This window comes from Panulirus ornatus, chromosome 32, assembly GCF_036320965.1.
Source record: "Panulirus ornatus isolate Po-2019 chromosome 32, ASM3632096v1, whole genome shotgun sequence".
NCBI classification, from domain to species: domain Eukaryota; kingdom Metazoa; phylum Arthropoda; class Malacostraca; order Decapoda; family Palinuridae; genus Panulirus; species Panulirus ornatus.
The window spans coordinates 8,648,750-8,702,312 of NC_092255.1; the positions used below are offsets into that span (position 1 = coordinate 8,648,750).

Sequence of the window (53,563 nt, forward strand, 5' to 3'; positions counted from 1 at the left end):
TTGTTCGCTGATGATGCAGTGCTGGTGGCTGATTCGGGTGAGAAACTGCAGAAGCTGGTGATTGAGTTTAGTGAAGTGTGTAAATGAAGAATGCTGAGAGTAAATGTGAATACGAGCAAGGTTATTAGGTTCAGTACTGTTGAGGGACAAGTAAATTGGGAGGTGAGTTTGAATTGAGAAAAACTGGAGAAAGTGAAGTGTTTTAGATGTCTGGGAGTGGATTTGGCAGCGGATGGAATCATGGAAGCGGAGGTGAGTCACAGGGTGGCAGAGGGGGGAAGGTTCTGGGAGCGTTGAAGAATGTGTGGAAGGCGAAAACGTTATTTCGGAGAGTAAAAAGGTGTATGTTTGGAGGAATAGTGGTTTCAACAATGCTATATGGTTGTGAGGCATGGGATATAGATAGGGCTGTGCGGAGGAGGGTGGATGTGTTGGAAATGAGATGTTTGAGGACAATATGTGGTGTGGAGTGGTTTGATCGAGTAAGTAATGAAAGGGTGAGAAAAATGTGATTGGTAATAAAAAGAGAGTGGTTGAAAGAGCAGAAGAGGGTGTATTGAAATGGTTTGGTCACATGGAGAGGATGAGTGAGGAAAGACTGACAAAGAGGATATATGTGTCAGAGATGAAGGGAACGAGAAGAGGTGGGAGACTAAATTGGAGGTGGAAGGATGGAGTGAAAAATTTTTTGAGCGATCGGGGCCTGAACATACAGGAGGGTGACAGGCGTGCAAGGAATAGAGTGAATTGGAACGATGTGGTATACTGGGGTCGACGTGCGTCGATGGATTGAACCAGGGCATGTGAAGCGTCTGTGGTAAACCATGGAAAGTTTTGTGGGGCCTGGATGAGGAAAGGGAGCTGTGGTTTCGGTGCATTACAGATGTCAGCTAGAGGCTGAGTGTGAACGAATGTGGCCTTTTGTCCTTACCTAGCGCTACCTAGCGGGAGGAGGGGGGGGATGCTATTGCATGTGTGGCTGGGTGGCGACGGGAATGAATAAAGGCAGCAAGTATGAATTATGTACATGTGTATATATGTATATGTCTGCGTGTGTATATATATGTATACGTTGAGACGTTTAGGTATGTATATGTGCGTATGTGAACGTGTATGCATATACATGTGTATGTGGGTGGGCCTGAACATGCAGGAGGGTGAAAGGCGTGCAAGGAATAGACTGAATTGGAACGATGTGGTATACCGGGGTCGACGTGCTGTCAATGGATTGAACCAGGGCATGTGAAGCGTCTGGGGTAAACCAGGGAAAGTTCTGTGGGGTCTGGATGTGGAAAGGGAGCTGTGGTTTCGGTGCATTATTACATGACAGCTAGAGACTGAGTGTGAACGAATGGGGCCTTTTTTGTCTTTCTTAGCGCTACCTCGCACACATGAGGGCAGAGGGGGTTGTTATTCCATGTGTGGCGAGGTGGCGATGGAAATGAATAAAGGTAGACAGTATGAATTATGTACATGTGTATATATGTATATGTCTGTGTGTGTATATATATGTATACGTTGAGATGTATAGGTATGTATATTTGCGTGTGTGGACGTGTATGTATATACATGTGTATGTGGGTGGGTTGGGCCATTCTTTCGTCTGTTTCCTTGCGCTACCTCCTTCCAAAACATCTTTTTATTCTCCCTAAAATTTAATGATACTCTCTCACCCCAACCCTCATTTGCCCTCTTTTTCACCTCTTGCACCTTTCTCTTGACCTCCTGCCTCTTTCTTTTATACATCTCCCACTCATTTGCATTTTTTCCCTGCAAAAATCGTCCAGATGCCTCTCTTTTCTCTTTCACTAATAATCTTACTTCTTCATCCCGCCACTCACTACCCTTTCTAATCTGCCCACCTCCTACGCTTCTCATGCCACAAGCATCTTTTGCGCACTCCATCACTGATTCCCTAAATGCATCCCATTCCTCCCCCACTCCCCTTACCTCCTTTGTTCTCACCTTTTTCAATTCTGCACTCAGTCTCTCCCGGTACTTCCTCACACAAGTCTCCTTCCCAAGCTCACTTACTCTCACCACTCTCTTCACCCTAACATTCTCTCTTCTTTTCTGAAAGCCTCTACAAATCTTCACCTTCGCCTCCACAAGATAATGATCAGACATCCCTCCAGTTGCACCTCTCAGTACATTAACATCCAAAAGTCTCTCTTTTGCGCGTCTATCAATTAACACATAATCCAATAACGCTCTCTGGCCATCTCTCCTACTTACATACGTATACTTATGTATATCTCTCTTTCTAAACCAGGTATTCCCAATCATCAGTCCTTTTTCAGCACATAAATCTACAAGCTCTTCACCATTTCCATTTACAACACTGAACACCCCATGTATACCAATTATTCCCTCAACTGCCACATTACTCACCTTTGCATTCAAATCACCCATCACTATAACCCGGTCTCGTGCATCAAATCCACTAACACACTCATTCAGCTGCTCCCAAAACACTTGCCTCTCATGATCTTTCTTCTCATGCCCAGGTGCATATGCACCAATAATCACCCATCTCTCTCCATCCACTCTCAGTTTTACCCATATTAATCTAGAGTTTACTTTCTTACACTCTATCACATACTTCCACCACTCCTGTTTCAGGAGTCGTGCTACTCCTTCCCTTGCTCTTGTCCTCTCACTAACCCCTGACTTTACTCCCAAGACATTCCCTAACCACTCTTCCCCTTTACCCTTGAGCTTCGTTTCACTCAGAGCCAAAACATCCAGGTTCCTTTCCTCAAACAAACCACCTATCTCTCCTTTTTTCTCATCCTGGTTACATCCACGCACATTTAGACACCCCAGTCTGAGCCTTCGAGGAGGATGAGCACTCCCCGCGTGACTCCTTCTTCTGTTTCCCCTTTTAGAAAGTTAAAATACAAGGAGGGGAGGGTTTCTAGCCCCCCGCTCCCGTTCCCTTTAGTCGCCTTCTACGACACGTGAGGAATGCGTGGGAAGTATTCTTTCTCCCCTATATATATAGGGCTACTGGACTGGCTGGCGGAGGAATGTGACGAACCCCATCGAGAACTGCTTGGGACTGATGGTGAAGGCATGGGAGCAGAGCCAGGAGCCGACTAGGTGCCGTGCCGGGTCGTGCAGCATATCATGCAGGAGTGGGAACTCCTCCGCAGACATCAGTACCACAAAGAAGTTACTCGACTAGTCACTGGTCACCACCATGCTGATGTTCATCCTTTGTTAATTGGTCTAGCCAGGATGTGGATGAAGTTTATCCAATCTCATTACTCACAAGGGAAAGGTGGTAAACCTTGATGGGCAAATGGTGGACTAGAATTCATTTTGTTTGTATGTGATCCAAACTATACATAACACCTCTCAGAAGATGAATTTCAGAAGAAAAGTGCTGGCCTCAGCGGAAAGACAAGGTTCAGGAGGCTTCCGAGCAACATCCAGTGGCGCAGCCAATATCGTGGACCACATCGTCACCACCAGATACAGCAGCAAGACCTGCCTTCTCGGGAGACCGTCTGAGCGCTACAGGTGCACGGAACCGCTTCGGGTGAACATACTTGGACGTGGTGGTACAAGTAGTTGCACGGACTGTGATCCTCGCTTTGGTTACAAGAATGTTCTTCCGCCCACCAGTGATGCTACTACTTTTGTGAATCAAGAACCATTGCAACACAAACCTCGCCAGGTGGTAGAGTGACCCGCAGTGTATCGAGACAGACTTCCCCAGAACTTTTTTAAAGGGGAAGTAAATGTTTATAGTTGTGTTACTGGAGTGATAGTTTTCATACATGGTGCTCTGACAAGAAAATAGTGAAATTGGAAAAGAATGTAGCTTAGACATTGAAGCTTATTCTTTCATTGAAATGTGAACAAAGGGAGCATTTTTTTGCAAAGTGATAGAGATGGAAAGCAAAAAGGTGTTTTTCATGAATGTACTGGAAAAGTTGAGGTCCAGATAAACTTTTGGTCTGCCAAGGCTTTATTATGGCGGATGACCAACTACCTACCCTCATGTATCCAAGATATGGTTGTACTTTGTGTAATGAAGACAATTGAGAGGCATCATAAGCCAATATTCCAGTTTCATGGTAAGAGAAGTGGACCAGGCAGTATGATACAGTGGTTAAATTGATGAAAACTACTATTGACGTTTGTGTAAATAAATTATACATTTCCCTTTTCCATAGCCAGAGGTTGAACCATTATGTGACATTCATTTTTCATTTCATTTCAAGCTAGAAGTTTCAGTTTTCTAAATTATTTCTTACATTTTTCATATGTATATATATATATATATATATATATATATATATATATATGTACGGATGGAACCATGGAAGCGGAAGTGGATCATAGGGTGGGGGAGGGGGCGAAAATTCTGGGGGCCTTGAAGAATGTGTGGAAGTCGAGAACATTATCTCGGAAAGCAAAAATGGGTATGTTTGAAGGAATAGTGGTTCCAACAATGTATGGTTGCGAGGCGTGGGCTATGGATAGAGTTGTGCGCAGGAGGATGGATGTGCTGGAAATGAGATGTTTGAGGACAATGTGTGGTGTGAGGTGGTTTGATCGAGTGAGTAACGTAAGGGTAAGAGAGATGTGTGGAAATAAAAAGAGCGTGGTTGAGAGAGCAGAAGAGGGTGTTTTGAAGTGGTTTGGGCACATGGAGAGAATGAGTGAGGAAAGATTGACCAAGAGGATATATGTGTCGGAGGTGGAGGGAACGAGGAGAAGAGGGAGACCAAATTGGAGGTGGAAAGATGGAGTGAAAGAAAAAGATTTTGTGTGATCGGGGCCTGAACATGCAGGAGGGTGAAAGGAGGGCAAGGAATAGAGTGAATTGGAGCGATGTGGTATACCGGGGTTGACGTGCTGTCAGTGGATTGAATCAAGGCATGTGAAGCGTCTGGGGTAAACCATGGAAAGTTGTGTAGGTATGTATATTTGCGTGTGTGGACGTATGTATATACATGTGTATGGGGGGGGGGGGGGGTGGGGCCATTTCTTTCGTCTGTTTCCTTGCGCTACTTCGCAAACGCGGGAGACAGCGACAAAGTATAAAAAAAAAAAAATATATATGTATATATATATATATATATATATATATATATATATATATATATATATATATATATATATATATATATATTTTTTTTTATATATATATATATATATATATATATATATATATGTGTGTGTGTGTGTGTGTGTAGGTGTGTGTGTGTGTATATGTATGTATATATGTGTATATATATGTATATATATATATATTATCCCTGGGGATAGGGGTGAAAGAATACTTCCCACGCATTCTTCACGTGTCGTAGAAGGCGAGTAGAGGGAACGGGAGCGGGGGGGTGGGGGGGGGGGGCAGAAATCCTACCTTCCTTGTATTTTAACTCTAAAAATGGGAAACAGAAGGAGTCACGCGGGGAGTGCTCATCCTCCTCGTAGACTCAGATTGGGGCGTCTAAATGTGTGTGGATGTAACCAAGATGTGAAAAAAGGAGAGATAGGTAGTATGTTTGAGGAAAGGAACATGGATGTTTTGGCTCTGAGTGAAACGAAGCTCAAGGGTAAAGGGGAAGAGTGGTTTGGGAATGTCTTGGGAGCAAAATCAGGGGTTAATGAGAGGACAAGAGCAGGGTAAGGAGTAGCAGTACTCCTGAAACAGGAGTTGTGGGAGTATGTGATAGAATGTAAGAAAGTAAATTCTCGATTAATATGGGTAAAACTGAAAGTTGATGGATAGAGATGGGTGATTATTGGTGCATATGCACCTGGGCATGAGAAGAAAGATCATGAGGGGCAAGTGTTTTGGGAGCAGCTGAATGAGTGTGCTAGTGGTTTTGATGCACGAGACCGGGTTATAGTGATGGGTGATTTGAATGCAAAGGTGAGTAATGTGGCAGTTGAGGGAATAATTGGTATACATGGGGTGTTCAGTGTTGTAAATGGAAATGGTGAAGAGCTTGTAGATTTATGTGCTGAAAAAGGACTGGTGATTGGGAATACCTGGTTTAAGAAGCGAGATATACATAAGTATGCGTATGTAAGTAGGAGAGATGGCCAGAGAGCGTTATTGGATTACGTGTTAATTGACAGGCGCGCGAAAGAGAGACTTTTGGATGTTAATGTACTGAGAGGTGCAACTGGAGGGATGTCTGATCATTATCTTGTGGAGGATAAGGTGAAGATTTGTATGGGTTTTCAGAAAAGAAGAGTGAATGTTGGGGTGAAGAGGGTGGTGAGAGTAAGTGAGCTTGGGAAGGAGACTTGTGTGAGGAAGTACCAGGAGAGACTGAGTGCAGAATGGAAAAAGGTGAGAACAATGGAAGTAAGGGGAGTGGGGGAGGAATGGGATGTATTTAGGGAATCAGTGATGGAGTGCGCAAAAGATGCTTGTGGCATGAGAAGAGTGGGAGGTGGGTTGATTAGAAAGGGTAGTGAGTGGTGGGATGAAGAAGTAAGATTATTAGGGAAAGAGAAGAGAGAGGCATTTGGACGATTTTTGCAGGGAAAAAATGCAATTGAGTGGGAGATGTATAAAAGAAAGAGACAGGAGGTCAAAAGAAAGGTGCAAGAGGTGAAAAAGAGGGCAAATGAGAGTTGGGGTGAGAGAGTATCATTAAATTTTAGGGAGATTAAAAAGATGTTCTGGAAGGAGGTAAATAAAGTGCGTAAGAGATGGGAGCAAATGGGAACTTCAGTGAAGGGCGCAAATGGGAGGTGATAACAAGTAGTGGTGATGTGAGAAGGAGATGGAGTGAGTATTTTGAAGGTTTGTTGAATGTGTTTGATGATAGAGTGGCAGATATAGGGTGTTTTGGTCGAGGTGGTGTGCAAAGTGAGAGAGTTAGGGAAAATGATTTGGCAAACAGAGAAGAGGTAGTAAAAACTTTGCGGAAGATGAAAGCCGGCAAGGCAGCAGGTTTGGATGGTATTGCAGTGGAATCTATTAAAAAAGGGGGTGACTGTATTGTTGACTGGTTGGTAAGGTTATTTAATGTATGTATGACTCATGGTGAGGTGCCTGAGGATTGGCGGAATGCTTGCATAGTGCCATTGTACAAAGGCAAAGGGGATAAGAGTGAGTGCTCAAATTACAGAGGTATAAGTTTGTTGAGTATTCCTGGTAAATTATATGGGAGGGTATTGATAGAGAGGGTGAAGGCATGTACAGAGCATCAGATTGGGGAAGAGCAGTGTGGTTTCAGAAGTGGTAGAGGATGTGTGGATCAGGTGTTTGCTTTGAAGAATGTATGTGAGAAATACTTAGAAAAGCAAATGGATTTGTATGTAGCATTTATGGATCTGGAGAAGGCATATGCTAGAGTTGATAGAGATGCTCTGTGGAAGGTATTAAGAATATATGGTGTGGGAAGCAAGTTGTTAGCAGTGAAAAGTTTTTATCGAGGATGTAAGGCATGTGTACGTGTAGGAAGAGAGGAAAGTGATTGGTTCTCAGTGAATGTAGGTTTGCGGCAGGGGTGTGTGATGTCTCCATGGTTGTTTAATTTGTTTATGGATGGGGTTGTTAGGGAGGTGAATGGAAGAGTTTTGGAAAGAGGGGCAAGTATGCAGTGTCTTGTGGATGAGAGAGCTTAGGAAGTGAGTCAGTTGTTGTTCCCTGATGATACAGCGCTGGTGGTTGTTTCATGTGAGAAACTGCAGAAGCTGGTGACTGAGTTTGGTAAAGTGTGTGAAAGAAGAAAGTTAAGAGTAAATGTGAATAAGAGCAAGGTTATTAGGTACAGTAGGGTTGAGAGTCAAGTCTATTGGGAGGTAAGTTTGAATGGAGAAAAACTGGAGGAAGTAAAGTGTTTTAGATATCTAGGAGTGGATCTGGGAGCGGATGGAACCATGGAAGCGGAAGTGAATCATATGGTGGGGGAAGGGGCGAAAATCCTGGGAGCCTTGAAGAATGTGTGGAAGTCGAGAACATTATCTCGGAAAGCAAAAATGGGTATGTTTGAAGGAATAGTGGTTCCAACAATGTTGTATGGTTGCGAGGCGTGGGCTATGGATAGAGTTGTGCGCAGGAGGGTGGATATGCTGGAAATGAGATGTTTGAGGACAATGTGTGGTGTGAGGTGGTTTGATCGAGTAAGTAATGTAAGGGTAAGAGAGATGTGTGGAAATAAAAAGAGCGTGGTTGAGAGAGCAGAAGAGGGTGTTTTGAAGTGGTTTGGGCACATGGAGAGAATGAGTGAGGAAAGATTGACCAAGAGGATATATGTGTCGGAGGTGGAGGGAACGAGGAGAAGAGGGAGACCAAATTGGAGGTGGAAAGATGGAGTGAAAAAGATTTTGAGTGATCGGGGCCTGAACATGCACGAGGGTGAAAGGAGGGCAAGGAATAGAGTGAATTGGAGCGATGTGGTATACCGGGGTTGACGTGCTGTCAGTGGATTGAATCAAGGCATGTGAAGCGTCTGGGGTAAATCATGGAAAGCTGTGTAGGTATGTATATTTGCGTGTGTGGACGTATGTATATACATGTGTATGGGGGTGGGTTGGGCCATTTCTTTTGTCTGTTTCCTTGCGCTACCTCGCAAACGCGGGAGACAGCGACAAAGTATAATAAGAAATATAAAATAATATATATATATATATATATATATATATATATATATATATATATATATATATATATATATATATATATATATATATATATTCATCTTCTTTCATTGAGATATCGTTATAGAATGTGATATGATGGTGTGGAATAATTTATCTCAGAAAATACATTTACAGTATTACTCGCAGATATCGAAGGTTTCACCCCAATGCTTCCTTGATTGTGAGTTTGAAGAGATCTTAAAAACTGTCACATACGTAGTGGATGGTGATAACAGTTGTAATTTGGTTTTCCTTTTCCTCTTTACAGCCAGTTCTATGACGGGTTGTTGTCAGTCTCACTTGTTAGAAATTATGGTTTTTGAGGTGGTAGTAAATAATAACTAATGCAGTTATAGGACGATCCACAAACCCGTCAAGACGGGTCGGCCGCCACTGGTTACTCGCATTCTGAACAGTAAATAACAACAAACATCGTTATTACAATAACACTGGGATGCAGTTGGTTAGGACAAAAAAAAAAAAAGTGTTCCCGAGGAAGCACGTCGGGATATAAAAGAGCTGAAGGTTATGTGCGTCGCGTCTTGGTGATGTGTTTTGGGTTATGCGGTCATCGACCCATGACGAAGGTCATCAGGTCTGCAACTCTATTTGATGTACCATTTTAAGTCATCATTCCTAAATACCTCTCTAAAAAAAAACGTACTTCTGATATCATAATAAGCATATAGAAAATAATAACGAAATGAATAATAAAAAAGATTTTGTGGATATTGAGCCAACGTGGAAGCAACACCGCCCAGTCGGCAAAGCACCACAGCTGCAGTTGGGGCCAAGGACTGCGAAAAGGTAAGACAGACTAGAGATAGTCCTCTACCACGACATTCACACAGAGGATGAATAACTTATTTGGAAGTCCACCGGCTCAACTTATGGCGCAGCTGCACCGATGGATAACCACTTCCTCACAAGGCCGAAGGTCTAGGTAGACAAGTCCACCCTCTAGGCGACCAGCCCAAGTAGGAGGAGCCTCACACCGAAGCCAACCCCCTCACAGAACCAGCTAACATCATCTTGATTGATTCTGTCCTTGAGGAAAATCATCAATTTGTCAACAGTACTTGGGTTATCCCAGAATACATTAATGATATTAAAACAAATTTGCTGTAATCTGTCATTTTGTTTCTATAATGATGAAAGCTATGGCATCGGAGTAGTTATTCTATTGTTAGGTTGACACATTAGTGGAAATTTCTTGTTAGTCTACGGCTGCACATGAGGGATGGATGTACAGTTTATTCTGAGACCTTGAACATTGCTGGGAGGGAGGGTTCCCCTTTTGGTCCATCCCACCTTCCCGGGTCCTCCCCATTGGTCCACCGCACCTTCCCAATGCCATAACATTTGCCTATTACCACAATTCTGCAGACTTCATTGTATTCATATAATGTTGCGTGAGTCTTATTGTTATTAACAACTATATGCTTATTTCAGGGTACCCCTTTCTATCATTTCTACAGAGAGTGTACTATGAACTTACGTAACGTTAAGAATACAGGGTAGGAATGATGTACTGGCGACTATAACGCCGGGAAACTACGAAGTCCGAGACTCAGGGTTGTGGTGGTTCCAGTCGTACGGTATACAGGTAGGAGCTACCATGGTTATCCGTTCATCTTTACTCTTCTTGCTGGTGGCTATTGTGTTGGCCACCGTTGACAGCACACAGGCACAAGGTGAGTATACACTGCCACTGTGTCCAGCTTTTGTAGTCAGTGTTTTGAACGACTGTTTGAAGGTTATTTATCACACCATTCTGAGAGGTTGACAGCAGGTACACATGGTTAACAACGCAGGCACTTACGAGGAATCTACCATCTCTGACTTATCTGACGACGTAATTGTTTATCACTCCTTTCCATAGGACGGATCAGTTTGTCGCAGATAAACAGAGACAAGACAATCCTCGAACCGCTCAAAACGAGAGAATGAACAGGCGGTTCATGTTGACTGCTAATGGTTTGTTGGTTTACTTTAAACATTTAAGTTTACCTGGTACAAATGTATTTTTTGAGAAAACTCAGTACGCGAAGTTTTTTTTTTGACAACCTTGCGATCTCTCAAGCTTTTCTACGTCGCTGACAGACAAAACCGAAAACCCGGGTTACGTGTGATTGGTCTTAGTAAGGGTTGGGGAGGGAAATGGGTAGGAGGGAATGGTAAAGTTGGGTGAGGAAGGGAGAGGTGTAGGGTTTGTGTGCGGGGGGAAGGGTAGAGGAATGGTAAAGCTAGGAAAGGTTTAGGGTACCGGTTAGCTTGGGGGAGGTGCAGGGGGTAATCAGGTGGGACCGGTCTGTAGAGAAATGACGCAAGGAGAGAACAAGGAGGATTAGAGGTCAAGGAATGAGGGAGGATGTGCGGGAGATAAACATGGTTACAGAAAGAAGGAAGGGTGTAAATGAAACAAAACGAAGACAGACCGAGGAAAGGGCGGAAGAGTTTGAAGGAAGGGAACGAGAGTTAGGGAGATAAAGCGAGAGAAAACAAAAATGAATGAGAAGGGAGGTAGAGCTTGGGAGCAAGGACGAACTAAGTTGTTTCGTAAAGTAACCCACAAGCTATCGTACAGTTTCTAATTGCTTTCTGTGCAAATAGTAGTGGTTGTGTTCTACACTAAAGCTGTTTAGCTTTATAGTTCGCAAGTACTGTATATTAGTAGGATATGAATAAGTAAATCACTTGATATCATCATTTTACTTATTACTTAATCGGATGACAAAAAACACAATGATTTTTTTTTTCATTCATCCGTAAACAAATGTCTTTCTGAGAAGCTAGATAGTAGCCACCCTAAGGAGACATCACTGCTTGCAGTGGGGTAGTTGGTCACCTTTGTTGGACAAGGTGGTTTGGCAATTGTTTCTAGGAGATCGCCTATATCGTTCATGGATGCGTGTAATGTGTCGCAGCTTTCGTGTTGATAAACAAGTGAATGACTGCAGCTCCCAGGAATAACGTCCTTGAACTTGACAACGAGATTAGATCGTGTTCTCTGCTCTGAAAACCATTCTAACGATAACTGAAGGTAGAGAGGCACGTCACGTAACAGAATACGTGTTTTTTTTTTCTTTTTTAAGGCATAATCGTCCAAAATCATGGTAATCATCAAACCTCCAGATATATCTTGGGAAATGTGAGATTCTTTGGAGGGAGTAGTTCGGCTAGGCTACATTCCCTGCTAAAGGTGAGTTTTCACTCACGGTGTAATGTCATGCAGGCGGAGTCCGGTAACACACACACACATATACACACACACACCCTTCCGACCCCTACACGAGAAACACTGCTAACCCAACACAACAACATCTCTCCCAAAGAACACCACCTAGAAATTAGCAACAACACTGCACCCAGACACAACTGCCATCTTACCCTTCATTCCTACTGATATTCTCAACACAGCCTTGACGAACTCTTCTTCATCAGAACTTTACAGTAAAACACTTAGGCACGACAGTAATTCAAGTAGTTAGTAACATCTACAACCACTCTTAGGAATACAAGAAAATCCCATACATCTGGTAACTTGCCAAACCTTAGAACTCCCATCCAACCCCACCTGGCCTCTCGCCTCCCATCCCCCCCCCCCTCTCCCACCTATCCATTATCATTAGCATCATCAATATCTAAGTTCCTTCACGTTTTCTTAACGGAAAGAATCTAGATATGCTACTCTCATCCACCCATCATGACTCGGATCTTAAAAAAAGGAAGAAATACTTTATACATTCATACCTTATACGACACATTGAGGATGACATCAACCAAACACAACTCTTGCTTCACCCGGCCTACAGCACTCACTAACCCCCCCCACCCGCTCTTCCTCCCGGCTGACCTCCTCCCTTGCAACAGCTCTTCCAGGAACACTTGATTCTCTTTCTGTTCTTTAAGCAATAGGCTCTGGATATACAGAGTCCTGCGAATTACATTGCAATATTATTAATAAAGTAAATTCATATGAAAAAGATATAAACTTGATCTGGATGTCTGGTCATTGCTATATATACGGCAATGAGCAGGCAGACAGCTTGGATAAGTCGACCCTAGAACTCGAGAGGTCGTTCCTAACCCCCGGGAGCTGGGGTCCTGCCTTGCCTTGGGGAAGAGATCAATCCATCTTCTGCGGCAGAGTCAGTGGACCGGCCTGACAATCAATAGGAAATATATGCAACAAGTGGCGGACTGGCCGACCTCACACCGCAAGAACAGAAGAGAAGAGGTCGTGCTGGCCCGCCTTAGAATGAATTGTACTTACACCAACCATCTGCAGCTGTACATAAACAAAACCTTTCCAGCAGTATGCCAACATTGCAAACAAATCTCCACAATAGAACACTTACTGCTATGATGCAATATATTTCAACATCATAGAAGAAAACCAATAAATCACTACAACAAGAACATTTCCTTTAACATCATCGATGTACTCGGGGATAACCCAAGTACTATTGACATATTGATGGTCTTCCTCAGAGAGAATTTATCAAGATGATGTAAGGTGGTTCGTGGGTTCTCTGTGGCGGGGTCGGCCTCGGTGTGAGGCTTCTCCTACTTGGGTTGGTCGCATGGTGGGTGGCTGGACTTGTCCGTTCCCCAGGCGTTCGACCTTGGTGAGGAGAGTGGTTATCCCCCGGGGCAGTACGCCATGTTGTGGTGGAGGACAATCTCTAATCTGTCCTGTCTTCTCGCACTCTTGGGTAAAATGCAACTGTGGGTGCTGTCCCGACTGGGTGGCTCAATACCCACAAAATCTATTCTCTACATCATTTATTTTTATTATCTTTATCATTATATATATATATATATATATATATATATATATATATATATATATATATATATATATATATATATATATATATATATTTCTGATTCATTTATTTCTATTTATTATCTTTAAAGAATAGATATTTAGGAATGATGACTTCAGTCATGCATTGAATAAGATTGCAGGCCTACTGTCCTTCCTCATAAATGGATGGCCGTGAACCCTAACAAAACAAACAAACAAACCAGGAACACGACAACCAGGAAATCCCCCACAGTTTTTTCTTGGAAGTATTAAGTTTCACAGCCATGATTCCTGAGGCATATCAGCTCTTCCCCCTCTGTCGTCAACAGGATGTAAATATTGGTAGGACAGTTGTTACAACCTGCTGACGGGAACACCCTGGCACTACAGCAAAGTCCCACCTAACAAAGAGGACTCACTGGCCCAGCAACAAATCCCTACTTTACCTCTTGACGACGGGGACACCCTTTACCTTGCTGCAAGTCCCCACATCACCCCGTCATGTCGGGGACTCCCTGGCCTTGCAGCAAGTTCCCACATTATCCCTTGACGGGGACATCCTTTGCCCTGCTGCAAGTCCCCACATTCCCCCTTGATGATGAGGACACCTCTGGCCTTGCCGTGCTGCAAGTCCCCACATAACCATGCTGATGATGGGGACTCTCCATAGGCCAAGGGGGATTCCCTTCTAGCAACCCAGCAGATGCAAGACAACCTTCCCATCCCACTCATGTTTCACACAGACTCGCCAACTCGTTGACAACAGGAAGATGTTAGAGTCGTATCTGTGTTTCTTTTCTCTCTTCCCTCACACAGGCTGTCCTTGATGATCGTTTCTCTTGTGCTTCCCCAAGGTACTTATCTCAAAAGATGGCATTTTTGTGTTTCCTTATTAGGAGTTGTAACAAAGAAGTCGTTTTCTTGTGTTCCTCTTTTCGCTTGTGTTTCACGGAAGTCGTCCTGTTATGTTTTTCTTTTTTCCTATCCAGGATTCTTCCTTAGAAATCGTCATCTTGTGTTGCATCACTTGAGTTCTATAAAAGTCGCTCTCTTGTGTTTCACCATTTGAGTTCTTCCTTGAAGGTCGGCCTCTTGTGTTTAACTGCTCGAGTTCTTCCTTGGAAGCCGTCTCCTTGTTTTCCTACATCATCCCAGAGGACTTTCTAAGATGTCATGCTCTGGTCTTTCTGCCTTACAGAGGTGGCAAAGATTGGAGTGGGTTGAGAATAAAGACTGAGCCCTGTGTGATCTATTTTTTCTTGTTAAAAAAATGAATAAAAGGCTGAGCTATATACGTCCGGCCCCCCTTTGTAAATAAACCAACAAAAACTATAGACTGAACCTTGTGTGATCTGTTTTTGATCTGTATTTGAATGATAAAAAAAATGACAAAGTTAAGTTTTATTATATCCACTACTTATGAAACGGCTTTCAGATGTGCTCTTGCTCACCACCCACACTTAAGTCTGTTTTGTCAAAGCTAACTGGATGTGTTTCTCTCTACCTGAACGACTACTCGCCTCTTCCTCAACGGCTACTCGCCTCTTCCTCAACGACTACTCGCCTCTTCCTCAACGCCTACTCGTCTTCTCAACGCCCATTCGGACTCCATCACCAACCAAGAGTCAAAGTCCTGCACACTTAGGTCTGGGACGCAGGGACGCTGCGTGGAAATCCGCTCCTGCCCATCTATTCTCAAGATCTTCCTACAAGATGGCCCGACGGTCAAATGTGGTTTCATAAACCGCATCCCCGTCGTCTGCTGTCCCATCCCTCTCACAGGTATGTCTTCTGAGAAGCATCAGTTGTTATCTTCGCTTTTTAAAGATCATGAGTTGTATTCACATCTTTATCGTTCATTGTTGTTTAGTTTGCTTTTAATAGACTTGAAATATTAAAATGTTTCCCTTTTGATAACTCAAAGACATTGCTGATCAATTATATACTTGTATATATTTGGATTATGATTTTATATTAGGCAATAAGATAGCGAGCGATATGTCGAACACAATTTTTTGTATATTTGATTGATGTAACGTCATCTGCCAACGACTGTACGAAGAGAAAATTCGCCTTATGTTTGGTGCAATTTCGAAAGACGAAACTTGATTGTATCTACGAATGAGGAATACGAGAGAGAGAGAGAGAGAGAGAGAGAGAGAGAGAGAGAGAGAGAGAGAGAGAGAGAGAGAGAGAGAGAGAGAGAGAGAGAGAGAGAGAGAGGCTGACGTACACACACACACACACACACACACACACACACACACACACACACACAACAAACAAACTACACGGCTGTGTTCGTTTGAATGAATGATTTGAAAATTCCAAGTTGTGTGTCAGAAGGAAGCGATTACCCTGGCATGTATCGCATAACTGGAGAAACATCAGGTGTCAGAATTACTCAAGGCCACACGTACGAACGCACGCGAGTTCCGGGAAAGGTCATACTACTGACAACTTCTCTGGCTTGCGTGTTGTTGACAAAAACTATTGTCTTAGCAGTCCACCGGTTGTACTACGCTCTTGGTTTTCCCAGTTCGTATGTCGTTCCTGCCAAGGTAGTGTACATTTTTGCCAGAAATCATTTGCTTATTCGTTATACTTTGTCGCTGTCTCTTGCGTAAGAGAGGTACCGTAAAAAGACACGAAGGTTTGGCCCATCCCATCCACATACACATGTATATACATAAACGCCCACACACGCACCAATACATACCTAATCATTTCAACGTATGCATACATATACATACACAGACATATACATATATACACATGTACATATCATACTTGCTGCCTTCACCCATTTTCGTCGTCACCCCGCCACACATGAAGTGGCACCCCCTCTCCCCCCCGCGTGCGTGCGAGGTAACGCTAGGAAAAGACAACAAATGCCTCTTTCGTTCACACTGAGTCTCTAGTTGTCAGTTAATAATGCATCGAAACCACAGCTCCCTTTCCACATTCAGGCCCCACAAACCTTTCCATAGTTTACCCCAGACGCTTCACATGCCCTGGTTCAATCCACTGACACTGTCGCACGTCGACCCCGGTATACTCCATCGTTCCAATTCACTCTATTCCTTCCACGCCTTTCACCCTCCTGTATGTTCAGGCCCCGATTGCTCAAAATCTTTTTCACTCCATTCTTCCACCTACAATTTGGTCTCCCACTTCTCGTTCCATCCACCTCTGACACATATATCCTCTTTGTCAATCTTTCCTAACTCATTCTCTCCATGTGACCAAACCATTTCAATACACCGTCTTCTGCTCTCTCAACCACACTCTTTATATTACGACACATCTGTCTTACCTTTTCATTACCTACTCGATCTAACCACCTCACACCACATTTTGTCCTCAAACATCTCATTTCAAACATATCCACCCTCCTGCGCACAACTCTATCTATAGCCCATGCCTCGCAACCATGTAACATTGTTGGAACCACTATTCCTTCAAGCATACCCATTTTTGCTTTCCGAGATAATGTTCTCGCCTTCCACACATTCTTCAACGCTCCCAGAACCTTCGCCCCCTCCCCCACCCTGTGACTCACTTTCGCTTCCATGGTTCCATCCGCTGCTAAGTCCACTCCCAGATATCTAAAACACTTAACTTCCTCCAGTTTTTCTCCATTCAAACTTACCTCCCAATTAACTTGTCGCTCAACCCTACTGAACATAATAACCTTGCTCTTATTCACATTTACTCTTAACTTTCTTCTTTCACACACTTTACCAAACTCAGTCAACAACCTCTGCAGTTTCTCCCTCGAATCAACCACCAGCGCTGTATCTAATATTAGAGAACAGCAATTGACTTACTTCCCAAGCCCTCTCATCTACAACAGACTGCATACTTGCCCCTCTCTCCAAAACTCTTGCCTTCAACTCCCTAATAACTCCATCCATAAACAAATTAGACAACCATGGAGGCATCATGCACACCAGCCGCAAACCAACATTCACTGGGAACCAATCACTTTCTCTCTTCCTACATCCTCGATAAAAACTTTTCAGTGCTTCTAGTCACTTGCCTCCCCCACCATATACTCTAGATACCTTCCACAGAGCATATCTATCAACTCTATCATATCCTTTCTCCAGATCCATAAACGCTACACACAAATCCATCTGTTTTTCTAAGTATTTCCCACATACATTCTTCAGAGAATACACCTGATCCACACATCCTCTATCACTTCTGAAACCACGCTGCTCTTCCCGAATCTGATGCTCTGTACATGCTTCGACCCTCCCAGTCAATACCCTCCCATATGATTCCCAGGAATACTCAACAGACTTATACCTCTGTAATTGGAACACTCACCTTTATCCCCTTTGCCTTTATACAATGGCACTATGCATGCATTCCGCCAATCCTCAGGCACCTGACCATGAACCATACATACAATGAATATTCTCACCAACCAGTCAACAACACAGTCAATCTCCTTTTTCGATAAAATCCGCTGCAATACCATCCAAACCCGCCGCCTTGCCGGCTTTCATCTTCCGCAAAGCTTTCACTACCTCTTCTATGTTTACCAAACCATTCTCCCTGACCACCTCCACCAAAACTCCCTGTATCTGCCGCTCTTATCATCAGATACATTCATCAAACCTTCAAACTACTCACTCCATCTCCTTCTCACTTCACCAGTACTTGTTATTACCTACCCATTTGCCCATTCACCGATGTTCCAATTTGTTCTTTTGTCTTACGCATTTTATTTACCTCCTTCAAAACATCTTTTTATTCTCCCTAAGATTTAATGATGCTTTCTCACCCCAGCTCTCATTTGCCCTCTTTTTCACCTCTTGCACCTTTCTCTTGACCTCCCGGCTTTTTCTTTTATCCATCTCCCTTTTATTTGCATTATTTCCCTGCAAAAATCGACCAAATGCCTCTCTCTTTTCTTTCACTAACAATCTTACTTCTTTATCACACCACTCACTACCCTTTCTAATCTGCTCACCTCCCACCTTTCTCATACCCCAGGCATCTTTTGCGCAAGCCATCACTGCTTCCCTAAATACATCCCATTCCTCCCCCACTCCCCTTACGTCATTTGCTCTCACCTTTTTCCATTCTGCACTCAATTTCTCCTTGTGCTTCCTCACACAAGTCTCCTTTCCAAGCTTACTTATTCTCACCACTCTCTTCACCCCAACATTCTCTCTTATCTGAAACCCTCTACAAATCTTCACCTTCGCCTCCAGAAGATAATGATCAGACATCCCTCCAGTTGCACCTCTCAGCACATTAACATCCAAAAGTCTCTCTTTCGCGCGCCTATCAATTAACACGTAATCCAATAACGCTCTCTGGCCATCTTTCATACTTACATACGTATACTTATGTATATCTCTCTTTTTAAACCACTTATTCCCAATCACCAGTCCTTTTTCAGCACACAAATCTACAAGCTCTTCACCATTTCCATTTACACTACTGAACACCCCATGTACATCAATTATTCCCCTAACTGCCAGATTCCTCACCTTTGCATTCAAATCACCCATCACTATAACCCGGTCTCGTGCGTCAAAGCTGCTAACACACTCACTCAGCTGCTCCCAAAACACTTGCCTCTCATGATCTTTCTTCTCATGCCCAGGTGCATAGGCACCAATAATCACCCATCTCTCTCCATCCTCTATCATTTTTATATCAATCTAGAGTTTACTTTCTCACACTGTATCACATACTCCCACAACTCCTGTTTCAGGAGTAGTGTTACTCCTTCCTTTGCTCTTGTCCTCTCACACCAACCCTTGACTTTACTCCCAAGACATTTACATTCCCAAACCCCTTACCCTTGAGCTTCGTTTGACTCAGAGCCAAAACATTCAGGTTCCTTTCCTGAAACATACTACCTATCTCTTCTTTTATCTTGGTTACATCCACACACATTTAGACACCACAATCTGAGCCTTCGAGGAGGATGAGCACTCCCCGCGTGACTCGTTCTTCTGTTTCCCCTTTTAGAAAGATAAGTACTTGGAGGGGAGGGTTTCTAGCTCCCCGCTCCCGTCCCCTTTAATTGCCTTCTGCGACGCGCGGGGAATGCGTGGGAAGTATTCTTTCTCCCCTATCCCCAGGGATAGTCGAGTATATATTTGCCAGAAATATAGCGTACATTATTAGCTATTGGTCGCAAAGCTGCCAGGAATTAGATGGAGTTACCAGTGTGGACTTAGACGAAACATATGTTCTGCTAAACTGGGATTTGATTTCATTCATTTTTATTAAGGTCAGTTTGAGGTTTACTTATCCTGAGAATTGAGCTTTTTAAGATCTTGAAGTGATGGAAGTATTCAATTAAATGAAAGAATTACTGTAACGGAGTTATGGGAGGAATGGTATGTTATTGTACGTTATGTTAATGGTAATGTTGCAGAGTTATGGGAAGAGTGAGCTGCTGTGATTTAAAATGCTTTCGTTATTTGCGTAAGATGATGGTAGTGATGATACTGGGGTTGGTGGTGGTAGTATAGTAAATATTGAGGTAGTGTAAATGGTAGCAATGGTGGTAATGGTGTAACAGTTGTAGTGATGTTGGTAACAGACGTTTGGTACCGTAAGTCAGGACAATGATGGTAGAACGTAGAAGTCATAGTAGGAGTGACTGATATGATAATGACTCTGATGATAGTAGATGTGGTGTTGATAGTGGTAAGAGGTGATGGTGGTTAACGTGGTGATTACAGAGGGTGGTGGTAGCGTCGCTTGCATCAACGAGGAGCGACAGTGGAGACGATAGTAAACGATCGTATTTACTTTTTTTTTTAACTACACTACTGCTGACTGCTGATGGCTGAAGCATTAACAGGTGCATTGATCTTGCAGAAACAGTGACTATGAAGCCGGCCAACACAACTATAGACATCTCAGCGCCTGAAGGATACAGTGCATTGCGTGAGTACACAACCTTGGCTGCCGTTTATCGATAAGTGAGTCCCTCTCTTAATCTCATTTCTCTTCTCCAGCCCATACGACAGTTCCGGAGCTGGTAAGCATATAGTTTTATACTGATGGAGAATATTGGGTAAACGGTAGTGATAATGAAGGAGTTTAGGGAAAAATGATACATAAAGAGAAACGAGATATCGAATTTTGAGTGGTTGAGGGTCTGAACATGCAAGAGTGTGAAAGACGTGCGCGGATAAAGTGAATTAGAACAATGTGGTGTAAAGGAGGTTGACGTGTCTGTCAGTAGACTGAACCAAGGCATGTGAAGCGGCCGGGGGAAACTGTGGAAAGATATGTAGGGTCTGGTTGTGGATAGGGAGTTGTGGTTTCAATGCATTATATCCCAGGTAGCCGTGAGTGTTTTTACACGTGTCCCTCAATCATTTCAGTGTGTGGACGGAATGCGACTAGAGTCATCAACAGCACCAGCTTATCTTCGACTGATGTGGCTGTATCAGGCGGCAAAGTGACTGTAAGAGAGGCCTGGCCATGGATGGTGGGTGATGTATAGTGTTATATATTCTTATAGTGTTATATATCTTCTGTACACATACGGACTGAGGGTATTGCATATCCCATTCCATGATTCTGCCGTAGCTTGTAGTTTTGTACTCACTATATCCCTCTCTCTCATCCACTGTTAATGTCCCCTTGCGTAACACAGTGAACAGCTATTGGAATGTTGAGCATCTATTGAGACGTTGATCTGACACGCAGACGCTGAACAGAAATTGAGACTTTGAACAACCACTGAGACGTTGAACATGCACTGAGGTGATCAACTTCCGTTGAGACTTTGAACAGGCACCGAGACGTTGAACAGGCACTGATACGTTGAACATCCACTGAGACGTTGAACAGCCACTGAGACGATGAACTTGCACTTAGGTGATCAACTTCCATTGAGACTTTGAAAAGGGATATGAAGACGTTGAACAGCCACTGAGACGTTGAACAGCCACCGGAACATTGAACAGCGTTTGAGACTTTACACGAGCCAATCGAACGCCACAACTTTTAATCTCATGCAAGTATTACTTTCAGTATCAGTGCCTTTCATGGTTTCTCCCCTACTGAGCCAAAACTTTATTAATACATATAATCTCTTACTTTTTCCCCCTTCGATCTTGTTTTCACTTGAGTGTAAATATATGAGGTTACCAATTTTGCCAGGTACAAAAAAAATCTTCCCATTTTCATTCATGTAGATAGAGCCAACCCGGACATGGTCCTGCAGTGTCCATGAAAACGGTGTTCTGTTATAAAGAAAACGTTATATTGAGTAATGAAATTGACATGATACGGAAGTCTTTACTAAGCTGAGATAATGCTCTTTCCGCAAGGTTAATGTTTGTTCCATACGTTATGACTGGAAATAAAAACATGAATAACTGACTCGTGAACCCAAGGTGTGATAAATGTTCAACTTTTGGTGTTGAAAGTGTAGCAGGAAGTCTGATGTATCTGGGTAAGTTCTCAATTTATCTAATAGACTTAAGTAATTTCTAGAAGATTGAAATCATATCTGGATGTAAGTTTTTTTTTTTTTTTTTATACTTTGTCGCTGTCTCCCGCGTTTGCGAGGTAGCGCAAGGAAACAGACGAAAGAAATGGCCCCCCCCCCCCATACACATGTACATACGTCCACACACGCAAATATACATACCTACACAGCTTTCCATGGTTTACCCCAGACGCTTCACATGCCTTGATTTAATCCACTGACAGCACGTCAACCCCTGTATACCACATCGCTCCAATTCACTCTATTCCTTGCCCTCCTTTCACCCTCCTGCATGTTCAGGCCCCGATCACACAAAATCTTTTTCACTCCATCTTTCCACCTCCAATTTGGTCTCCCTCTTCTCCTCGTTCCCTCCACCTCCGACACATATATCCTCTTGGTCAATCTTTCCTCACTCATTCTCTCCATGTGCCCAAACCATTTCAAAACACCCTCTTCTGCTCTCTCAACCACGCTCTTTTTATTTCCACACATCTCTCTTACCCTTACGTTACTTACTCGATCAAACCACCTCACACCACACATTGTCCTCAAACATCTCATTTCCAGCACATCCATCCTCCTGCGCACATCTCTACCCATAGCCCACGCCTCGCAACCATACAACATTGTTGGAACCACTATTCCTTCAAACATACCCATTTTTGCTTTCCGAGATAATGTTCTCGACTTCCACACATTTTTCAAGGCTCCCAAAATTTTCCCCCCCTCCCCCACCCTATGATCCACTTCCGCTTCCATGGTTCCATCCGCTGACAGATCCACTCCCAGATATCTAAAACACTTCACTTCCTCCAGTTTTTCTCCATTCAAACTCACCTCCCAATTGACTTGACCCTCACCCCTACTGTACCTAATAACCTTGCTCTTATTCACATTTACTCTTAACTTTCTTCTTCCACACACTTTACCAAACTCAGTCACCAGCTTCTGCAGTTTCTCACATGAATCAGCCACCAGCGCTGTATCATCAGCGAACAACAACTGACTCACTTCCCAAGCTCTCTCATCCCCAACAGACTTCATACTTGCCCCTCTTTCCAGGACTCTTGCATTTACCTCCCTAACAACCCCATCCATAAACAAATTAAACAACCATGGAGACATCACACACCCCTGCCGCAAACCTACATTCACTGAGAACCAATCACTTTCCTCTCTTCCTACACGTACACATGCCTTACATCCTCGATAAAAACTTTTCACTGCTTCTAACAACTTGCCTCCCACACCATATATTCTTAATACCTTCCACAGAGCATCTCTATCAACTCTATCATATGCCTTCTCCAGATCCATAAATGCTACATACAAATCCATTTGCTTTTCTAAGTATTTCTCACATACATTCTTCAAAGCAAACACCTGATCCACACATCCTCTACCACTTCTGAAACCGCACTGCTCCTCCCCAATCTGATGCTCTGTACATGCCTTCACCCTCTCAATCAATACCCTCCCATATAATTTACCAGAAATACTCAACAAACTTATACCTCTGTAATTTGAGCACTCACTCTTATCCCCTTTGCCTTTGTACAATGGCACTATGCACGCATTCCGCCAATCCTCAGGCACCTCACCATGAGTCATACATACATTAAATAACCTTACCAACCAGTCAACAATACAGTCACCCCCTTTTTTAATAAATTCCACTGCAATACCATCCAAACCTGCTGCCTTGCCGGCTTTCATCTTCCGCAAAGCTTTTACTACCTCTTCTCTGTTTACCAAATCTTTTTCCTTAACCCTCTCACTTTGCACACCACCTCGACCAAAACACCCTATATCTGCCACTCTGTCATCAGACACATTCAACAAACCTTCAAAATACTCATTCCATCTCCTTCTCACATCACCGCTACTTGTTATCACCTCCCCATTTACGCCCTTCACTGAAGTTCCCATTTGCTCCCTTGTCTTACGCACCCTATTTACCTCCTTCCAGAACATCTTTTTATTCTCCCTAAAATTTACTGATAGTCTCTCACCCCAACTCTCATTTGCCCTTTTTTTCACCTCTTGCACCTTTCTCTTGACCTCCTGTCTCTTTCTTTTATACTTCTCCCACTCAATTGCATTTTTTCCCTGCAAAAATCGTCCAAATGCCTCTCTCTTCTCTTTCACTAATACTCTTACTTCTTCATCCCACCACTCACTACCCTTTCTAAACAGCCCACCTCCCACTCTTCTCATGCCACAAGCATCTTTTGCGCAATCCATGTAAGTAATAACTGGAAAACATGATATCTAGAAGACTTTAGTAATAACTAGAAACCTAATATTCGGAGGACTTGAGTAATATATAAAAGACTTAAGTAGTTACTAGAAGACTATGTATAGTAATGCTCACAGGATTTAAGTCATATTGAGAAGACTTAAGTAATATCTCTAAGACTTGTGTAACATCTAGAACGCTTGACTAACACCTAGAGGACGTAACTTATATCTAGAAGAATTGTGGATTATCTAGAAGACTTGAGGAATATCTAGTAAAACATAAAGACGGATTTTTTTTCTCAGGTTCTGCTTGCTGTGCGTGATGACCGCGGCACGAACTGGCTCAGTTCAGGCATCCTCATCAATGACCAGTGGGTTCTCTCAGACGCCTATTATTACCGGAGATAGTAAGTCCTTTTACTCATTATTGCCTGTATTTGTCTAGAAATGAGAGGAGTGAGGAAAGATATGAATAACACGTATCTCAGAAGACAAGATTGGCCTGATCCAAGTATACCGATTCATGATTTAAGACTCTATCTGTTATCTACCCGTTTCTGATAACTAATTTCATTCCTACTTATATCGAGTGGAACCGCAGTGTATAGGGCTTCGAACGATGAGTCAAACGTCTCAGGGCTTCGAATATTGTCTCGAACGACTCTTCTAACACAACAGATGGGGTTCGAAAATGAAATCTGGGTTAATGTTACGCTGTGCCATACTAAATTCATTCATGTGAGGCTTGGCAAGTGTTCATTCACACACCCTCCTTGACACACATACACGTACATACACAATGGCTTCCGTGACGTACTTGTGAACCTCGATGACTGTGATTCAAGGGTTCGGTCGGGTTCGAATCCTGGGCCGGTTTGTCGATAAATGGGTTTACTGGCTTAGAAAGAGTAAAGGCATGGTACAGATTCAAAGTTAAGAGACGAGAAAACGCGAGTGTAAATTTCTCTTCTCATAATATACAGATAGTAGTCACACACACACACACACACACACACACTACCTACAATTTAAGATTAATCTTCTGTCAACCTCCGCTGAAACACTTTTAGAGTAACACAATCAACTCGCTGCAATCTATCTATCTACCCCACAGTCTATCTTCTTAAAGTATCTTCATATAAATTTCTTTCTTGACGAGCCTATTACCTGCTGAGCGGGAGATATAACAGGGATATGCTATCGACGGCAACATGTAACCTACATTGCTCTTAGCTTCGCTCGTGATTATAAAACCATGGGACACTTCTTCAAACCTCCGCTATACGAATGATAAGCAACAGGAAAGAACATTTTTGTGTCCGGATTTTATGAGAAGTTGTTGCTAATTACCCATATGTTTGATCTTATTTTCACAAATTCTATATTTTATCTCAGATGTAAGTAATATTTCCTTACGACCCTGACGGATGTGAAGATTCTTTTAACGCTGAATGTTACATGGTCTTAAGGAACATCAGATAGGCTCCAATGATGAACATCAGTCCGCCCCTTATGATTCAGTGATTCATTGAAAGATGAATATTACATGCACCTACGAAGATGAAATTCCTTTCGGGTTGAATAACTACCTGCCTTCATAGTCTTATGATTATTTTAAAGATTTTTACATGTTCTAAAATCAGGCTCAAGAGACTGTCATTATTTCAGTGAAGCTGCAGTCAACGTGGCTCGTCTGGGGGAATATGACTACGACGACGACGCTGACGGAGCACATCACGAAGAATTCAACATTACCGAGACCATTTTCTACCCGAGCAACACTTACCCTCGGCCCTACCACAACCTGGCTCTCCTCAAGGTGGCCACAAAGGTCACATTTAAGGTTAGATGAAGGAGTCACCTTCTTTTAATGTCTTCTTCAATAGGTCAGTCCAGTTGCCTTGATAAGAGCCTACTGTCGTCAGATAATTTGGTAAATGACTGTCACGCTTATTCTCATAGTTGGCATGATTTATCATCATTTTAATCCAGATTCTCCTCATTTATAATCAGACTTCATCCTAATATTTTTGGGTGAAGAAAGAACTGCTCCTTTTATATGTAAACACGCTGTGAGTGACTCTGGGTTGGTGTCCCGCTATGACGTTGGCCAACCATTTTTTTTTGTCTCTGTTATAAAAGAGCAGTGTTAGGTATTGTTTTTTTGTGAGGATGTGTCGGAGAACAGTGTCAAATTTTTTGTTGATGTCTGTTTTTAGTACTGCTACTGTGCGGGAAGGGGGTTGTGGTTCTGTTTCTGCTACTACTACTGTGCGGGAAGGGGGTTGTGGTTCTGTTTCTGCTGCTACTACTGTGCGGGAAGGGGGTTGTGGTTCTGTTTCTGCTACTACTACTGTGCGGGAAGGGGGTTGTGGTTCTGTTTCTGCTGCTACTACTGTGCGGGAAGGGGGTTGTGGTTCTGTTTCTGCTACTACTACTGTGCGGGAAGGGGGTTGTGGTTCTGTTTCTGCTACTACTACTACTGTGCGGGAAGGGGGGTTGTAGTTAGATGAGAGCGACTATGTTACGCTGTGTAAGGCCTGTGTGTAGTGTGTTTGTGGGGTGACTGCGTCCAATTCCCTGTTGTGTGGGTAATAGTGGGATATTTTTCCTTGATTTGTTGTGGATCAGTTTTCCATAGAGGGTGGTACTGAAGCTAGAAGTGACACAAGGCGGTAATGCGGAGAGGTTTATGGTTAGTGGTATGTTGGCAGGTTTCCAGACGTTAGGGCCAGCTGCGGGACCAAAGTGCCTTAGGATGTTTCCAGGAACTATTGCAGGAGTTTTCTCTAAACATTTTGATTATATTGCTTGTGTCACTAGGAGTGAAGGGTGGGTGAAAAGTTGTTTTTGGATGAATTTTGTGTAGGTTTATCATGACTTTTCTCTTTAAGGGTAAGACTTGTTTATGGTTGATTATTGAGTAGTGTTGCACGAGTATGTGTGTGACCTCTTCGGGTAAGGAATATCACTGGATTCAGAAGGACTTCATTCGTTGGTGCTAGGTTGGTGCTGGTGGTGTGCATCTGATTCTCACGTTCGCCAGAATGGGTTGCTGTGAGCCTGGTTGTTCCTTGTGTTGGAAGGAATATGTCTTTTCAGTGAATAGAACATTGTGATGGTGGCAGTTAAGAGTTTGGATTTGTTCCGTGATTTCTACAGATGGCGTGTGGTTTTGTCTAAGGGGAATTTATTTGTTTTATGAAGTCTGCAGCTGCTAGGAAGAGGTTTGGGTTTTATTTCTTTTTGTATCCTAGTGGTATGTAAGAACTTTTTTTTTCTTTGTTCTTTCAGCCATTCATTCGTCCAGTGTGTCTTCCGTGGGGAAGCGAGAGCAGCATCGACTTGATTGGGCAGAAGGTTACGAAAACTGGATGGGGTCTAACCAAACGAGGTCAGTTCAATCTTACGGCTTGGAGTTAGATAGACATAGACACACAGACCATACGGTCCCAAGGACCAAGAGAGGAGGTCTGGCCTTAACACTACTGAGCTATGTATGTCCACCTCTAAGGATTATGTTTCTGAGTGAGACCAGGAAAACATTCTATGTCTCTGAGATCAGGGAAGCCTTTTATGTTTCTTTTAGGAAAGCCTTTTATATTTTTGAGTAAGATCCTCTCTGGGAAGCCTTTTTTTTTTCTTTTCCAAAGCTAGAGGATTTAAAAAAAAAAATATGGCGGTTCCTCAGGCAAGGTGTGTTTGGATCTACAACTGTTTTCCATACTGTGTGAGAGACTTGTTACCTCTAGAACCAGTTAACAACCTGATTCCCCCCATACGGGATCTGTCAGAGTTGTTAGTAACTTTACTCCCCCCCCAAACACACAGGTTCTGAACCTGTCACAGTTGTTAGTAACCTGATTCCCCTACCCCTCGAACTCACACACACACACACACACACCCACACACACACACACACACACACACACACACACACACACACACACACACACGTAAAGGAATTGTTTATGTCGTGTCTGCTATCATGGGAACCATTGCTAGAGTCACACATGGGTACCTCACAGAATGACCTAGTTTGGTACAGCTGCGTCTCGAGTGTGGAAATATTGCAAGGTCAGCAATACATGAATGTCCTCCCTAAGCTGATAAAACCCCTATATACTTGTTCTTTGTATTACAGTCCTAGATTAGTTAATTGAGAGAGTCATTTCCATCAAACCTGAGAAGATAAACTGTGCATGTTGAAAATTAGTCTCGAAGAGTGTTCTTTTCCGTAGCCCTGGAGAGTGTATTTCTATTTTTCCTATTAAAGTTAGAAAAGAAAGTATAGTCTCATTAGACCATGAAAAAGGCCATTGTTAGTGAAAAGAAAATGATCATTTGATGTCAGACTCCTATCAAAACTTATGTTGTAGATACTGGTAATGAGAACATTACTTACCCGACTGTGAGAGAACCTGTGTGGAGGGAGTCACGTTACTAACATCTGTGACAGAACCTGTGTCTGTGTGTGTGTGTGTGTGTGTGTGTGTGTGTGTGTGTGTGTGCCCTGAGATCACAGCATATCACAGACTGTTCCACCCAACCGCAATCCCCCTCCTGCACAGTATTAGTAACAATCAACGACAAGAAAGCATTCGACATTGTCACCCCGACACCAATGATTGTTTAGGTTGGTTCATCTCAGAGGATATGTACACGTATATATGTTTGAAGGAATAGTGGTTCCAACAATGTTATATGGTTGCGAGGCGTGGGCTATACATAGGGTTGTGCGGAGGAGGGTGGATGTGTTGGAAATGAGATGTTTGAGGACAGTATGTGGTGTGAGGTGGTTTGATCGAGTAAGTAATGAATGGGTAAGAGAGATGTGTGGTAATAAAAAAGGTGTGGTTGAGAGAACAGAAGAGGGTGCATGGAAATGGTTTGGTCACATGGAGAGAATGAGTTAGGAAAGATTGACAGAGGAGATATATGTGTCAGAGGTGGAGGGAACGAGGAGAAGTGGGAGACCAAAGTGGGGATGGACGGATGGAGTGAAAAAGATTTTGAGCGATTGGGGCCAGAACATACAGGAAGGTGAAAGGCGTACAAAGAATAGAGTAAATTGGAACGATGTGGGATACCGGGGTCGACGTGCTGTCAATGGATTGAACTAGGGCATGTGAAGCGTCTGAGGGAAACCATGGAAAGTTTTGTGGGGCCTGGATGTGGAAAGGGAGCTGTGGTTTCGGTGCATTATACATGACAACTAGAGACTAAGTGTGAACGAATATGGCCTTTGTTGTCTTTTCCTAACGCTATCTTTCGCGCACGCGGGGAGAAGGGAGTGCCATTTCATGTGTGGCGGGGTGGCGACGAGAATAGATGAAGGCAGCATGTATGAATATGTATATGTTTATATATGTATATGTCTGTGTATGTATATATATGTATGCTTTGAAATGTATAGGTATGTATATGTGCGTGTGTGGGCGTTTATGTATATACATGTGTATGTGGGTGGGTTGGGCCATTCTTTCGTGTGTTTCCTTGCGCTACCTCGCTAACGCGGGAGACAGCGTCTGAGTATAATAAGATAAAGATGATGATAATAGTGATGATAAATATATATATGTATATATATATATATATATATATATATATATATATATATATATATATATATATATATATATATATATATATATATATATATATATCTATATATATATATCTATCTATATATATATATATATATATTTTTTTTTTTTTTTTTTATACTTTGTCGCTGTCTCCCGCGTTTGCGAGGTAGCGCAAGGAAACAGACGAAAGAAATGGCCCAACCCTCCCCATACACATGTACATACACACGTCCACACACGCAAATATACATACCTACACAGCTTTCCATGGTTTACCCCGGACGCTTCACATGCCTTGATTCAATCCACTGACAGCACGTCAACCCCTGTATACCACATCGCTCCAATTCACTCTATTCCTTGCCCTCCTTTCACCCTCCTGCATGTTCAGGCCCCGATCACACAAAATCCTTTTCACTCCATCTCTCCACCTCCAATTTGGTCTCCCTCTTCTCCTCGTTCCCTCCACCTCCGACACATATATCCTCTTGGTCAATCTTTCCTCACTCATTCTCTCCATGTGCCCAAACCATTTCAAAACACCCTCTTCTGCTCTCTCAACCACGCTCTTTTTATTTCCACACATCTCTCTTACCCTTACGTTACTTACTCGATCAAACCACCTCACACCACACATTGTCCTCAAACATCTCATTTCCAGCACATCCATCCTCCTGCGCACAACTCTATCCATAGCCCACGCCTCGCAACCATACAACATTGTTGGAACTACTATTCCTTCAAACATACCCATTTTTGCTTTCCGGGATAATGTTCTCGACTTCCACACATTTTTCAAGGCTCCCAAAATTTTCGCCCCCTCCCCCACCCTATGATCCACTTCCGCTTCCATGGTTCCATCCGCTGACAGATCCACTCCCAGATATCTAAAACACTTCACTTCCTCCAGTTTTTCTCCATTCAAACTCACCTCCCAATTGACTTGACCCTCAACCCTACTGTACCTAATAACCTTGCTCTTATTCACATTTACTCTTAACTTTCTTCTTCCACACACTTTACCAAACTCCGTCACCAGCTTCTGCAGTTCCTCACATGAATCCGCCACCAGCGCTGTATCATCAGCGAACAACAACTGACTCACTTCCCAAGCTCTCTCATCCCCAACAGACTTCATACTTGCCCCTCTTTCCAAGACTCTTGCATTTACCTCCCTAACAACCCCATCCATAAACAAATTAAACAACCATGGAGACATCACACACCCCTGCCGCAAACCTACATTCACTGAGAACCAATCACTTTCCTCTCTTCCTACACGTACACATGCCTTACATCCTCGATAAAAACTTTTCACTGCTTCTAACAACTTGCCTCCCACACCATTTATTCTTAATACCTTCCACAGAGCATCTCTATCAACTCTATCATATGCCTTCTCCAGATCCATAAATGCTACATACAAATCCATTTGCTTTTCTAAGTATTTCTCACATACATTCTTCAAAGCAAACACCTGATCCACACATCCTCTACCACTTCTGAAACCACACTGCTCTTCCCCAGTCTGATGCTCTGTACATGCCTTCACCCTCTCAATCAATACCCTCCCATATAATTTACCAGGAATACTCAACAAACTTATACCTCTGTAATTTGAGCACTCACTCTTATCCCCTTTGCCTTTGTACAATGGCACTATGCACGCATTCCGCCAATCCTCAGGCACCTCACCATGAGTCATACATACATTAAATAACCTTACCAACCAGTCAACAATACAGTCACCCCCTTTTTTAATAAATTCCACTGCAATACCATCCAAACCTGCTGCCTTGCCGGCTTTCATGTTCCGCAAAGCTTTTACTACCTCTTCTCTGTTTACCAAATCATTTTCCCTAACCCTCTCACTTTGCACACCACCTCGACCCAAACACCCTATATCTGCCACTCTGTCATCAGACACATTCAACAAACCTTCAAAATACTCATTCCATCTCCTTCTCACATCACCACTACTTGTTATCACCTCCCCATTTACGCCCTTCACTGAAGTTCCCATTTGCTCCCTTGTCTTACGCACCCTATTTACCTCCTTCCAGAACATCTTTTTATTCTCCCTAAAATTTACTGATAGTCTCTCACCCCAACTCTCATTTGCCCTTTTTTTCACCTCTTGCACCTTTCTCTTGACCTCCTGTCTCTTTCTTTTATACTTCTCCCACTCAATTGCATTTTTTCCCTGCAAAAATCGTCCAAATGCCTCTCTCTTCTCTTTCACTAATACTCTTACTTCTTCATCCCACCACTCACTACCCTTTCTAAACAGCCCACCTCCCACTCTTCTCATGCCACAAGCATCTTTTGCGCAATCCATCACTGATTCCCTAAATACATCCCATTCCTCCCCCACTCCCCTTACTTCCATTGTTCTCACCTTTTTCCATTCTGTACACAGTCTCTCCTGATACTTCTTCACACAGGTCTCCTTCCCAAGCTCACTTACTCTCACCACCTTCTTCACCCCAACATTCACTCTTCTTTTCTGAAAACCCATACTAATCTTCACCTTAGCCTCCACAAGATAATGATCAGACATCCCTCCAGTTGCACCTCTCAGCACATTGACATCCAAAAGTCTCTCTTTCGCACGCCTGTCAATTAACACGTAATCCAATAACGCTCTCTGGCCATCTCTCCTACTTACATAAGTATACTTATGTATATCTCGCTTTTTAAACCAGGTATTCCCAATCATCAGTCCTTTTTCAGCACATAAATCTACAAGCTCTTCACCATTTCCATTTACAACACTGAACACCCCATGCATACCAATTATTCCCTCAACTGCCTCATATATATATATATATATATATATATATATATATATATATATATATATATATATATGTATATATGTATATATCATACAAACCTCCATCGCGATCATATGCAATTATAGACTAGCGGTAGCGCTCCCGCCTGTTGCACAGGTGTCCCTAGTTCGATCCTGGCTGTTGAAGGTTTGTATGTTCTATGAAGGTTTGCGTTCATTTGCACTTTGTTCGTATATATTATGAAGGGCCGGGGGGTGGGGGGGGGGAGGAGGAATTGATACGAGGTGTGTATCATTCCAGCAACAAGTTGGTTCAGCTGTTGACCTGACATTTCATTTAGGGTCTGTGATCCCCAGGTGATTATCCCAGCCCTGTATTGGAGGAAGTTGAGCTGACTGTATCCTCGACCATAGACTGTAACCGGAAGTACTCCGAATTAGGGCACTTCCTCCCCTGTCTGGCCTCAGGGCATCGGGAAGGAGACGATGTGTGCAGGGGACCCAAACAGAAGTATGAATGCCTGTCAGGTAAGATAAGCCACTACCACTTTATATTCACATTTCCCTTCCCATCCATCAGTTACATTATTCTCATGGTCATTTGCATTTTGTTGAGTGTTAGGTTCTCTGCATATATATGAACTCAATTCATCAGATGTCAAGCCAAGAAGATTTCTATGTTCAGGGAATCCTCATCAACGCCATTGTTATTGATGTCCCACCAGGGTGAGTCTGGCAGACCTATTGTGTACCTCGACTCGGCTGAGCGCTACACTGTGGCCGGGGTCGAGTCGCCAAGCTACGGTTGCAACCACAATAACTACCCAGGTCTCTTCATCAACATGCGCTACCCGTCTTACTTAACGTGGATCAAGGAGGTCGCCTTCCGTCAGGAGGCAGAGAGGGCCGACGACTGAATCCACATGAGCAAGACTGACCTAAAAAGACGATTGATCTACCTCCAGTGGGAATAAACGATTACACTGTTCGGAAATCCTGGCCTCCTCTTCGCTGAGCTTTGTCCCTTTACTGATAAAATGGTCACCTCCTTATGTATATATATATATATATATATATATATATATATATATATATATATATATATATATATATATATATATATATCTTTCTTTTCTTTCATACTATTTGCCATTTCCCGCGTTAGCGAGGTAGCGTTAAGAACAGAGGACTGGGCCTTTGAGGGAATGTCCTCACCTGGCCCCCTTCTCTGTTCCATCTTCTGGAAAATTAAAAAAAAAAAGAATCCCGAGAGGGGAGGATTTCCAGCCCCCCCGCTCCCTTCCCTTTTAGTTGCCTTCTACGACACGCAGGGAATACGTGGGAAGTATTCTTTCTTCCCTATCCCCAGGGATATATATATATATATATATATATATATATATATATATATATATATATATATATATATATATATACACGAACAAAGTGCATATGAACGCGCACCTTTATAGAACATACAAACTTCCAACAGCCAGGATCGAACCCGGGATCCCTGTGCACAGGGTTCCCGTGTTCGATCCTGGCTGTTGGAGGTTTGTATGTGATATATATATATATATATATATATATATATATATATATATATATATATATATATATATATATATATATATATATTTATTTATTTATTTATATATATATATATATATGGGAGCGGGGGGCTGGAAATCCTCCCCTCTCGTTTTTCTTTTTTTTTTTTTTTTTTTTCCAAAGGAAGGAACAGAGAAGGGGGCCAGGTGAGGATATTCCCTCAAAGGCCCAGTCCTCTGTTCTTAACGCTACCTCGCTATCGCGGGAAATGGCGAATAGTATGAAAGAAAGAATATGTATATATATATATATATATATATATATATATATATATATATATATATATATATATATATATATATATATTTATACAGCTAAGCCTTGCCCTGCCTTAAGTTTTTGTACTTTTTTATTATTATTTGTAGTTCAGCTCATACATCAACCTGAGTTTGCATCACATTTGCACAGTTTCATTATTTTCAAGTACTCGAAAGATGATTTTGAGATTTCCGTTCAGGTTCGTGATACGTTTTCGAGTCGACTCATTTCTTCCGGATCTTCACTCATAGGACTTCCCCTTTCCCAGTTTTTTATTGTCTTTTATATATGTCGTACATCATTTCCTGTCCCCACAAAAAAGAAACTTTATCTTGCGTGATTCCCTCCCTTACTTCATTTCCTGTCTCCCGAAAAAACTTTAGCTTGCGTAACTCGACCAATACCCCCAACTGGGTAATCCTCGGTGAGCCAGTGTGTCATTGCTGGCAAATCGAAACTGGACTGTTGTAATCTCTCTCTCTCTCTCTCTCTCTCTCTCTCTCTCTCTCTCTCTCTCTCTCTCTCTCTCTCTCTCTCTCTCCACTAAGCTTTGGAACTCTACTTGACTACATAAAAACCATAGTAAATCTTCTCGCCCTTTAGAAGGGGCAGAATACTCTTTTCCTTTCTTTCTCCTTGTTCTATATTTGTTTTTAGTTTTTCTGTCTACCATCTTCCATTTCCACACTTCAAAGAAAGTGGATCAGATTCACATGAATGGCTTCGCAATAAAAAAAAAGAGGAGAAAAAAAGTAAATGGGTCCCCTTCTCCCTCTCCTCCTGTGCTTAAGCTGACTCCACCTGCTCGTGAAGGGAAAAGTGACGCTGGATTCCCCGGCCTTTGGACCTAAGGACAAAGCTGGGACAAGTCCTCCAGAATAGTTTTTAAGATTAAGAAATTAGATGATTTTACAAACCTATGACTGAAATTCGATTTCTCCCTTACGGCTGTAACTGTTTTGTCTTGTGCAGTAAATAGATTTGCTAATTTTTTTTAAATGTATCTATTTCCAAACATGCAAAGAATGGACTAAAGTGTTGACCATTGGTGAAATGTTGCGCCAAACTTTCTTTAGACTATTTCGAAGGATGAGGATGTCAGACAACAGATCATGAGCGTCTAGAAAGCAAACCATATTGTCAGTCTCCACGACCGTCGGAAACGAAGCTGAACACAACAGACCAAGATAAGCCACAAGTAATCTTGAAGAACATTTCCTCTGATATAAGAGTACCGTACCGCCTTGGGGATACAGGACCAACCTCATAAACAAACCTTTTGAGTAGGATTCGAGAAGTATTTGCTCATTATGCGTTCAAGTGAGGCAGGTCATGCGTATTGGAGTATCTGTTTCAAGCGAACCTTGCAGCGCACGTCAATGAACCGCTCCGAACAGCTCTCCACCGTACAAACGGGCGACTTATTTATGATAGGTAGTATGTTTGAGGAAAGGAACCTGGATGTTTTGGCTCTGAGTGAAACGAAGCTCAAGGGTAAAGGGGAAGAGTGGTTTGGGAATGTCTTAGGAGTAAAGTCAGGGGTTAGTGTGAGGACAAGAGCAAGGGAAGGAGTAGCAGTACTCCTGAAACAGGAGTTGTAGCAGTATGTGATAGAATGTAAGAAAGTAAATTCTTGATTAATATGGGTAAAACTGAAAGTTGATGGAGAGAGATGGGAGATTGTTGGTGCATATGCACCTGGGCATGAGAAGAAAGATCATGAGAGGCAAGTGTTTTGGGAGTAGCTGAATGAGTGTGTTAGTGGTTTTGAAGCACGAGACCGGGTTATAGTGATGGGTGATTTGAATGCAAAGGTGAGTAATGTGGCAGTTGAGGGAATAATTGGTATACATGTGGTGTTCAGTGTTGCAAATGGAAATGGTGAAGAGCTTGTAGATTTATGTGCTGAAAAAGGACTGATGATTGGGAATACCTGGTTTAAAAAGCGAGATATACATAAGTATACGTATGTAAGTAGGAGAGATGGCCAGAGAGCGTTATTGGATTACGTGTTAATTGACAGGCGCGCGAAAGAGACTTTTGGATGTTAATGTGCTGAGAGGTGCAACTGGAGGGATGTCTGATCATTATCTTATGGAGGCTAAGGTGAAGATTTGTATGGGTTTTCAGAAAAGAAGAGTGAATGTTGGGGTGAAGAGGGTGGTGAGAGTAAGTGAGCTTGGGAAGGAGACTTGTGTGAGGAAGTACCAGGAGAGACTGAGTACAGAATGGAAAAAGGTGAGAACAATGGAATTAAGGGGAGTGGGGGAGGAATGGGATGCATTTAGGGAATCAGTGATGAATTGCGCAAAAGATGCTTGTGGCATGAGAAGAGTGGGAGGTGGGTTGATTAGAAAGGGTAGTGAGTGGTGGGATGAAGAAGTAAGATTATTAGTGAAAGAGAAGAGAGAGGCATTTGGACGATTTTTGCAGGGAAAAAATGCAATTGAGTGGGAGATGTATAAAAGAAAGAGACAGGAGGTCAAGAGAAAGGTGCAAGAGGTGAAAAAAGAGGGCAAATGAGAGTTGGGGTGAGAGAGTATCATTAAATTTTAGGGAGAATAAAAAGATGTTTTGGAAGGAGGTAAATAAAGTGCGTAAGACAAGGGAGTAAATGGGAACTTCAGTGAAGGGCGCAAATGGGGAGGTGATAACAAGTAGTGGTGATGTGAGAAGGAGATGGAGTCAGTATTTTGAAGGTTTGTTGAATGTGTTTGATGATAGAGTGGCAGATATAGGGTGTTTTGGTCGAGGTGGTGTGCAAAGTGAGAGGGTTAGGGAAAATGATTTGGTAAACAGAGAAGAGGTAGTAAAAGCTTTGCGGAAGATGAAAGCCGGCAAGGCAGCAGGTTTGGATGGTATTGCAGTGGAATTTAGTAAAAAAGGGGGTGACTGTATTATTGACTGGTTGGTAAGGTTATTCAATGTATGTATGACACATGGTGAGGTGCCTGAGGATTAGCGGAATGCGTGCATAGTGCCATTGTACAAAGGTAAAGGGGATAAGAGTGAGTTTGAATGGAGAAAAACTGGAGGAAGTAAAGTGTTTTAGATATCTGGGAGTGGATCTGGCAGCGGATGGAACCTTGGAAGCGGAAGTGAATCATAGGGTGGGGGAGGGGGCGAAAATCCTGGGAGCATTGAAGAATGTGTGGAAGTCGAGAACATTATCTCGGAAAGCAAAAATGGCTATGTTTGAAGGAATAGTGGTTCCAACAATGTTGTATGGTTGCGAGCCGTGGGCTATGGATAGAGTTGTGCGCAGGAGGGTGGATGTGCTGGAAATGAGATGTTTGAGGACATTGTGTGGTGTGAGGTGGTTTGATCGAGTAAGTAATATAAGGGTAAGAGAGATGTGTGGAAATAAAAAGAGCGTGGTTGAGAGAGCAGAAGAGGGTGTTTTGAAATGGTTTGGGCACATGGAGAGAATGAGTGAGGAAAGATTGACCAAGAGGATATATGTGTCGGAGGTGGAGGGAACGAGGAGAAGTGGGAGACCAAATTGGAGGTGGAAAGATGGAGTGAAAAAGATTTTGAGTGATCGGGGCCTGAACATGCAGGAGGGTGAAAGGCGGGCAAGGAATAGAATGAATTGGATCGATGTGGTATACCGGGGTTGACGTGCTGTCAGTGGATTGAATCAGGGCATGTGAAGCGTCTAGGGTAAACCTTTGGAAAGTTGTGTGGGGCCTGGATGTGGAAAGGGAGCTGTGGTTTCGGGCATTATTGCATGACAGCTGGAGACTGAGTGTGAACGAATGGGGCTTTTGTTATCTTTTCCTAGCGCTACCTCGCACACATGAGGGGGGAGGGGGATGGTATTTCATGTGTGGCGAGGTGGCGATGGCAATGAATAAAGGCAGACAGTGTGAATTGTGTGCATGGGTATATATGTATGTGTCTGTGTGTGTATATATATGTGTACATTGAGATGTATAGGTATGTATATTTGCGTGTGTGGACGTGTGTGTATATACATGTGTATGGGAGTGGGTTGGGCCTTTTCTTTCTTCTGTTTCCTTGCGCTACCTCGCAAATGCGGGAGACAGCGACAAAGCAAAATAATAATAATAATAATATATATATGTATTATCCCTGGGGATAGGGGATTAAGAATACTACCCACGTATTCCCTGCGTGTCGTAGAAGGCGACTATAAGGGGAGGGAGCGGGGGGCTGGAAATCCTCCCCTCTTGTTTTTTTTTTTAATTTTCCAAAAGAAGGAACAGAGGGGGCCAGGTGAGGATATTCCAAAAAAGGCCCAGTCCTCTGTTCTTAACGCTACCTCGCTAACGCGGGAAATGGCGAATAGTTTAAAAGAAAGAAAGATATATATATATATATATATATATATATATATATATATATATATATATATATATATATATACATATATAGGAGGTGGAAAGCTGGACTATGCAGCCATCACTAACCCTCTTGATACCCAGGCAGGCTGCACCAGTAATAAAGCCCTTGGTCAATGGCTGCTTACCACCTACAACCTTAGTGCATTTCTGCACTCAAATATAACCAGGTTACTGCTCAACTATTCTGTGATGCTACATAGGTCATAATTAAGAGAGGAGATATGTTCAGTGTGAGAAGGAGATCAAGTGTGAGAGATGGAAGAGGAGGAAGAACTTAGCTGAAGTATGTACAGCTGAATTATAATTGGAAGTGAATATGGGTAAAGGTTGAAGAAAGATCATTTATGGAGAAAAGAAAGTGGGACAGCAGTAGGACACCATTGAGGTACGTCATAGTTTACAGGATGAGAGGAAGATGTTGCTACAGCAGTTACTATCTTGATGGAATGAGTGAAAAGAAAACTTGGCATTAGAGAACAAAGAGAAGACCATAAAAGATATTCACCAGAATCTCAGAGAGGACCAGTGGGTCACGTAGGAAAGCTCACCTGTAGATCTTGCCCAGCAAAAACCTTATTACCTCTTTATTGTCCCGTTAATTTACGCTTTACAAGTCTCAAAATTCATGTTTTTAAAGATGAATAAATAATGTATTTACCTTAACGTTTCAGTTATATATATATATATATTATATATATATATATATATATATATATATATATATATATATATATATATATATATATATATATATATATATATATATATATATATATATATATATATGTATATATATATATTCATATATATATATATATATATATATATATATATATATATATATTATATATATATATATAATATATATATATATATATATATATACGTACCTACACAGCTTTCCATGGTTTACCTCAGACGCTTCACATGCCCTGATTCAATCCACTGACAGCACGTCAACCCCGGTATACCACATCGATCCAATTTACTCTATTCCTTGCCCTCCTTTCACCCTCCTGCATGTTCAGGCCCCGATCACACAAAATCTTTTTCACTCCATCTTTCCACCTCCAATTTGGTCTCCCACTTCTCCTCGTTCCCTCCACCTCCGACACATATATCCTCTTGGTCAATCTTTCCTCACTCATTCTCTCCATGTGCCCAAACCATTTCAAAACACCCTCTTCTGCTCTCTCAACCACGCTCTTTTTATTTCCACACATCTCTCTTACCCTTACGTTACTTACTCGATCAAACCACCTCACACCACACATTGTCCTCAGACATCTCATTTCCAACACATCCATCCTCCTGCGCACAACTCTATCCATAGCCCACGCCTCGCAACCATACAACATTGTTGGAACCACTATTCCTTCAAACATACCCATTTTTGCTCTCCGAGATAATGTTCTCGACTTCCACACATTCTTCAAGGCTCCCAGGATTTTCGCCCCCTTCCCCACCCTATGATCCACTTCCGCTTCCATGGTTCCATCCGCTGCCAGATCCACTCCCAGATATCTAAAACACTTTACTTCATCCAGTTTTTCTCCATTCAAACATACCTCCCAATTGACTTGACCCTCAACCCTACTGTACCTAATAACCTTGCTCTTATTCACATTTACTCTTAACTTTCTTCTTTCACACACTTTACCAAACTCAGTCACCAGCTTCTGCAGTTTCTCACATGAATCAGCCACCAGCGCTGTATCATCAGCGAACAACAACTGACTCACTTCCCAAGCTCTCTCATCCCCAACAGACTTCATACTTGCCCCTCTTTCCAAAACTCTTGCATTTACCTCCCTAACAACCCCATCCATAAACAAATTAAACAACCATGGAGACATCACACACCCCTGCCGCAAACCTACATTCACTGAGAACCAATCACTTTCCTCTCTTCCTACACGTACACATGCCTTACATCCTCGATAAAAACTTTTCACTGCTTCTAACAACTTGCCTCCCACACCATATATTCTTAATACCTTCCACAGAGCATCTCCATCAACTCTATCATATGCCTTCTCCAGATCCATAAATGCTACATACAAATCCATTTGCTTTTCTAAGTATTTCTCACATACATTCTTCAAAGCAAACACCTGATCCACACATCCTCTACCACTTCTGAAACCACACTGCTCTTCCCCAATCTGATGCTCTGTACATGCCTTCACCCTCTCAATCAATACCCTCCCATATAATTTACCAGGAATACTCAACAAACTTATACCTCTGTAATTTCAGCACTCACTCTTATCCCCTTTGCCTTTGTACAATGGCACTATGCACGCATTCCGCCAATCCTCAGGCACCTCTCCATGAGTCATACATACATTAAATAGCCTTACCAACCGGTCAATAATACAGTCACCCCCTTTTTTAATACATTCCACTGCAATACCATCCAAACCTGCTGCCTTGCCGACTTTCATCTTCCGCAAAGCTTTTACTACCTCTTCTCTGTTTACCAAATCATTTTCCCTAACCCTCTCACTTTGCGCACCACCTCGACCAAAACACCCTATATCTGCCACTCTATCATCAAACACATTCAACAAACCTTCAAAATACTCACTCCATCTTTTCACATCACCACTACTTGTTATCACCTCCCCATTTGCGCCCTTCACTGAAGTTCCCATTTGCTCCCTTGTCTTACGCACTTCATTTACCTCCTTCCAAAACATCTTTTTATTCTCCCTAAAATTTACTGATACTCTCTCACCCCAACTCTCATTTGCCCTCTTTTTCACCTCTTGCACCTTTCTCTTGACCTCCTGTCTCTTTCTTTTATACATCTCCCACTCAATTGCATTTTTCCCTGCAAAAATCGTCCAAATGCCTCTCTCTTCTCTTTCACTAATAATCTTACTTCTTCATCCCACCACTCACTACCCTTTCTAATCAACCCACCTCCCACTCTTCTCATGCCACAAGCATCTTTTGCGCAATCCATCACTGATTCCCTAAATACATCCCATTCCTCCCCCACTCCCCTTACTTCCATTGTTCTCACCTTTTTCCATTCTGTACTCAGTCTCTCCTGGTACTTCCTCACACAAGTCTCCTTCCCAAGCTCACTTATTCTCACCACCCTCTTCACCCCAACATTCACTCTTCTTTTCTGAAAACCCATACAAATCTTCACCTTAGCCTCCACAAGATAATGATCAGACAACCCTCCAGATGCACCTCTCAGCACATTAACATCCAAAAGTCTCTCTTTCGCGCGCCTGTCAATTAACACGTAATCCAATAACGCTCTCTGGCCATCTCTCCTACTTACATACGTATACTTATGTATATCTCGCTTTTTAAACCAGGTATTCCCAATCACCAGTCCTTTTTCAGCACATAAATCTACAAGCTCTTCACCATTTCCATTTACAACACTGACCACCCCATGTATACCAATTATTCCCTCAACTGCCACATTACTCACCTTTGCATTCAAATCACCCATCACTATAACCCGGTCTCGTGCATCAAAACCACTAACACACTCATTCAGCTGCTCCCAAAACACTTGCCTCTCATGATCTTTCTTCTCATGCCCAGGTGCATATGTACCAATAATCACCCATCTCTCTTCATCAACTTTGAGTTTTACCCATATCAATCTAGAATTTACTTTCTTACACTCTATCACATACTCCCACAACTCCTGATTCAGGAGTAGTGCTACTCCTTCCCTTGCTCTTGTCCTCTCACTGACCCCTGACTTTACTCCCAAGACATTCCCAAACCACTCTTCCCCTTTACCCTTGAGCTTCGTTTCACTCAGAGCCAAAACATCAAGGTTCCTTTCCTCAAACATACTACCTATCTCTCCTTTTTTTCTCATCTTGGTTACATCCACACACATTTAGACACCTCAATCTGAGCCTTCGAGGAGGATGAGCACTCCTCGCGTGACTCCTTCTTCTGTTTCCCCTTTTAGAAAGTTAAAATACAAGGAGGGGAGGGTTTCTGGCCCCCCGCTCCCGTCCCCTTTAGTCGCCTTCTACGACACGTGAGGAATGCGTGGGAAGTATTCTTTCTCCCCTATCCCCATATATATATATATATATATATATATATATATATATATATATATATATATATATATATATATATATATATATATATATATGTATTTATCTATTTATTTTGCTTTGTTGTTGTCTCCCGCGTTTGCGAGGTAGCGCAAGGAAACAGACGAAAGAAATGGCCCTACCCACTCCCACACACATGTATATACATACACGTCCACACACGCAAATATACATACCTATACATCTCAATGTACACATATATATACACGTACAGACACATACATATATACCCATGCACACAATTCACACTGTCTGCCTTTATTCATTCCCATCGCCACCTCGCCACACATGAAATACCATCCCCCTCCCCCCTCATGAGTGCGAGGTAGCACTAGGAAAAGACAACAAAGGCCCCATTCGTTCACACTCAGTCTCTAGCTGTCATGCAATAATGCCCGAAACCACAGCTCCCTTTCCACATCCAGGCCCCACATAACTTTCCATGGTTTACCCCACACGCTTCACATGCCCTGATTCAATCCACTGACAGCACGTCAACACCGGTTGATAGACGCGCGAAAGAGAGACTTTTGGATGTTAATGTGCTGAGCCCTTAGCCTAGCGGTTAGCATGCCTGCCTCTTGCACAAGGGGTTCCAGGTTCGATCCTGGCTGTTGGAGCCTTGTATGTTCTATGAAGGTGCGCGTTCATATACACTTTATTCGTATTCATATAACTCCGCGTTGTACAGTCAGGGTCGGTAAAACGCTATCAGCTGGCTATGTGTTCTGTTCGGAAACAACCGATAGACCCCGTTGCTCACCATTGTGAGACGAAGGGTATTCGAGTACTTAGTATTTCGAATAGTGTATTGATTGAGCGGGTGAAGGCATGTACAGAGCATCAGATTGGGGAAGAGCAGTGTGGTTTCAGAAGTGGTAGAGGATGTGTGGATCAGGTGTTTGCTTTGAAGAATGTATGTGAGAAATACTTAGAAAAGCAAATGGATTTGTATGTAGCATTTATGGATCTGGAGAAAGCATATGATAGAGTTGATAGAGATGCTCTGTGGAAGGTATTAAGAATATATGGTGTGGGAGGCAAGTTGTTAGAAGCGGTGAAAAGTTTGTATCGAGGATGTAAGGCATGTGTACGTGTAGGAAGAGGGGAAAGTGATTGGTTCTCAGTGAATGTAGGTTTGCGGCAGGGGTGTGTGATGTCTCCATGGTAGTTTAATTTGTTTATGGATGGGGTTGTTAGGGAGGTGAATGCAAGAGTTTTGGAAAGAGGGGCAAGTATGAAGTCTGTTGTGGATGAGAGAGCTTGGGAAGTGAGTCAGTTGTTGTTCGCTGATGATACAGCGCTGGTGGCTGATTCATGTGAGAAACTGCAGAAGCTGGTGACTGAGTTTGGTAAAGTGTGTGAAAGAAAGTTAAGAGTAAATGTGAATAAGAGCAAGGTTATTAGGTACAGTAGGGTTGGGGGTCAAGTCACTTGGGAGGTAAGTTTGAATGGAGAAAAACTGGAGGAAGTAAAGTGTTTTAGATATCTGGGAGTGGATCTGGCAGCGGATGGAACCATGGAAGCGGAAGTGGATCATAGGGTGGGGGAGAGGGCGAAAATTCTGGGAGCCTTGAAGAATGTGTGGAAGTCGAGAGCAGTATCTCGGAAAGCAAAAATGGGTATGTTTGAAGGAATAGTGGTTCCAACAATGTTGTATGGTTGCGAGGCGTGGGCTATGGATAGAGTTGTGCGCAGGAGGATGGATGTGCTGGAAATGAGATGTTTGAGGACAATGTGTGGTGTGAGGTGGTTTGATCGAGTAAGTAACGTAAGGGTGAGAGAGATGTGTGGAAATAAAAAGAGCGTGGTTGAGAGAGCAGAAGAGGGTGTTTTGAAATGGTTTGGTCACATGGAGAGAATGAGTGAGGAAAGATTGACCAAGAGGATATATGTGTCGGAGGTGGAGGGAACGAGGAGAAGTGGGAGACCAAATTGGAGGTGGAAAGATGGAGTGAAAAAGATTTTGTGTGATCGGGGCCTGAACATGCAGGAGGGTGAAAGGAGGGCAAGGAATAGAGTGAATTGGATCGATGTGGCATACCGGGGTTGACGTGCTGTCAGTGGGTTGAATCAGGGCATGTGAAGCGTCTGGGGTAAACTTTGGAAAGCTGTGTAGGTATGTATATTTGCGTGTGTGGACGTATGTATATACATGTGTATGGGGGTGGGATGGGCCATTTCTTTCGTCTGTTTCCTTGCGCTACCTCGCAAACGCGGGAGACAGCGGCAAAAAAAAAAAAAAAAAAAAAAAATATATATATATATATATATATATATATATATATATATATATATGTATATATATATATATATATATATATATATATATATATATATATATATATATATGTATATATATATATATATATATATATATATATATATATATATATATATATATATATATATATATATATATATTTATATATATATGTTTGTGTGTGAGTATGTATTTTTGTGTGTGAGTAGGAGAGATGGTCAAAATGCATTATCAGCTGACGTGTTAATTGATAGGTGTGTATAAGAAAAACTTTTTGATATTAATGTGCTGAGAGGGGCAGCTGAATGGATGTCTAACCACTATATTGTGGAGACAAAGATATAGATTTGCAGAGGTTTTCAAAATAGAAGAGAGAATATTAGGGAGAAGAGAGTGGTGAGAGTCAGTAAGCTTGGAAAGGAGGCTTGTGTAAGAAAGTACCAGGAGAGATTGAGTGCAGAATGGCAAAAGGTGAGAGCAAATGACGTGAGGGCGAGTGGGTGAGGAATGGATTGTGTTTCGAGAAGCAGAGTTGGCATATGCAAAAGATGCATGTGGCATGAGAAAGGTGGGAGATGGGGAGATCAGAAAGTGTAGTAAGTGGAGGGATGAAGTAAACTTATAGTGAAAGAGAAAAGAGAAGCGCTTTGACGATAGTTACACAGAAGGAGTGCAAATAACTGGGAGATGTATAGAAAATGCGGCAGGAGGTCAAGAGGAAGGTGCAAGAGGTGAAAATGAGGGCAAATGAGAGTTGGAGTGAGAGAATATCAATAAACTTTAGGGAGAATAAAACGAAGTTTTGGAAGAAGGCAAATAAAGTGCGTAAGACAAGAGAATAAAAGGGAACATCGGTGAAGGGGAGAAGGGGGCTAGGAATAACAGGTAGTGATAAAGTGAGAAGGAGATGGAGTGGCAGATGTGAGGTTTTTGGTCGGGATGGTGTGCGAAGTGAGAGCGTCAGGGAGAGTTTGGTTAAGAGAAAGGAGGTAGTGAAAGCTTTGCGGAAGATGAAAGCCGGAAAGGCGGCGGGTTTTGATGGTACTGCAAGAGAATTTATTAAGGAGAGGGCGACTTTGATGTTAATTGGTTGGTAAGGATATTCAGTGTATGTATGGATCATGATGAAGTGCCTGAGAACTGGCGGAATGCATGCATTGTGCCATTGTACAAAGGCAAAGGGGATAAAGGTGGATGTTCAAACCACAGAGGCATAAGTTTGTTGAGTATTCCTGGGAAATTGTATGGGAGGGTGATGATTGAGGGGGTGAAGGCTTGAATAGAGCATCAAATTCGGGAAGAGCAGTGTGGTTTCAGAAGTGGTAGAGGATGTGCGGATCAGGCGTTTGCTATGAAGAATGTATATGATAAATACTTAGAAAAGTAGATGAATTTGTATGCAGCATCTATGGATCTGGAGAAGGCATATGATAGGGATGATAGAGATGCTTTGTGGAAGGTCTTAAGAGTATATGGTATAGGAGGTAAGCTGCCTGAAGCAGTGGAAAGTTTTTACCAAGGATGTAAATCATCTGTGCGAGTATGAAGAGAGGAGAGTGATTGGTTCCCAGAGAAGGTCACTTTGCGGCAGGGGTGTGTCATGTCCCCATGGTTGTTAATTTTTTTGTGGAAGGGATGGTTTGGGAGGTAAATGCAAGAGTGCTGGAGAGAGGGGCGAGTATATAGTCTGCTGTGGATGACAGGGCCTGGGAAGTAGGTCAGTTGTTGTTTGCCGAAGATACATCTCATGTGGCTGATTTGAGTAAGAAAATGCAAAAGCTGGTGACTGAGTTTGGAAGAGCGTGTGAATGGAGAAAATTTAAAGTAAATGTGAATGAGAGCAAGGTTATTAGGCTCAGGAGGGTTGTGGAACAAGTTGACTGGGATGTAAATTTGAATGGAGAAAAATTGGAGTAAGTGAAGTGTTTTTTAGATATCTGGGACTGGACTTGATAGAGAATGGAATCATGGAAGCGGAGATAAGTCACATGGTGGGAAAGGGGGCGAAGGTTCTAGGAGCGATGAAAATTGTGTGGAAGGCGAGAACGTTATCTTGGAGAGCAAAAATTTGAAGGAATAGTAGTTCCAACATTATGATATGGTTGTGAGGCATGGATTACAGATAGGTTTTTACGGAGGAGGGTGGTTGTGTTGACAATGAAATGTTTGAGGGCAATATATGGTGTGAGGTGGTTTGATCGAGTAAGTAATAAAATGGTAAGAGAGATGTGTATAGATAAAAAGAGTGTGGTTGATAAAGCAGAAGAAGGTTCATTGAAATGGTTTGGACATATGGAAAGAATGAATGAGGAAAGAATGACAGAGAGGATGTATGTGTCTGAGGTGGAAGGAACAAAGAGAAGTGGGAGACCAAATTGGAGGTGGAAGGATGGAGCGAAAAAGATTTTGAGCGATCGGGGCTTAAACAAACAGGAGGGTGAGAGGCGTGCAAAGAATAAGTGAATTGGGACGATGTGGTATACCGGGTTCGACGTGCTGTCAATGTACTGAACCAGGGCATGTGAAACGTTTGGGGTAAACCATGGAAAGGTTTGTGGGGCCTGGATGTGGATAGGGAGTTATGGTTTCAGTGCATTACACATGACAGCTAGAGACTGAGTGTGAACAAATGTGGCTTTTTTTGTCTGTTTTCGTGGCGCTACCTCGCTGAAGCAGGGGTAGTGATGCTTTTTCCTGTTTGGCGGGATGGCGCCAGGAAGGGATGAAGGCTAGCAAGCATGAAGATGTACGCGTGTATGCATGTATATGTCTGTAGATGTGTATGTGTTGATATGTTTATTCATGTATTAATGCGTGTATGGGCGTTCATGTGTATATATGTGAATGTTAGTGAGTGGGCCATTCGTGGTTTGTATCCTGGCGCTACCTTGCTGACACGGGAAACGGTGATCAAGTGTGTGTATATATATATATATATATATATATTTTCTTTTTTTTTTTCTTTATCACTGTCTCCCGCGTTTGCGAGATAGCGCAAGGAAACAGACGAAAGAAATGGCCCAACCCACCCCCATACACATGTATATACATACGTCCACACACGCAAATATACACACCTACACAGCATTCCATGGTTTACCCCAGACGCTTCACATGCCCTGATTCAATCCATTGACAGCGCGTCAACCCCGGTATACCACATCGATCCAATTCACTCTATTCCTTGCCCTCCTTTCACCCTCCTGCATGTTCAGGCCCCGATCACACAAAATCTTTTTCACTCCATCTTTCCACCTCCAATTTGGTCTCCCACTTCTCCTCGTTCCCTCCACCTCCGACACATATAACCTCTTGGTCAATCTTTCCTCACTCATTCTCTCCATGTGCCCAAACCATTTCAAAACACCCTCTTCTGCTCTCTCAACCACGCTCTTTTTATTTCCACACATCTCTCTTACCCTTACGTTACTTACTCGATCAAACCACCTCACACCACATATTGTCCTCAAACATCTCATTTCCAGCACATCCATCCTCCTGCGCACAACTCTATCCATAGCCCACGCCTCGCAACCATACAACATTGTTGGAACCACTTTTCCTTCAAACATACCCATTTTTGCTTTCCGAGATAATGTTCTCGACTTACACACATTCTTCAAGGCTCCCAGAATTTTCGCCCCCTCCCCCACCCATTATGATCCACTTCCGCTTCCATGGTTCCATCCGCTGCCAGATCCACTCCCAGATATCTAAAACACTTTACTTCCTCCAATTTTTCTCCATTCAAACTTACCTCCCAATTGACTTGACCCTCAACCCTACTGTACCTAATAACCTTGCTCTTATTCACATTTACTCTTAACTTTCTTCTTTCACACACTTTACCAAACTCAGTCACCAGCTTCTGCAGTTTCTCACATGAATCAGCCACCAGCGCTGTATCATCAGCGAACAACAACTGACTCACTTCCCAAGCTCTCTCATCCCCAACAGACTTCATACTTGCCCCTCTTTCCAAAACTCTTGCATTCACCTCCCTAACAACCCCATCCATAAACAAATTAAACAACCATGGATACATCACACACCCCTGCCGCAAACCTACATTCACTGAGAACCAATCACTTTCCTCTCTTCCTACACGTACACATGCCTTATATCCTCGATAAAAACTTTTCACTGCTTCTAACAACTTGCCTTCCACACCATATATTCTTAATACCTTCCACAGAGCATCTCTATCAACTCTATCATATGCCTTCTCCTGATCCATAAATGCTACAAACAAATCCATTTGCTTTTCTAAGTATTTCTCACATACATTCTTCAAAGCAAACACCTGATCCACACATCCTCTACCACTTCTGAAACCACACTGCTCTTCCCCAATCTGATGCTCTGTACATGCCTTCACCCTCTCAATCAATACCCTCCCATATGATTTACCAGGAATACTCAACAAACTTATACCTCTGTAATTTGAGCACTCACTCTTATTCCCTTTGCCTTTGTACAATGGCACTATGCACGCATTCCGCCAATCCTCAGGCACCTCACCATGAGTCATACATACATTAAATAACCTTACCAACCAGTCAATAATACAGTCACCCCCTTTTTTAATAAATTCCACTGCAATACCATACAAACCTGCTGCCTTGCCGGAATTATATATATATATATATATATATATATATATATATATATATATATATGTATATATATATATATATATATATATATATATATATATATATATATATATATATATATATATATGTATATATATATATATATGCCGGCAAGGCAGCAGGTTTGGATGGTATTGCAGTGGAATTTATTAAAAAAGGGGGTGACTGTATTATTGACTGGTTGGTAAGGTTATTTAATGTATGTATGACTCATGGTGAGGTGCCTGAGGATTGGCGGAATGCGTGCATAGTGCCATTGTACAAAGGGAAAGGGAATAAGAGTGAGTGCTCAAATTACAGAGGTATAAGTTTGTTGAGTATTCCTGGTAAATTATATGGGAGGGTATTGATTGAGAGGGTGAAGGCATGTACAGAGCATCAGATTGGGGAAGAGCAGTGTGATTTCAGAAGTGGTAGAGGATGTGTGGATCAGGTGTTTGCTTTGAAGAATGTATGTGAGAAATACTTAGAAAAGCAAATGGATTTGTATGTAGCATTTATGGACCAGGAGAAGGCATACGATAGAGTTGATAGAGATGCTCTGTGGAAGGTATTAAGAATATATGGTGTGGGAGGCAAGTTGTTAGAAGCAGTGAAAAGTTTTTATCGAGGATATAAGGCATGTGCACGTGTAGGAAGAGAAGAAAGTGATTGGTTCTCAGTGAATGTAGGTTTGCGGCAGGGGTGTGTGATGTATCCATGGTTGTTTAATTTGTTTATGGATGGGGTTGTTAGGGAGGTGAATGCAAGAGTTTTGGAAAGAGGGGCAAGTATGAAGTCTGTTGTGGATGAGAGAGCTTGGGAAGTGAGTCAGTTGTTGTTCGCTGATGATACAGCGCTGGTGGCTGATTCATGTGAGAAACTGCAGAAGCTGGTGACTGAGTTTGGTAAAGTGTGTGAAAGAAGAAAGTTAAGAGTAAATGTGAATAAGAGCAAGGTAATTAGGTACAGTAGGGTTGAGGGTCAAGTCAATTGGGAGGTAAGTTTGAATGGAGAAAAACTGGAGGAAGTAAAGTGTTTTAGATATCTGGGAGTGTATCTGGCAGGGGATGGAACCATGGAAGCGGAAGTGGATCATAGGGTGGGGGAGGGGGCGAAAATCCTAGGAACCTTGAAGAATGTGTGGAAGTCGAGAACATTATCTCAGAAAGCAAAAATGTGTATGTTTGAAGGAATAGTGGTTCCAACAATGTTGTATGGTTGCGAGGCGTGGGCTATGGATAGAGTTGTGCGCAGGAGGATGGATGTGCTGGAAATGAGATGTTTGAGGACAATGTGTGGTGTGAGGTGGTTTGATCGAGTAAGTAACGTAAGGGTAAGAGAGATGTGTGGAAATAAAAAGAGCGTGGTTGAGAGAGCAGAAGAGGGTGTTTTGAAATGGTTTGGGCACATGGAGAGAATGAGTGAGGAAAGATTGACCAAGAGGATTTATGTGTCGGAGGTGGAGGGAACGAGGAGAAGTGGGAGACCAAATTGGAGGTGGAAAGATGGAGTGAAAAAGATTTTGTGTGATCGGGGCCTGAACATGCAGGAGGGTGAAAGGAGGGCAAGGAATAGAGTGAATTGGATCGATGTGGTATACCGGGGTTACGTGCTGTCAGTGGATTGAATCAGGGCATGTGAAGCGTCTGGGGTAAACCATGGAAAGCTGTGTAGGTATGTATATTAGCGTGTGTGGACGTATGTATATACATGTGTATGGGGGTGGGTTGGGCCATTTCTTTCGTCTGTTTCCTTGCGCTACCTCGCAAACGCGGGTGATAGCGACAAAGCAAAAAAGAAAAAAAAAAAATATATATATATATATATATATATATATATATATATATATATATATATATATATATATATATATATATATATATATATATATATATATATATATATATATATAAAGATAAATACATAGATAGATCAAATTGTAAATTTTCGTATAGTAAAGAGAATGCAATAAGGTCTGACATTCTGCCACAAGTTTCTTAAGAAAGCCAACATTGTGACACGGAATGTATTTGGTTCCTCGAAGAAACTATGAATTTTAAAGATGTGAGAAAAGTCCTTAATCTGCCACTGATGGTACTTTCGTGTTGCTTAATTCATCCCTTTACTTCTCTCTCATCTAAGATTTAATGTTGAGTTATAGGTTTTTCCTTCTTACAAATTTCCTATTGAAAGAGTGTGGAGCAAGGGAATCAAAGATTTCGGGTTGCGTTGTTAAAGTGTTTCTAGAATGGTTGTCGTCATTGTGCTAGGAAACCCCTTCACCTCAGTCCTTTCTATTCGAATCTATACTCTCACAACATTTCATTGTAATTCTCTTTGTATCTTGATTTAATGCGGGGCATATCTATGAAACCGGCATCATAAATGACGCCGGGAAAGGTTGTAAAACGAAAACGATAGAAAACATTCGTAACTATTTGGCCGCTGACGGGAGGACAGAGCAACCAATCACACCGGAGTGCTGGAATACAAGACGAACTGGCAACTGAACCCGCTGCTTGGACATGTTAGCAGAACAGGATGTGGGGAATGTTAGTTAAGTTGTGGATCCCAAGGAGACATGGGCGAAAACTTCCCTGTGTCCACGTTATTACTTGTGTTGGTTGGTGTTGCCAACGTATGGGCTCAAGGTGAGTATTATTAATTTGTGCAATTTGTAGACCAGTAAGAGGGCTCTTTTGGCCACTTTTGGTTGTGGCCAGTGCGAGGGGGCTTTTGATCACTGTGGTCAGCAAACATACTAATTATGCAGACCTACCAACAGGGTGGGGAACTGGGCAAAATCCTCGGGGTCCCGGTCCTATACGAGGGCTAAGGAGATGAGAGATGAAATGCAAAAGACATTACTAAAGTGTCCAAACAACAGAAAATGTAAATAATAGATTAATTTTACGGAGATTTATCACATGGGACTTCCCCAGCTCCCATTCTGGGCGGCTCCAAGTAGGTCACAAATATCCCATGCGCTTTTCTATGACCTGCGTCAGCTTTCCACGGTTAGGGTAATGGGAAAGTGCCTGCAGTGCCTCATTAGGTCATGACACTGAACAGGTTTTAAGATGGTTGATACACACGGATACTGTGACAACGCAGAGGGTCTGAGCAAGTACGATCAGAGTTTGACGTAATTGATATATGTTTTTCTTTCATGTGTATTTTAGTGTGTTAGTCTGCAAAGATTATGAAATGTATCGACGTACATAGGGCCTGATTGTCAAGTCTTGACTTTGGAGAGATGATGTGTAATGTTAATGGTTAAACTGTAACATGATTGTCATCGAAGAGTTTTGATTAAAATGTTGTTTACGCTGCTTGAAGGTCACGCACTTTAGATATCTAAAAACATTTTTTTTTTTTCATTACGTTAGTTTTGCAACAGATGTCCATGATGATTATGTTTAATGTTTCTCTGTTCATATCAATCGGAGTCGTCGCTCAGCTTGTGTTAGTCGTAGGCAGACGTCCGGTCGTCTATCCTGTCCACATATTCCATGACTGGCTGCTACTGTCACTGTCAAATGACCAAACTAACGTCGCTCGACCTAACGGAGGTCAATGTAACAGTGTTAATCATCGAACCTTTACAAGCCGTCTCTCTCTCTCTCTCTCTCTCTCTCTCTCTCTCTCTCTCTCTCTCTCTCTCTCTCTCTCTCTCTCCTTTTATATACATATATATATATATATATATATATATATATATATATATATATATATATATATATATATATATATATATATATATATATAA

At 42.4% G+C, this 53,563-nt stretch overlaps 2 protein-coding genes across 2 annotated transcripts in view; both read left to right on the top strand.

Moving 5' to 3' along the window:
• The first annotated feature begins 10,189 nt into the window (after positions 1-10,189).
• LOC139759041 (venom protease-like) lies at positions 10,190-33,965 on the top strand. Its single transcript, XM_071680943.1, has 9 exons — positions 10,190-10,316; positions 15,059-15,217; positions 20,294-20,362; positions 20,806-20,912; positions 24,468-24,571; positions 25,833-26,007; positions 27,459-27,558; positions 32,907-33,077; positions 33,275-33,965. The coding sequence occupies exons 1-9, from the start codon at positions 10,241-10,243 to the stop codon at positions 33,277-33,279; spliced, it is 966 nt and encodes a 321-aa protein (XP_071537044.1). The 5' UTR covers positions 10,190-10,240; the 3' UTR covers positions 33,280-33,965.
• An 18,329-nt stretch (positions 33,966-52,294) lies between these two features.
• Positions 52,295-53,563, top strand: part of LOC139759040 (venom protease-like) — a 60,059-nt gene continuing 58,790 nt past the window's right edge. The window contains exon 1 of the mRNA XM_071680942.1: positions 52,295-52,445. Coding sequence (XP_071537043.1) covers positions 52,376-52,445 — 70 coding nt within the window. The 5' untranslated portion in view covers positions 52,295-52,375. The remainder of the gene's footprint in view (positions 52,446-53,563) is intronic.

Excerpts from the sequence above, each read along its gene's own strand:
- LOC139759041 (XM_071680943.1), top strand. The coding sequence starts at position 10,241 with ATGGTTATCCGTTCATCTTTACTCTTCTTGCTGGTGGCTATTGTGTTG. Across the intron at positions 10,317-15,058 it reads TGACAGCACACAGGCACAAG|AGTCAAAGTCCTGCACACTT; the intron begins GTGAGTATACAC and ends TCACCAACCAAG. Across the intron at positions 26,008-27,458 it reads CCACAAAGGTCACATTTAAG|CCATTCATTCGTCCAGTGTG; the intron begins GTTAGATGAAGG and ends TTGTTCTTTCAG.